General features: G+C 40.1%; 2 protein-coding genes across 4 annotated transcripts in view; both read right to left on the minus strand.

The window, feature by feature from the left end:
* The window catches only part of LOC111188569 (NLR family CARD domain-containing protein 3-like), a 223,288-nt gene extending 201,283 nt beyond the window's left edge, over positions 1-22,005 (minus strand). The window contains exons 1-4 of one of the 3 annotated variants that reach the window (XM_049468134.1): positions 21,810-22,005; positions 20,373-20,438; positions 17,749-17,856; positions 15,537-15,650 (exon numbers count right to left, since the gene is read on the minus strand). In XM_049468134.1, coding sequence (XP_049324091.1) covers positions 15,537-15,650; positions 17,749-17,856; positions 20,373-20,419 — 269 coding nt within the window. In that variant the 5' untranslated portion in view covers positions 20,420-20,438; positions 21,810-22,005. Of the gene's footprint in view, positions 1-4,231; positions 4,437-15,536; positions 15,651-17,748; positions 17,857-20,372; positions 20,439-21,809 lie in introns of those variants that run through there. The other 2 variants (XM_049468142.1, XR_007427270.1) reach the window with 2 other exon arrangements.
* A 10,524-nt stretch (positions 22,006-32,529) lies between these two features.
* LOC125784480 (stonustoxin subunit beta-like) lies at positions 32,530-40,849 on the minus strand. The gene is made up of 3 exons (XM_049468221.1): positions 40,684-40,849; positions 34,186-34,232; positions 32,530-33,884 (listed from the first exon to the last, which is right to left on the minus strand). Exons 1-3 carry the CDS (start codon positions 40,842-40,844, stop codon positions 33,337-33,339), a joined length of 756 nt encoding a protein of 251 aa, XP_049324178.1. The 5' UTR covers positions 40,845-40,849; the 3' UTR covers positions 32,530-33,336.
* Between the last annotated feature and the right edge of the window lie 30,854 nt (positions 40,850-71,703).

The following is a 71,703-nucleotide window of genomic DNA, read 5'->3' on the forward strand; positions in this document are numbered from 1 at the left end:
GAAGTAGTACATGCCTCCTCCGATACATGTGAAGTCAGCCACCGCTTCTTTTCGAGCTGCTGCTGATGCAGCATTGCTGAGTAGCCAGCGTGCTTGAAGGAAAGCGCAGCGACTCGGTTCTGGTACATCAGCTCACAGACGCCCTGTGCTGCGGACCATGTAAATATGAAGTGTATTATTCTGGTTGGATATTTAAGGAAAGCACAAAGACATACTCTCTGAGTTTGTCTGTAACCAAGAGACCTCCCATGCTCTGCATGTAACAACTATTTCAAATATACTATGTAACATTGTATTTCAAATGTACTATGCAATATTCTTAACTGTTATCTTGTTTGACTTGGTCTTTAGATTACTTTAGGAATGTTGTTATATTGTTACATATGGCAATTTAGGTCACAATAAACCATTAACTGTTAATCTGTAGTAATTACTTTGTTGAGTCTTTTTCTTAGTAGGCCTAAGAGCCATGAGGTCTGTAGTCTTAGATTCTTTGAGTTTCTAGATTTCATAGTTATATAGTGAGTTTCACTGGGTGCTATACCAAGCTCTTAACCGCTGAGGGGAACAAGAAGTTTGAGTGTTATGTTCTGTAACTGTTAATGTAGATTAAGTTGAACCGCTGAACATCTCAACCTAGGTACCGGGCTGTTTTCACATGTTATGTAGTTTTGTTGGCTATGCCATATTTTAAACCTCTGAGGGAAACCGATAAGATTGAGTGTTATGTTCTGTAACCGCTAATGTCGACTAAGTTCTGGACCGCTGAACATCTCAACCCAGGTACCAGGCTGTTCTCACATGTTATGTACTATTGTTGTCTAGCTTTTATGCCTGTATCTCCTATCACTGAACTATTTAACCAGACCTGGTTTTATTAGACAGATTCTACTTCTCAAGTAAGTTTGTTACTGATAATAGTTAACTGGTAATTTACCTAGCTGATAATTATAAATGGAGTCAGATTAGTTTAAATTAGTGTCTCACCTAAGTCTCATCTAAAGTACCAGATAGACAGAATAAGCATTAGAAGGACAAGGTATAGGCCTGTGACTCCTCCCCCACATTATTATCGAGACAGGCCTACTCACATCACCCAACATGTCCCAACCCCACCCCATTCAGGATTTTGGCACCAGCACCGTTACCAGGTCAGTGAAACAGTACTAACATATACAGCTACTGTCAATATATGTAGAATAGGGGTGTGTGATGCATATCGTCTTTGAAAATATCTTAATTGCTGTGTTCATTATGCGCAAGCTGACATTATCGAGTATGCTAATCAGTGGGGAAAAACAACAAATGAAAATGCTTTTATTCCACGTCTTCACCGGTACACTGAGAATGGCCATGCAGTGAGCTAGCATAGACTAACCATGCGACCACATTGGCAGGTAACAAGTCCATTATGTTGTTCTAAGTTTGTTATGTGAGTGTGCTCATGGTCACTCGCACTGTTTAACAGTTTGACCAAGTAGCAGAGACGCTAATCCAGCAAGCTACCTATCAAGCCATCCATTTTCATTCATGTTTCATTTTCCATCAAACTTTTGCTTTACCATCATTGTGCTGAAGTCTCTCTCTCTCATAATCACACACACAAACAACTGATGGCACATTTCTTTTTTTTGAGGTTGTTGAAGGTAGAATATGGAGCTACAATATTATTTTTTCCTTCACTAAAGCTCTCGGTTAAAATCAGTTACTCAGCACATTAAAATATTTAAATGTATACTGACATTAGCATTGAAGCAAAAATGACCTAGTCTGCCAGACACAACACACTGTACACTGTTCCCAAGGGAAAAACCAGCACCAACATTTTTATTTGCTTGATACCACTGATATGTACATAATTTAGTATAGCCAATCTAACACTCATTCTTTAATTTACATTAAAGTGCCTATTATGTGCAGACATTATTGAAATATCGTTTTTTTCAGTATTGGACACCACTAATATAGATATACAGTCATATGAAAAAGTTTGGGCACCCCTATTAATCTTAAAAAAAAAATTGTTCTAAATATTTGGGTGTTTGCAACAGCCATTTCAGTTTGATATATCTAATAACTGATGGACACAGTAATATTTCAGAATTGAAATGAGGTTTATTGTGCTAACAGAAAATGTGCAATATGCATTAAACCAAAATTTGACCGGTGCAAAAGTATGGGCACCCTTATCATTTTATTGATTTGAATACTCCTAACTACTTTTTACTGACTTACTGAAGCACAAAATAGGTTTGGTTACCTCATTGAGCTTTGAACTTCATAGCCAGGTGTATCAAATCATGAGAAAAGGTATTTAAGGTGGCCAATTGCAAGTTGTTCTCCTATTTGAATCTCCTCTGAAGAGTGGCATCATGGGCTCATCAAAACAACTCTCAAATGATCTAAAAACAAAGATTGTTCAACATAGTTGTTCAGGGGAAGGATACAAAAAGTTGTCTCAGAGATTTAACCTGTCAGTTTCCACTGTGAGGAACATAGTAAGGAAATGGAAGAGCACAGGTACAGTTCTTGTTAAGCCCAGAAGTGGCAGGCCAAGAAAAATATCAGAAAGGCAGTGAAGAAGAATGGTGAGAACAGTCAAGGACAATCCACAGACCACCTCCAAAGAGCTGCAGCATCATTTTGCTGCAGATGGTGTCACTGTGCATCGGTCAACAATACAGCGCACTTTACACAAGGAGAAGCTGTATGGGAGAGTGATGCAAAAGAAGCCATTTCTGCAAACACGCTATAAACAGAGTCGCTTGAGGTATGCTTTTGCATACCTGGCTTCTTTTCTGCCATTTGCAGAAATGGCATCTTTCGCATCACTCTCCCATACAGCTTCTCCTTGTGCAAAGTGCGCTGTATTGTTAACCGATGCACAGTGACACCATCTGCAGCAAAATGATGCTGCTGCTCTTTGGAGGTGGTCTGTGGATTGTCCTTGACGTTTCTCACCATTCTTCTTCTCTGCCTTTCTGATATTTTTCTTGGCCTGCCACTTCTGGGCTGAACAAGAACTGTCCCTGTGGTCTTCCATTTCCTTACTATGTTCCTCACAGTGGAAACTGACAGGTTAAATCTCTGAGACAACTTTTTGTATCCTTCCCCTGAACAACTATGTTGAACAATCTTTGTTTTTAGATCATTAGAGAGTTGTTTTGATGAGCCCATGATGCCACTCTTCAGAGGAGATTCAAATAGGAGAACAACTTGCAATTGGCCACCGTAAATACCTTTTCTCATGATTGGATACACCTGGCTATGAAGTTCAAAGCTCAATGAGGTTACCAAACCAATTTTGTGCTTCAGTAAGTCAGTAAAAAATTTTTATGAGTATTCAAATCAATAAAATGATAAGGGTGCCCATACTTTTGCACCGGTCAAATTTTGGTTTAATGCATATTGTACATTTTCTGTTAGTACAATAAACCTCATTTCAATCCTGAAATATTACTGTGTCCATCAGTTATTAGATATATCAAACTGACATTGCTGTTGCAAACACCCAAATATTTACAACTAAAAATAATTAAGATTAATAGGGGTGCCCAAACTTTTTCATATGACTGTATGTGTAATTCTCCAATAGGGCTGCAACAATTAGTCGATATAATTGACATGTCGATTATAAACATTTGGAGACTCCAAATGTTCATAGTCAACTAATCATTAATTTGTAGCACTACACAGATTACTGTGGACAGAAACACAATGGGAGAAGGGTAATGGGCTCAATCACACAGTTTAACAGATTACACATTTCCTCACTAAATAGCAGCACTTTCAGGACATTTCTACTGTATTTAAATCTTATGTTTAGCTCTTTCTATCATTTTGAACTGATCTAAAAATCTAAGAAATCTGAGAAATCTAAAAACAGGAGCCAAACTCACAGCAAGCAAATATGGAGGGTATGGAAGAAATAATCGTTGACCAATCGACTAATCTGAAAAATAATCTGCAGATTAGTCGATCAAAGTAATCATTAGTTGCAACCCTATTCTCTAACCTGGAGCTGATATTGTAAATTGCTCTCATTGTTCAGGTCAGTTACTCTAATCTAAATCCCGTCTCCCCATCACACCCAGCTGTGTACAGAGAAACGCACAATCTTACAGAGGACCTCCTCTTTGTGTGTGTGTGTGTGTGTGAGTTGTGTGTGTTATAGGTATTAAAAAGTAAATTACAGTAATAATCAGTAAAAAAGCTTTGGTGTTTCACTCACTGTGGGTCAGAGGTCATATCTTCACTGCTGAAATCAGGAGGGAAACCCATGGACTGATCACTCTTCATAGACACACAGCTGGGTTCTGGAGAAGCTCCTTTCTGGGTTTCAGTTCTGTTAACATTAAACACAGTGAAACTCCAGCATTTACACAGTGAAACTCCAACACACAGCACATCTTTAATAAAGATCAGGAACTGAAGAGCTTCACTCTTAGAACAGAACAGTAGTTTAGTGCAGTGATGTACCGAGACCCAGTTTAATGTGTACAATGTTTTATGGCCAAATTCTTCATAAGCATAAAAAGATCGCTAGTAGTTTGTCTCTGTAGCTAGCTAGCAAGCTAGCTTTTAGCTCCCCTTTACAGAGAAAATAAAGAATGGACAGTAATAATTAATTTCTGTACGATCTGCCCCCCTTTCTGAAGACGTACGATGGCATAGAGTTAACTAGTTAACCAGCAGCTAGGTTACTGAACTTTAGCGCTCATGATGACGTATATCGGGTGCTTGAAGGGTTGTTCCAATTTTAACGGGGAGGATTTCACCCCTTCCTCTTGTAACTCTGTTCCAAGGCGAAGGGTTACACTTGAAAACACAGGGTAGGGGTAACTTTGTGGTTTTGGCACAATCGATTAAAAAACTTAATCCGATTAATCACAACAAAATTAACTGCGATTAATCGCATTTGTTTTTCTTCAGACATAAATTATTATAGTGGATATTTAAATGTAAATAAAATAATGAATGTAAGTAATGTAAAATGCAATTATATGTATATTAGTGGTGTCAATTAAAATAAATGGTATATACTTGTATGTTTGAGGGGAAATATAATCAAAATAGGGTGCCGGAATAAAGAATGCACGATAAATTGGACTGTAAAATTGGTTGTGAGGATTTATAATTTCAAACTTAAATTGAATATTTAAAAAGGAGCAGTGCAGTGCAGGAGTGCGGATGTGTGTGTGTGTGTGTGTGTGTGTGTGTGTGTGTGTCTGCACGTGTGTGTGTGTGTGTGGGTGTGTGTGTGTAGGGCCATTGCGCCCCTTTTTCAGCCCAAGAGTTTCATGCCCAAATCTGGCCCACTTTTTCCATGGAGGAGGAATTTGAATAAATGAAACAGCAGCTAGCTCTTACAATGCCTTTTTATTGCATATAAGTTCAAGTATATGTTGGTAAGTTAAAAGAACACCCTTCACTTAAACATGTTTCATTCAAATTTAAATCAGATAAATACTTAAAAGGTAAAATATGTAATTTTATGAATGAATATTATTTAGAAGCCTTTACAAAATTAATTGAAAACACTTAAAATAATTTAATTGAACATGTAATGGTCAAAATACGGAAAAAAACAGGAAATGTTTTAGGCGCTTTTCAGATTTTCTATTTTAATTTTTTAGATCCATAAAATTTAATATTTATATGGATGAAGTGTTTTGCAGCTCTATATTTTGCTTTAAAGTGTTTAGAATCACCATGTTAAATTTTAAACTGCTCCCTTTCACTGGTTAGATATTATAGAGATTTAAACTTGTAATTGTACTTTCTTTCTCTAAAGGACTGGAAACTTTATAAGAATAAAAACAACTTATTATATAACTTATTTTGCAGTAAAGAAGGTGTTTTTGTATATTCTACTCCTAAAGAAGAGATATTGTGCACTGTATCTTTAAAAGGCCCCTCCTTAAATCCAAGAATCAGCTCCTCTCTCTCTGAGGCCCCGTCCACACGAGCATCGTTTTCAGAAATATCTCCGTCCACACGGAAACGCCATACCACTCAAGTCCCTGAAATGAACAGGAATTCTCTAGACATTTGGACGTTTTCTCGTCACAGTATAGCATTAGTGTTACTCCAAAACCGCAGAGCTACCCCAGCTAACTGACGAACCACTTAACGTAAAAATGCTTGTTGTGGGTTTTTTTTTCCACTGAAGTCTGTTATAAGGACGAATCTTAACGTGGCTTAATGTAACGTTAATTACTAAAACAACGAGCCACAAACACCAAACATCTTATTTTTTCACTGCATAATAAACTTAATCAGAATCTATAAACAAATCACTATATCCCACATTACTGACCCTGCTGTAACAGCCAGAGAGGCTGGGGAGTAAACAGGCTGGATGACAAGCTCCAGTAACAGTAAATGATGTATTTTGAGTTTGCTGGTGTAGCTGGTCTGTCAGTATATGCAGGATGGTGTTGGATCAGTATAATTAAAGCTCATACTGATAGAGTAGCGTGTGGAACAACCAACACGCCACTATCACTCGTCTCAGCTACACTGGTAAAATGTGTTACAGCACTTAAAGCTGGTTCTGGGTAATTCTGCGCTGTTGGGTGAGAGAGGGCAGTTAGATCATTAGTTGGATCAGCAGGGTGTAAATATGCTGTACGCGGCCGGAATTCGCTGTTGTTGCGCCGAACACATTTCTCTCCCGATCGCTAAGCTAATGCTAAACAAAAAGCAGACATGCGCAGACTCGCTGTGTGACATCAGCGGTTTCTGAAACCTCCGTTTCCCCCCGTCCACACGGCTCCGCTGGAGCGGAGTTTTCAAAAATCTCCAACTTGGAAAGAGTTTTCGAAAACCTCCGTTTCCAGTGACCGAAAACGCTGTTTTCGTGTGGACGGAAGGCCAAAACGGAGACAAAAACCTGTTTTTAAAATAACCCGGGTTCGTGTGAACGGGGCCTAAGTGTCGGGTAGCAAGCCCCTACCTCACCTCTCTGCCTGCAGAACTCGCCACCTGATTGGCCAACAGAGTCGGTCGACACAAATTTGATCAGACGAGACTTTATGCTTTCCATCCACATAAGTTATATACGGGTAGCTTAAAGGGAATTTGTGTTACAGCAGATTAAAATAATTTTTTTTATTACTCAAATGTCTTCAAGCACTGTTTGGATATAAATGAGGATTACTGCAGATTGGTTTGTTGGATCTGCTGATTTGTGGAGCGGTGTTTAAGACAGGAGTCAGAGGTGAGCGTGGGGTGGGGGCTGAGCGTGTGAGCCTGGCTGATCAAAGAGCCTGTTTTTAAAGCTGCGGTAAAAAGTATAAACACTCTTTCGACTCTAATTCAGGAACCGTACACCCTACGTTAAAAAGGTTCCGTAACCCAGAGGTTTAGGCAGTTTAAATGATGTATAACATGTCCGCATTGGATCAAATATAATTAGTACAAAAACGCAATATGGAAATTATGAATCATAATTCTAATAAACAAGGCATATTTCGCCCTAAATATTAATTTTCTAAAAGGATAAACAGCTAAATAGGCTAGATAACTGAAAAGCAGAGATTCTAAGCTTTAAAATGGCATATTTGGTGTCTACAATTTCTTTAATCAGCCATTATGACACTGCAAGTTTTTGGAGTAGGTCAGAGGAAACATGCTCCCCAGCCATTCTTCTTTGTGTTTGTTTGTGGTGTGTGTAAATGAAGAATGGTGAGTGTTACCTGCCTAATTTCAGTTGTAGTAATGTTTTAGGTGTTTGTAGATATGTTTCCTACCGAATTTAGGTCATTTATGTGTCTAACTTTGAACTGCTAATGTTAGCTATTCTAATTGTTTGAACAATGCTTTATGTTGGACATTTCTTACTGGCAATGCATTACTTAGCATTAATGCATTAAATAGAGTTATATTTTCTTGGTAAACTGTATATTTGGTGCATTATGTCAAAGTAATACGAAGTTGCAGTTACAACACTGTATTGGTGTATATGACAAAGCATTATTTAGCTAGCTAGCAGCCGTTTGTAGCTCAACTGGTGACCTTGAAGGGTTAAAGTGTGTAAGGCATGATTGGTAGTTCAGTTGACAACTTCTATCATCATTACCAGTGCCTTAGTTATTTCTGAGGGAGTGTATTGCCATGTATGTAGTTTATTTAGTAATCAGTATATTGCATTTCATTGTATGTGGTCTGTATTTCTTGTCCTTTCATTGTTACAGAACCATACCATGAACGAACCATACCTCAAATGATAACTTGTCAAGTCTCAGTTTGACCCCCTGTGCATCCCTAGCGCGTACCGGGCGGAGCCCCGCCCCCACCTCGCGTTCTCGGACCACATGTGTGTTTGGCTGACTCCAACATACACACCACTCATCAGACGCTCCAGACCAGTTCAGAAGCAGGTGAAAACCTGGCCGGCAGGCTCCATCTCTGCCCTTCAGGACTGTTTTGAGTGCACTGCATGTGACATGTTTAGGGAGGCTGCTACTGAAGGCGATTTTGTTGATTTGGAGGAGTATGCAGCATCAGTCACTGGCTACATCAGCAAGTGTATTGATGATGTCACTGTCTCCAAGACCATCACCACACGCCCAAACCAGAAGCCTTGGATGACTGCTGAGGTACGTGCGCTGCTGAGGACCCGCGACTCCGCCTTCAGAGTGGGTGACAAGGTGGCCCTGAGGAAAGCGAGAGCCGACCTGTCAAGAGCCATCAGAGAGGCAAAGCGCGCACACGCCCAGAGAATCCACAGCCACTTCAAGGACACGGGTGACGCGCTGCGCATGTGGCAGGGCATCCAGGCAATCACCAACTACAGGACAATGCCATCGTCCTGTGAACGTGATGCCTCCCTCCCTGATGCCCTGAACAACTTTTATGCACGGTTTGAGGCACAAAACAACACGATGGCGAGAAAGACCATGCCCAAGCCGGACGAGCAGGTGATGTGCCTGACTGCAGTGGATGTGAGGAACACTCTGCGCAGAGTCAACCCACGAAAAGCTGCAGGACCAGACAACATCCCCGGCAGAGTGCTCAGGGAGTGCACAGACCAGCTGACAGATGTTCTCACGGACATCTTCAACATCTCCCTGTGCAGCGCCACTGTCCCAATGTGCCATCGTCCCTGTGCCGAAGAAGTCCACAGAGTCCTGCCTCAATGACTACCGTCCCGTTGCACTTACACCCATCATCATGAAGTGCTTCGAGAGGCTAGTCATGAGGAACATCAAGACACAAATGCCCTCTTCACTGGACCCCCTGCAGTTTGCGTATCGTCCCAATCGCTCCACGGACGATGCCGTCACCACCACCCTTCATCTCTCCCTCACTTACATCAGAATGCTGTTTATAGACTTCAGTTCAGCATTCAACACCATCATCCCACAGAACCTCATCAGGAAGCTAAGCTCGCTCGGCCTCAACACCCCCCTCTGCAACTGGATCCTGGACTTTCTGACGGGGAGACCCCAGTCAGTCCGGTTCGGGGGCAGCACCTCCAGCACCATCACACTGAACACTGGGGCCCCCCAGGGCAGTGTCCTGAGTCCTCTACTGTTCACCCTGCTGACTCATGACTGTGCTGCAAAACACAGTTCTAACAGCTTTGTCAAGTTCGCCGATGATACAACCGTGCTGGGTCTCATCACCAAAGGCGACGAGTGAGCATACAGAGAGGAGGTGCAGCGGCTGACAGACTGGTGTACAGTCAACAACCTTCACCTGAATGTGGACAAGACAAAGGAAATGGTTGTTGACTTCAGGAGAGCACAACACACCCACTCTCCACTCAACATCGACGGGTCCTCTGTGGAGAGTGTTAAGAGCCAAGAAAGCCCAGCAGCGTCTCTACTTCCTCCGGAAGCTGAGAAAGGCCCGTCTCCCTCCACCCATCCTCACACTCTTCTATAGAGGGACCATTGAGAGCATCCTGAGCAGCTGCATCACTGCCTGGTTTGGAACCTGCACCGTCTCTGACCGCAAGACCCTCCAGCGTATTGTGAGGACAGCTGAGAGGATCATCGGCGTCTTTCTCCCCTCCATCACGGACATTTACACCACCCGCAGCATCCGCAAAGCAACCAGCATTGTGAATGACCCCACCCATCCCTCACACGAACTGTTCTCCCTCCTGCCTTCGGGAAGAAGGTACTGCAGCATCCGGTCCAGCACGACCAGATTCTGCAACAGCTTCTACCCCCAAGCCATCAGACTCCTCAACTGCAGAGACTGAACTGATGGTTTTTCTGTACATGCACACACACTCTTACCCCACTTACCCCAGAAAATGGAAAGCACTAAAAACCCTACTACCTCACTGAACTCTATTGCACACTGTGTAATAGAGTAATTACTACCTCACCTGGTCTTTTTTGCACACTGCATAATTTGCACACTGTCTAGTTATTTATTATTCTTTGTCTGTATTGTGTTGTATTGTCTGTCTGCACTTTTGTACTGTTGCACTATTGTTCTGTCTACACTGTGTTTATGTGCACCATGGTCCCTGGAGGAACGTTGTTTCGTTTCACTGTGTACTCTGTATATAGCTGAAATGACAATAAAAAACACTTTGACTTTGACTTTGACTTTGATTGCTGTTTGTGTATGTTTTTGAAGAAAGTAAACTAAATAAACTGAAGTCTGCCTCCTGTGACATATGTTCTGACCGACATACCGTGGCGATTATCAATACGGTACCAGTTCCTAAGTACAGTCCTACCCTACCGACTCCCTTACAGGATTATTTCCGTATCTCTGTTTACTGGCTGCAGCTGGAGTCTGTCCTCTGGAAAGCAAGTTTGTAAATTTTGCACATTTGGCAGCTTCTTCTTCCATCTTCTTTAGTTTTTTTAATCTGGCCTTTTCTGCTTCACCTTGCCTCTTTTTACCCTCCATCACAGCCCACTGACGCTTCGTGCTATTGTGTTGCTATATTTAATTTTATCGCTCCAGAAAAGACCACTCGTGGGTGCAACCAACTCAAACATTTGGGAGGGGAGAATTCCCTCAGATGGTTAAACCCATCTAATCTGCTGCGAAGTAGAGGCTGTGCTGTCAGACGAATAGAGAATGCATACATAGTTGAATGGAAATGATCGCAAGAATAAGATTAGATAAGTGACAGCTAAGTGTCAAAATATTTTTTTCCGTCAAACAGGCCCAAACTTGAGATTGACATGAGCCAGCCCATCGGGAATCCTCCTGAATCTTGGGTGGGGGCAGGGCAGATTACGGCGGAAGTAGGGGTCAAACTTGGTGCCTTAATTAATTTGGGTAAAAAAAAAATAGTAACACGTTACTGATTACAAATTAACAGCGTCCGTTAACGTATTTAACGTTGACAGCCCTAGTACTAACATATCCAGCTACTGTCAATATATGTAGATGAGGAGTATGTGATACGCATCATCTATGATAATATCTTAGTTGCTGTGTTAACGATGTGCAAGCTGACGCTATCGAGTATGCTAATCACTGGGGGAAAAACAACAATGTAAACGCCTTTACTCCACACGTTTACTGCGTATATTGAGAATGACCATTCGATGAGCTAGCATAGGCTAACCATGAGCTCACACTGGCAGGTTTGTCTTGTGAGTGTGCTCGTGGTCACTCGCACTGTTTAACAGTGTGACCGAGTAGCAGAGATGCTAATCCAGCAAGCTACTTATCAAGCCATCCATTTTCATTCTCGTTTCATTTTCCTCCAAACTTTCGGCTCACCATCACTGTGCTGCAGTCTCACTCTCTCATAATCACACACACAAACATACAAAATGATGGCACATTTCTTCTTTCCAGATTGTTGAAGGTGGAATATGGAGCTATAATAGTATTTTTTCCTCCACCAAAGCTCTCAGTTAAAATCAGTTTCTTAATACATTCAAATATTCTCATTTATACTGACATTAGCATTGAAGGAAAATTGACCTAGTCTGCCAGACACAACACACTGCAAAATAGTTGTTGTCCCGTTCCATGGACACAACCAGCACAAGGGAACAACATTTTTATTTGCTTGATACCACTGATATGTACATAATTTAATATAGCAAATATAACACTCATTCTTTTATTTACATTAAAATACCCTTTATGTGCAGGTTCGATAATTAAATATAAAATACATTGTGCCTGAAAGACCCGAGTACTGCCCAAGAGATGGTAGAGGCCACAGAAGCTGCAGACTTTATACTCTCGCTTAGTAGAAACGAAAAAAAGGACAACCCTGCTCCCAGACGTGAGTACAGCCGTCCGCGAAGGGAAGAACATGCGGGAGGTGACTTCGTTTTCCGAGACAATCGAAAAATGCCCAACCAGAACAACCACCTTCTGCCCAGCCCCCGCGATGAACCCATGATCTGAGCTCACGCCCCCGGCGAAAGGAGCCCAGAGAACGGAGGAGACGAGCCCTGTTGGTCCCTGCTGTTAGCGAGAGTGAGGAGGCCAGCTCTGAAGGTGAGAATGCAGCCTACTCTAATCCCCTCTCTTCCCTGTATCACCAGGTCATAGCCGAGTTCCAGCGAGAACAGAGAGAGGATGACAGACTGAAGTATGCCTGGGATAATGTAAAAGTAGTCAACGGAACCGTCCATGGGCCACAACCCCTTCCTCCCACTTATTTCTTTGTCAGAAACAATCTCCTCTACCAAGCCACCCTCCTGAAAAATGAACCCATAGAGCAGTTGTTAGTTCCCCAGTCCCGGGTAGATACAGTCATGCACCTCGCTCACCGCCATCCTCTTAGCGGACATTTAGCATGTACACACACCCTGAGCCGCATCCTGCCCCGTTTCTATTGGCCCGGTATCCACGCTGAAGTAAAAAATTTTTGCCAGCGATGTCCACGCTGCCAACTCACTACTCCAAAGAAACCTCCTCCGGCCCCTTTAATTCCTCTACCTATCATTGGTGTCCCATTTGAAAGAATTGGGATGGACATAATAGGTCCACTACCCAAATCTGCCCGGGGCCACGAGGAAGGTGGTAGAGGAAGAGGTCCAACGGATGCTGGCACTGGGAGTCATTGAGCCCTCCTTTAGTGCCTGGTCAAGCCCTATTGTGTTAGTGCCCAAACCAGATGGCAGTTGGCGGTTTTGCAACGACTTCCGGAAACTGAACGAGGTGGCCCTCTTCGACTCGCACTTTCCAACGCCTGATGGACATCGTCTTACGACCCCACAATGCGTTCGCAGCTGCTTATCTAGACCAGTGTTTCTCAACCAGGGTGCCGCGGCACCCTGGGGTGCCGTCTGGCTTCATCGGGGGTGCCGTCAAAATATTGCGCCTCACGTGCATATTTCCTTTCCAGAGTCAGCTCGTGTCGGGGTGTGTCCCAATTCACAGGCAGCATACTCTGAAGGATGCGACCCACAGAGGCGGTGTATTACTGCGCAGCTGTGATGCAATCTGTCTTCGAATACAGCCTCTGAAGGATGCAGCCCCTAAATTGGGACACACTGTAAAGTTTTTGTCCCCCACGCGATGCACTGCGAGAGTTGTGTGAAGCACTCAGGCTAGCATGGAACGTTTTTTAAAAAGAAGATTGCAGATTCAGATAACTCTGAATTAGAGCCATTAACTTATTCATCCAGTGGTAGTTCAGCAGTGAGTGTAGCAGAGTATTTCACTCGTTTGAAAAGTCAGCAGGTTTCGCGCTAATCGCGCTAATTGTGACGCGCTATTTTATTTCATATTCCGCCAGCAACACCCCTCGTTCTCACCTGAAGTACTGCGCCAGCAACCCCCCCCCCCCCTAAACTGGGGTGCCTTGACATCTCGCATACATTTAAAGGGTGTCGTGATAGAAAAAAGGTTCAGAAACGCTGATCTAGACGATGTCATCTTGTACTCAGAAACCTGGGCTGACCACCTAGTCCACCTTAACAAAGTCCTCACTAGCCTCCGGGAGGCGGGACTCACTGCGAACCCTGCCAAGTGTCATCTGGGGCTGACCGAAGCACAGTACTTGGGGTACCGGATAGGAAGAGGGTTACTCCGGCCCCAAGAAACCAAGGTCCATGCCATCAGACACTGGCCCGACCCCGAACCAAGACCGAAGTCCGGGGCTTCCTCGGACTGGCTGGGTACTATCGCAGGTTCGTGCCCCACTTTTCCACGATTGCCTCTCCCCTGAGCGACCTCACAAAAAAACGTCAGCCGGATCGTGTTCAGTGGTCCCCCGAAGCCCCAGAGGCCTTTGAACGTCTCAAAAGTCACCTTACAACCGAACCGGTCCTCCGAAATCCTGACTTCACAAAACCCTTCATTCTGACACAACTGACGCCTCAAATACGGGACTAGGGGCCGTCTTGGCCCAAGAGACAGATCAGGAAGAACACCCGGTCCTCTATATCAGCAGGAAGCTCAGCCCGGCTGAAGGCAAGTATGCCGCGGTGGAACGAGAAGCTCTAGCCATCAAGTGGGCTGTGGAGGAGCTCCGCTATTATCTATCGGGTAGGCACTTCACTCTCATTACTGATCATGCCCCTTTAACCTGGATGGCGAAAGCTAAAGACACTAATCCCCGTGTAACACGCTGGTTTCTTTCTATAAAAGACTTCTCGTTCCAGGTGCGGCATCGAGCTGGCCGACTGAATGCCAATGCTGATGCCCTCTCTAGACGGCCTTGGTCGGACTCTGGCTTTTCGGGCTCCCCGGGTAGGTCTCTAAGGGGGGGGGACTGTGACGCGGAGCGCCTCATCGCCGTTACGTCGGGCAAGCCAGATAAGCCCTACCCGGTGATCGCCGCTGTCCGGGGTGCTGAACGCTCCTGTTGGTTCAGCACCTGTGTTTTGGACCGGCGACAAGACCGCGTGGCCAAGGGGCGGGGCGCTCTGATCACGCACGGCTGGCGAACACTGAAGCGCACAGCTGAACGGCGTCCACAGCCACGAGGACGCCAACATATAAGGAGGAAATCAACCGAACTCGGGGTGGTTGGTTCTACCCCACCAGTTGACTAAACCCTGTGTTTTTTTTTCCCTTTTTCCTCTCTCGCGCTCTCGCGCTCTCTCTCCCTCTCTCTCTCTGCCCTTTCTACCACAGATTAAATCGGGAGCCGAAGCTACGCCAGGTTGCTTAAGAAGCCACAAGCCTCTACTGAAGCCCAGCTCCGAGGCTACAAATCCTGCGCCTTGCTCCACCTTCTTCTCGTTTGTTTTCCTTTATTATTTTTTTTTATTTTATTATTATTATTTTATTTCGTTACCTATTCATTTATCTTCTCTCTCTCCTTTTGTTGTTCTTTGAGGCGTTAAACTCCGCCCACCTCTACTATTTAGTTATTTCCCCCTTATATCTCTAAACAGGAGGCAAGCTCTCTACTTGCCCCCCTGTTCAAGTCGTTATCTAAAGAGCGCTATTTAAATATCTAATTTCTTGTAATTTCTTGATAACGCCCTACTGCTCCAGCCTGTGGCTGTGTACTTTCTTTTGAAAATAACCTAAATAAAGTGCCCTGAAGTGGGCCTTTGCCTGATTTTATTGGTCTTGACTCCTACTTTTATTGGTCTAGCGCCCCCTACCTGCCACAATATATTTTCGCTTACTGTGGGTCAGAGGTCATTTCTTCACTGCTGAAATCAGGAGGGAAACCCATGGACTGATCACTCTTCAGAGACACACAGCTGGGCTCTGGAGAATCTCCTCTCTGGGTTGTAGTTCTGTTAATATTAAACACAGTGAAACTCCAGCATTTACACAGTGAAACTCCAACACACAGCACATCTGTAATAAAGATCAGGAACTGAAGAGCTTCACTCTCAGAACAGGGGTGGGTTTCCCAAAAACGATCAATCTTAGCGAATAACTAACAAACTAACGAATGACGTGAGTAAAGAACGAGCCAGTTCTGCGAGTGTTTCCCAAAGAGCTTCGCAAAGTGATATTAACAAACGAGGTTAAAGAACGTCTTTGTTGACTCCTCCCCCGACACAGCACGCTCAATCGATCCACAAACATCGATTCAACAATGCCAATATGCAGTATTTATTCACCAATACACCCTAAAACGTAGAAATGAGTTGTAATCATCAACATTATACATATTCTGAAATTTTAATTACAAAAGGATTTACTTTGGCATTGATCAAATACTCCTAAATACACGTATGACTAAACAAATAATCAAAAATCTAATCTATTTTAAAACATTAAACTTTTTTTACTTTTTAAACTTTTTTAAACTATTATTGTTAATATATATTACATTAATAGATATTATACTAATATTATTAATAGTAATATTAATTAGTAATATTATTATTATTAGTATTATTATTGTAATAAAATAATATAATAATACATATATGTGTATATATATATATATATATATATATATATATATATATATATATATACATTTTAAACCAACCAGATTATGTTTTATACTTTATACACTCTGTGAAGCTGCAGCTCATCCTAAATCACCATCTCAGTTGGGTTTAAGTCAGGGGATTGTGAAGGCCGTGCACCTTTTTGTCTACTGGATAATTCCATATGCGTCAATTAATAGTTTTCATGGTTTTAATATTAATTGACAATGTAGAAAATTCATTAAATAAAAATATTTAAAAAAAAACATTGAATGAGACGTGTGCAACTTTTGACTGGTATTTATATATTTGCGAGCTGATACACCCCAGAGTTTGCCCAGATGAACGGCCACAATGTTGGTTAGAAGCACCTGATTAAGGAATATTATTAAATATTACCTGCACATTCACCGATACCCTTTACAATTTGTGTAGGTGTGATTAAAGACACCGCAGGCGTCCCCTGCACCGGACCTACAGTACCAGGGATTTTCCCAATAGCATGGAAATATATAGTGTTGTGCTGTAATTCCCGGGCTGGTGGTAATTATATATAAGTGTGTGTATGGCACAATAACAGCCTGATTACAGAATCCACGGACTTGGAGACTTTGCAGCTTTGCTTAAACCGTGAGCATCATCTGCAGGAATTCGTTGATTGCATTTATTGCAGTAGTAATGTCAAAAACTCTACCATCGCTAATCTGGATTTGTATTATTTTTTCGTGGGTTTAATTGGTCAATTCCAATATGCCCAGTTAGACTACAAGCCACAGACAAAGTTGGCATTACAATATAATATAATATAATATAATAATATCACTCACTCACTCATCGTCAACCGCTTTATCCATTAAGGGTCGCGGGGGGTGGCTGGAGTCTATACCAGCTGGCATCGGGCGGAAGGCAGTATACACCTTGGACAGACTGCCAATCCATCGCAGGGCAGACAGACACACACATCCACTCACACACTCACACCTAAGGGGCAATTTTATCCGACATCCAGTTAGCCTGAACGTGCAGTCTTTGGACTGTGTGAGGAAACCGGAGCACCCGGAGGAAACCCACGCAGACACGGGGAATAATATAATATAATATAATATAATAATTATATAATAATATAATTGATTATAATTAATAGTAATATAATATAATTGGTTCAACCACGGAATAATAATTTTTCTCCCTCAAAATTGGCGGTCCCTGGTGTTTAAAGGTGCTGAACTGCAAGTAGAGATCCCCTAAAGTAGCTCTTTAAGGTTAACGACTGGGTCAGGTTACTCGTTAATCTGCGAGCGAGTTTACGTAGTACTTTAGTTATGCACGGGTTTGGGAAACACTCTTTAATTAACGATCAATCTTAAGTACGAGTTAACGAAGTTCTTAGCGTTACGAAGCTTTCGGGAAACCCACCCCAGAACAGTAGTTTAGTGCAGTGATGTACCGAGACCCAGAGCTTCCTCCTGCACTGCTGAACTCTGGAGGATGATGCATGGACTGTTCACTCTTCATAGACACTCCACTGGGGGCTGGAGATGCTGCTCTCTTCTCCCTAAAAACAGATCTTCATGATGATCCATGATGAGAGTAAAGTATAGAGTAATGACTTCCTTTACTAAAACTTATTCACAGGTTCAAGATTAACTTCTTCATAACTATCCCAAAAGCCTCCCAAAGCTTTCTGTCATCTGCCCCAAGCTGTAAAATGCTCGCCCAATAAATATACATATTTTAATTTCCTTAACAATACTGATGGAAATATACTGAACTATAACATAGATATAGATATCCTTAGCTATAGATATTGATAAATGCTGCTTCAGCTCTGAGGCATACCTAGAGTATTTCAGCCCAGTTACAGAAAAAGACTTAATTAGTGTAATTAGTCATCAAAATCGTCATCATGTTTATTAGATCCAGTACCCACACAGTTACTTAAAAAAAGCACTGGTAAAGGTGGGTAAACCTTTACTTGAAATAGTCAATTCATCCCTTAGCATGGGCTATGTACCCAATTCTATTAAATTGGCGGTCATTAAGGCCATTATCAAAAAGCCAAATCTGGACCCCCGTGAGCTTGGTAATTATAGACCAATTTCTAATCTTCCCTTAGTAGCCAAAATTCTAGAAAAAAAGTGTTTAAGCAGCTGCGCTTGTATCTACAAAGCAGTATTATTCATGAGTTTTTTCAATCTGGATTTAGACAAAACCATAGCACTGAAACAGCTTTACTTAGAGTAACTAATGATTTACTTTCAGCTCTTGATAGGGGCAGTACTGCTTCCCTATATCTTGGTGCTTCCTTCGACACCATAGATCACATGATTCTGCTCAATAGGTTCGAAAATTTTAATCATAACCTCGAGGCTGGACTACTGCAACGCGTTGTTGTCTGGAAGTCCACATAAATTACTTCATAAACTCCAGCTAGTTCAGAATGCAGCCGCGAGAGTGCTTACTAGAACCAGAAAGTTTGATCACATTACACCGATTCTTTCATCCCTACACTGGCTACCTGTTAAATTTCGTATAGATTATAAAATACTTCTCCTGACATATAAATCCCTCAATGGTCTGGCCCCGCATTATCTACAGGAACTCCTTACTCCTTACAATCCGCCACGTTCACTCCGCTCCCAAGACGCTGGCCTGTTATTAGTCCCGCTTATTAGAAAAAACTATGCAGGAGGAAGAGCGTTCTTTTATAAAGCTCCCCAACTTTGGAATAACCTCCCTATTAATATACGGGACCCAGAAACACTCTCAATCTTTAAATCTAGACCCATTTCTATTTGCTCAAGCTTTTGAATAATGTCTCATCATAATTTCTGTACATTTTCTTTTACTGTTGTAACTATTCCTCTTACAGCTTATCCAGCAAATATAAACCCTGCCATAATCATCTCCTTTCTCTTTCTCTCCCCATGTCCTGAGCTGCTGCCAGTGCCCATCCCATTCCAGCAGAGTTTTATAAAAAAACATTCTAACTCTTTTTTCTTCCCTCCCCTCTCTGTTCTCTAGCTCTATCTCTCTCTCTCTCTTATACATGTGCTGACATGTCAGGTCTGCTTGCCTGGATGTGTCTATTTGTGGTTTCAGCTTTCCAGAATCAGCCCTGTTCTTCTACTCAGCAGAATTATTACACAACCTTTCTAATTCCCGCTTTTTTCTCTTTCTTTCCTTTCTGTTTTCACTGTCTATCTCTTCTACATGTATGAAGATGCCCTGTTCCTGTTGTTCCCAGCCTGGCTCTCCACTGCCCGCTGTGTTGCATCCCTGCTCTGCAACCCTGCACTGATTAACATTAACACACCCAGAATCTGTTTCTATATTAGCCATAGCTCTATATTTTGTGCATATCACATTTTTATATTCATAAATTAGTATCTGTTAAATTTGCTATAGCTCCACATTGTCTCTCTGTACTGTTGTTTTGTTCTGTTATTTGTTTGTTGTTTATTTGTTTGTACTACATCCGTTTTTTTCCTACTACTGTAAGGGAGTTTTTCCTTGCCACTGTGTCACCATAGTAATTGGTATATCTGTGGTGCCTCTCATAAGAGGTGCGGTCCTGTTTTTCTCTAAAAGCTGCTTTGTGACAACTTTTGTTAAATAAAACTGAATTGAACTGAATTGAATATAGATCAAAACAGAATGGAACAGGTGTTTCTTCCACAGCTTTAATAATAACATGCCCAATCACTTACATCTGATCTAAACAACTGCAGCACATCAGGATTACCTCATGCTGGGTGTTCATTTACATATCATATAAACCATATTCATAAGTACAATTATAATTATTCATATTAACGATTAGATATTAAAGGCAGACAGTTACTTTAAATACAGATTAGAAACACATTCTACTATAAGAATAACAAGCTGGATTGTTAAGCCTTTCTACATTTAAAAAGAACACATGGTTCTGACTCTGGTCCAGAAGAACCTCTGTTATCAATATTTTAAAACTGTAAAATATGCAGGACACAAGTCCAATGATTAGAGCTGCAACCATTAAAATACAAAACTACTTTATAAATTAAACCCTTCCCTTAATTTACTCACTTTAGGAGAGGAGCTCCATCTCCACTTCTGAAGTTCTGAAGATCCATCTTTCACTCTTCTTTACCCCTGAGAACAGATCAGCTGTTAGAATAAAACTTTTATTCTTAGAATAAATAACATTATTGTCTGGTCTGCGTTAAACAATACCTTTTAAACAAACAAATCAAATGAAAGAGAATGTTACATAACAGTGTGATTTAACCTAATTTATTGTGCCGATTACAGAGACATTTACTGTTTTTTATCATTATTATTTATTATAATTGAATTATTACTATCAACATTACTACAGTAAACAACATTATAAATATACACACTACTCTATAATTATTAATAATATTACTATTATGGTGCTGAACTAGAATACAAACATTATTTGATTTCTGCTCTTGATAGGGGCCATCCTTGTACTGCTAGATCTTAGTGCGGCCTTCGACACCATAGATCACACGATTCTGCTCGATAGGTTAGAAAGTTGCTCTTCTAACTATTCCTCTTACAGCTCACCCAACAAATATAAACCCTGCCCTAATCATCTGTTTTCTCTTTCTCTCCACATGTCCTGAGCTGCTGCCTCCAAGTGCCCATGCCACTACAGTAGAGTTTTATAAAAAACATTCTAACCCCTTTTCCCTCCCTCCACTCTCTGTTCTCTCTCTCTCTATCTCTCATTCCACTCCAGCAGAGTTTTATAAAACCATTCCAACTGCATTTTCTTCCCTCCCTTCTCTGTTTTCCCTCTCTCTATATCTCTCTCACATGTGCTGACATGTCCTGCCTGCCTGTCTGGATGTGTCTATTTGTGGTTCCAGCTTTCCAGAATCAGCCCTGTTCTTCTACTCAGCAGAATATTAACACAACCTTTCTAAATGCCGCTTTTTTCTCTTTCTTTCCTTTCTGTTTTTCTCTATCTATCTCTTTTACATGTATGGAGGCTGTTCCTGATGTTCCCAGCCTGGCTCTGCCCGCTGTGTTGTACTCCGGCTCTGCATCCTGGCACATATCAGCATTGACACACTCAGAATCTGTTTCTGTATTAGCCATAGCTCCATATTTTGTGCACATCACATTTTTATATTCATAAATTAGTATCTGTTAAATTTGCTATAGCTCCACATTGTCTCTCTGTACTGTTGTTTTGTTCTGTTATTTGTTTGTACTGAGCGGGTCAACCCGAGTAGGATGGGTTCCTCTGACTGAGTCTTGGTTCATAACAATGTGATTTCACCTCATTTATTCTACAGATTACAAAGACATTCACTGTTTTTATAATTATTATGATTGAATTATTTCTAGTAATATTACTACATTAAACAACATTTAAATATACACACTGTTCTATCATTGTTAATAATAGCACTATGTTGCTGAATTAGAATAAAAACCTCCATGTTGCTACACGGTTCTGTTCTATATTCTCTTCAGTTCTGAACTTACCGAGTGAATCCAGACTTCTGTCCTGTTCTAATGGAGGAAACTGGACTTACTTTTACTTTTTCCTTCACCTGCGTCTCACCTGTCTGTATCTAGGTCCCGCCCCTTTCTTTCAGAGCGAATAGGCGCTGGGTGGGCGGAGCTACCATTCGTTATTAGCCATTGTCAGCCAATTATATCACACGGCTGAATGGAATGTTTGAATATTCATGAGCAAGACGGTGTTCTGCCGAGTGCTAATTATCAAAAAGTGCTTTTCCCCCGCACTGCACATGCTCTGACCCACATTATCACGTTTTCATGAGTTTTTCATGATGATTCTGTTTTCCATGGCTACATTAAACAACCTGAGCTCACTATCATTATTTGATTAAGGGTTACATAAAAGTAAATTGTAATAAAATAATAAATAATAATAAAACAATAAAAAATGATCGCCTTTATTACCTTAATTTCACATCGGTTTTGGCTGTTCAGTTATCCTATCTACACTCCTGCCAGGAGAATGTTCTAATATGGTGCTTTTTTGTATTATTACCTTTAAATATATGCTTGGGTAGCACAGTTTGGCAAAGATAGCACATTTCGTCAGAACACCTGCTGATCACTGCACTGAAGTCACTGCTTCAACAGAAGAAGAAGAAGAAGTTTAACTGATCTCCTCTAGAGCTTATTTGAACAGGATATGAACCTTTAACTAACTGCATTTATGGAGGCCTGTCATCATTTACTGTTCATTAGACAGTCTCAGTGAACAACAGCTGTAATTTACATATAAATTCACATTATGTATGTAGAATTTTCAGTTATAATTATAACAATTATACATGCAGATATTTTAGCTAACACTTTCACTATTCAATTAAAAAGAATAACAAAATAGTTTATTTGGAACGTCAGTGCGTGCCTGAGGGCCTGTATAAACCATATTCTGAATAATGATTGTTTACTATTTACTCCCAATACTTCTGTCCAAACCCAGGAGCCACTAAATAATTTCATTTACAACATAAATACAAATTCAGACGCATTAAACAGCTAAACAATATCTTCTCTATTACATCTAAACTGTTGTGTTAATCCACCAGCCTGATGCTTCATACACACTACCTAGTACGAGTCTTGTGAAGCAGTTGTGTGTTAAATCATCCTTGTTCACTATGTTAACACAAGCACCAAGTTCACCTGACCCTCTATTTCTGAAAAACATATTACTGTGAAAAATATGATCCAACATATCATGATATTGATAATGCACTCTGTGTATTAAATATTGGAGTAAAATAAATAATATTGTGCAGACATAATTAGAAGAGCACAAACATGCCAGAGTATTTATATAAAATGCAGTACATCTCAATGACAGTAGATGGAGGCAGTGCTCCTTTCTCACCACAAGAATAACAAACAGCTTCTTTTAGACGATAATGTTAAAAGAGAAAAATAATAATGGCTAGCTGCACAACATATTGTTTCTGAACTTTCACACACTGTTTTTTTCACTGCTTTTCAGACTACATCAAATAAGTGATGATATATATAATATGCAATATTATCTCTCCTATATATGCTTAACCTTCTCTGTTATTTAAAAAGTTAAAATATAATTCGAAAATCATGCAATACATAGTATAATTTACAATATCACTATAATGCTAAATTAAGTCCTTTCTGTGGCTGAAACATTAGCCTGTTAAAAAATTACAGTTAAAAATGCAACTGAGATATTATATAATACACAATATTACATCATTAACAGTTTGTTTAGAAACACGTTTCATGGCTGAATTAGGAAATTAATTAATTTTAAGATAAATCATGGTCGCACCACATGACTTTTGTAAGACCAAAGTCAATTTGTCTGCATGATCACACAAAAATGTTATATAAATGTAAATGTACACAACATTCTTCATGTTTGAACAATTACAAGAGATACATTTATTGTTACAATTTTTAAATTGTCTTGTTAAGAAAAGTTTGTCATTGCCCTATATATTTGTATCTATTAGAAGCATATTATGTGCCGTAGTTAGAACCAATACATTCACCAACATTAGCTGATGGAAACATTTGGATTTGATTTTTTAATTGCGAACTCCAATTTAAAAACATTTAAAAATATCAAATATCAAAGTATTAGATTACTTGCTATAGATGAGGAGTTCCTTCTAGATATTAATTGCAGGTATCTGTGAGAATAAAACTAATATTGGTCTATTCAACTTTAAATTAATTACATCCATTATAGAGAACAAGATGGTATTCAGAATTACAGATATCTTTATCCATTTGAACCATATAATATAAAAGGTAGCATGTAATGGCTTGAGAGACAGTATAGCTAAGTATTATAAAAATATCTGTCTTTTATGTCTGACTGAGAAATGAATAGAACGAAAAGAATACATGAATTAAAAGAAAAAGTAAAAATGTGAGAAATGTTTGGAAAAAAGTAAAATTAAGTTAAAACTTAAATTAAACTTAAATAAACTACAATACATTTAAATATCCAATACTGTGTTTCCACAATTAAACCACACTAACATTTAAAAATATCAAATATCAAAATATTAGATGATCTACTATGCATGGGCAGTTTCTTCTTGATATAAATGCAGGTCTCTGGGAAAATAAAACTAATATTGGTCTATTCAACAAATCATAAAGACTTTAAAATAATTACATCAATTATAGAGCACAATATGGTATTCAGAATGACAGATATCCTTATCACCTTGAACCATATCATATAAAAGGTAGCATGTAATGGCTTGAGAGACAAAACAGTATAGCTAAGTATTATAAAAATATCTATCTTTTATTTCTGACTAAGAGAAACGGAAGAGAAAAGAATACATGAATTGAAAGAAAAAGTAAAAATGTGAGAAATGTTTGGAAAAAAGTAAAATTAAGTTAAAACTGTGTGAATAAACCTAAATTCTGTTAGCTAGATAATATTAATAAACAATAAAACTAAGATCTTAAGCTGAGGTAAAATTTGAGGATAATGTAATCTTACAGAGGTAACTTAGCTTAAAAACAGATCGTAGTTAGAAGAATTGTCAGAATAGTGGCAGATAATTTCGTCCAAACCGTTAAAACCCGTTTTAGTCACAGAAAACAGTAAATAAATGCTCTTTCTCCTCAGAAACTTTGGGTACATTCAGTAGTTAGCTTAGCTAATGCTAGGAAGCTAGCTAATTTATCTGGTTACTAACTTTACACCTAAAAATCAGCATTTAATTAGACTGGTTTAGTGTAAAGTTGTTTAATCTCATCAACTTACCCATTAATTATTAGTGTTTTCCTCAGTTTATTAAACATTTTAAGAGAAACGGAGATAATTCACTGCTAACTCTGTTAGCTGCTAACAGGCTAATGTGACAGGAATCTGACAGGAGAGCGTCTCGCGCTGAATCGCAGCGCGTATAAAGAGCGCGTGAGGGCAGCGCTAATATAAACTACTGCTTTATAATAATAAACATAATACGACCTCCAGAGGTTTTATAGATCTGTTCTGGTAGCACATAATGTTTTATATAATTATTAAAAGAGCAAAAACACCCCAGAGATTATTTATATAAAATGCAGAACATCTCAGTAACAGTAGTAAGAACACAGCACAGCTCCTTTCACAAGAAAAAGCCCTGAAGACCACCGCCCAGAAGATGAAGACCACCTGACCGAGAAGACCGGTAAGACCGCGGGGCCGCCCTGCTCCCCAGCTCCCGAGGACGGGGACGAGGGGGCGCCGGCGGTCCAGCTCCCGGACTGGATGGCCCCCGGGGAGCAGCAGCAAAATTATCCCAACAGCCCTTATTACTACAGTATTAAAGACCCTAAATTCTCATGCAGTTATTTTAATTAAATTAGCGTATGTGAAATTCTGATGTTTTACAAATTTTACGTAAAATTCGTTTAAACTCTACTGCCCCCTGGTGGTTAAAACTTAAATGTCCTTTAATTTAGAAGTGAGTGATGTATATTGTGGCGAGCTGGCCTAATGGACGACACTCTGGAGACTCTTGCATCTTTTTCTCTATAGATTTATTCTTCTCCATCCACACCAAAAGGTAAATTCATACAGCACAACCTCGAACGACCAGAGGAAAAAGAACACTCCCCAGATTTCTCCCGCTCTCTCCCTCTCCCCCAGTTCCGAACCCCGCCCCTCCCCATTCACTCTCGATCATGGTTGGCTGGCACCTGTTCTCTACATGGCGCCCCCCTTAACCCTGAAGATCCCAGTGGCGACGCCACACAGCCCCCCCCCCAAGAGTCGAACGCCCCCGTCGACTACCAATAATAACACAGTACAAAACCTCCACACATTAGTACCGAACAAACGCAAAACATCATAAACAGGGATTAACACACAAAATCCCTCAAACGCCCAGGTGGCCTCCTGGTTCGTTGGGGTCGGCCATTCTCAGTCCCAGCCGTGGCACAGTCCTCGGTAGCAGGTGTTTGTGTTGTCAGTGACGGCGGCGGCGACGGCCGCGGTGAAGGTGACCGGCTCCCGTTCAGTCCACTGTTACTCAGCTTAGGGCGGTACGGCGCTAGGCGGTCGCGGTGCACAATCATCCTCCGCCTACCCCGGCGGATCCTGTACACTACGTCTCCCAACCGGCCCAAAACCCTGCACGGTCCCACCCACGCTGATTGTAGCTTTGGGCATAGTCCCTTCCTTCTCTGTGGGTTGTAAAACCACACGTCGGCGCCCACTACCAGCGGCCCACCCACGCAACGCGTGTCATACGCCCGTTTTTGCTTCGCCCCTGCTGCCCCCTGGTTCGCCCTGGCCAAGTTGTGCACTCTGTGCAGTTTAATGCGCAAGTCGGCCACGAATTCGGGCCCTGGTTCGCAGGCGCCTTCCCCCTCAGGTGGCGCCCCAAACGCCAGATCAACCGGCGTGCGCAGCTCCCGCCCAAACATCAACATCGCGGGGGTAAACCCTGTTGTTTCCTGTACGGCAGAACGGCAGGCTAACAGGACTGTGGGCAGATGCGCATCCCAATCACGCTGATGTTTACTAGTGACCATAGCTAGTTGGGTGGCCAGAGTCTTATTAAAGCGCTCCACCAACCCATCGCCCTGCGGGTGTAGTGGAGTGGTACGCGTTTTCTCTATCCCCAGTAGCCTACATGTCTCTTTCATCACCTCTGATTCAAAATTTCGCCCCTGGTCGCTGTGCAATGTCTCCGGAACCCCAAAACGACAAAAAAATTCATCCACCAGTTTGGTTGCCATTGCATCGGCACTAACGGAGCTCTCGGTGCTCGCGCGGGCCCCTTTTTCGCAGCGCAAACATCGCAGCAGTGCACGAAGAGTTCTACATCATTACGGCACCCTGGCCAGTAAAAGCGTTGGCATAAGCGTTTAAGTGTCTTCGTCACCCCAAAGTGCCCCACGCCGGTCGCACCGTGAACCGTGCGCAGTACTTCATCTCTCAGGTCCCTTGGGACCACGTACTGGGTGACGTCACCCCTGTCAGTGGGATCCTCCCACTCCCGGCATAGCACGCCGCGAACAAGCCGCAAACTACCCCAATTAGAACGTAGCGCTTTAGCCACGGGACCTTTAATCGCTACATCAGCCCAATCCGGCGTCGAGGACGCCTCCAGAGCTCGGACCGCCCACTCCATCTCCGGATCCCCTCTCTGCGCTGCCACGAACCGCTCTAATGGCACGTAGGTCTCCTCGCCTTGTTCCCCGGTTTGGAACACCGCCGCACAATGCCCCTGCTCCACACAAATAGCCTCCACGCGCGAGCAATGTTTACACCCCACGCTCTCGCATGGCCTACGTGATAGCGCGTCCGCGTTGCCATGGCTCCGCCCCGGCCGGTGCGCAATTTGAAAGTCAAACTCCTGTAACCTCTCAATCCATCTCGCCAACTGTCCCTCTGGCTCGCGAAAGCTCATGAGCCACTGTAACGAGGCGTGGTCTGAACGCAGCAGGAATGGGACGCCATACACATACGGTCGGAAGTGTTCTAGACCGGCCACAACCGCTAACAACTCTCTGCGTGTTACGCAGTAGTTCCGCTCCGCTTTATCCAAACACCTGCTAAAATACGAGATAACGCGTTCAGCCCCGTCGTGAATTTGTGACAGGACTGCCCCAATGCCGTGATCGCTCGCATCCGCATCGACCACAAACTGCTCGTTCAGTTTAGGGTACGCCAGAATTGGCGTATCACACAAGCGCTTCTTTAGCAGCCCAAAAGCATGATCAGCTTCGCTCGACCACTTGAATTTAGTGCCGCCCTTCGTCAGCTGATGCAGCGGCACAGCAATCTCGGCGAATCCCCTCACAAATCTTCTATAATATGACGCTAGCCCCAAAAAGCTACGTAACTGTTTCAAATTACACGGCGTTGGCCAATCTCTTACGGCTTTAGTTTTCTCCGGGTCTGTCGCAATCCCCGCCTCGCTCACTACGTGCCCTAAGTAGTTCACTTTGTTTTGCAGTAAATTACACTTAGCCGGGTTCAGCTTCAAATTAGCCGCAGTAATCAGACTCAATACTAGCTCCAAATTTGCCAGAGCCGAGTCAAAGGTCGGTGCGTGGACCAACAAATCATCCAGGTACACTACGCAGGTGGACTTGGGGATACCCTCTAACACGCGCTCCATCAAGCGTTCGAATGTCGCCGCAGCGTTGCACAGCCCGAACGGCAGAACTCGAAACTGCCACAGTTCAGTCCCGATCGTGAAAGCAGTTTTTTCTTTGTCCGACTCGGCTAAGGGAATTTGACAATATCCGCTACGCAAATCGAGTGTACTAAACCATGCTGACCCAGACATTTGTTCCAAAGAGTCGTCAATACGCGGCAGTGGGTATGAATCTAGTTTAGTGACCGCGTTTAGTTTCCTGTAATCCACGCAAAAACGCCATGACCCATCTTTCTTCTTCGTTAGCACGACCGGGGAAGCCCACGGACTTTTGGACGGCTCGATTACACCCGCTTCAGCCATTTCGCGAATTTTCTCCCGCGCCTCAGTGCGTTTAGCGAATGCGAACCGGTACGGACGCTGGCGTACGGGTGTGGCTTCACCCGTCACTATTTTGTGCTCTGCTAGGTTTGTAACCGTGCAGTCGCGCTCAGACGCCGCGAACGCTCCCCTGAATTTGTCCAACAGAGCCCATAATTGCGCGCCCTGCTCCCCCGACAGATGCTTAACGCTCCTGTCCCACAGCTCGCGCAGCGGGTCGTATTCAGAAATCGCCCGCTGATTAACCCCCGGATTGCTATCGGCCAGGACCTCCCTTACGTTCACCACTTCCCCATTAAATGACACTGTGCCCCGGCTACAGTCGATTAGCGCACCGTTCTGCTTCAAGAAGTCCAAACCCAATATGCACTCGTCCCCGATCTCAGCTATAAGAAACTCGTGTGTGAAGGAACTATGCCCGAGTCTAAACTCAGTAAATACCCGCCCCTTCAGCCGTATAGCCTCACCCGTAACTGTGACCACGGACGTGTCCCCATTCCCCTCGATAGCGCACTCGCATCCCCCGCTAGGAGCCACATCTGGTCTAAGTAGCGACACCGATGACCCCGTATCAAGTAAAGCGCTTACCGTGATCTCGCCAAATGAACAGTCAATGAATTGTCCTGCATGGTTCTTGACACGAGCAGAAGACAACGAGGAAAAAACATTTCTGTCCTGGGCCGCGCCGCTCCTCACCGGCCGGCCCCGCATCCGTTTCCCGGGGCTTGACAAACAGCAGCCCTGTGTCCCCTCAGACCACAGTTCCAGCAGACTCTTGAGCTCTCTCTCGCGATCGCGGCTCCCGTCGCTCCACCCCCAGATTGCCCCTCAGCTCTCCATGGTCCAGGGCGCCCCGACAGGATCTGCTCCGCACGTTCCGCCTCCGCTACAGCTGCCTCTATGGATACCGGATCCGCCAGCCGTACGTGCGTTTGTAGCTCCGCCGGTCTCAGCGCGTTCAAGAATTGGTCCCGAGCCAGCCTTGCCTGGACTCCCCCCGGGAAGTCTGGGTAGGCCTGCCTCACCAGCAACGAGATCTCTGATGCGAGTACTGGAAGTCGTTCACCGCTCTGCCGTCGCCGTTCCGGCAGCAGGTGTTTTGCGATGGCCTCTGGGGGTTGGCGGCTGAAGCGCGCCCTCAGTGCTGCTTTCAGGGCGCTCAGATTCAGCCTGTCCGACGGCGGCAGCTCCACCAGTACACCCAGCGCAGCGTCCTGCAAAGCTAGGCAGAGGTTGGCGGCGGTTTCGTGCTCGGACCATCCGGATAGCTCCGACACGATGTCTAATTGGGCTTCGAAGCCTGCCCAGTCGGCACCTCCGTTAAAGCTCGGTAGCCGCCAGCCTTGTGTCTTGTGTGCATTCGTGGCCAGCGCCGCTGTTGTTTGTATAGCATCGCCTCCCACATCTGTCCCGCTCCCTAGCGCATGGGTCGACCGCACCCCTATTTGGTCGGGTGGTGCAGCTGCGCAGCTTGGCGCCGTCGTCTGCTCAGCTCTCGATCTCGCGCCGGGTGGGAGCCTTGTGCCACATGGCGCCGGATCCTTCCCCGGCGCACGTGGCCCTCTTGCCTCACGCTTTGTTCTCTGCGTGCTTGTGTCCCGCGTTTCTCCTTCGTCGATCCCGTCAGCGACTGCATAACTTTGGCCCTCCGCCCTCACGCGGTGCTTCCTCCTGTATCCCAGTTCGTCCTCCAGCCGCCGAATTTCGGCTTTCACGAGTTCGGTTAGCTCCACTTCTGACACCACTGTGGCGAGCTGGCCTAATGGACGACACTCTGGAGACTCTTGCATCTTTTTCTCTATAGATTTATTCTTCTCCATCCACACCAAAAGGTAAATTCATACAGCACAACCTCGAACGACCAGAGGAAAAAGAACACTCCCCAGATTTCTCCCGCTCTCTCCCTCTCCCCCAGTTCCGAACCCCGCCCCTCCCCATTCACTCTCGATCATGGTTGGCTGGCACCTGTTCTCTACATGGCGCCCCCCTTAACCCTGAAGATCCCAGTGGCGACGCCACAATATTTATATGATAATATAAACAATTTAACACAAAATAAACAGAAAGCTCTAAAATCTTTTTTCAATCGAGATAATGTATATACATTTATTAAATAATATACATTTTCTCTTAACAAAACATTTATTTATTAGTTCACTTTCAATCCCTTAGTATAGTTTGTTACTTAAATGTCATATAAAATATTTATATTGGCTAATACCACTGTATAATGTTAATACTGAAGACTGCATTTCTGTCTCTTTTTTGTGTGACTAATGAATAATATTTAGCTAGTGTTTGTGATACTTATGCAAATAAATCAATATATTTTCAAAAAGGTGGAAATAATAGATGAACCGGGGGATGGGCCACATCAGGGACTGCGAGAGACACACACTTCTGTTCTGCTTCTGTTGCCTGATGAACTGTGGATATGATGGAGGTGTATTTTAATGCTGTAATTATGTGTGGAGGAAAAGAGACCCAAGCCCTTACTTTATAAAGAAACCAAGCTGCTCTCCTTCACCAGGAGCTGTATATAAAATGTATTTGAACATATATAATGTACAGAACTGTATTTATATTGTATCTCTACAAAATGTACAAAAAATGGGTACAAGGATGTCCTAGAATACAGAACGTTTACAACGTACAAGACTTGCAGTTATTGTGTCAGTGAGTGAATGTGTTTGTGTGAAGTTCTAACTGCACAAAGAAGAGCAGATATTAATAACTTTAGTGCCCAGTGAGTGAAAGCTCAAGGTAATATAGGTAAGTGTTTCTAATAATGTGGCCAGTGAGTGGGAGCACAACGTAATGTATGTGTTCCAATATCAAACACTGTTTCCACAATTAAACCACACTAACATTTAAAAATGTCAAAATATTAGATGATGTGCTGTAGATGGGGAGTTCCTTCTTAATATTTAATGTAGGTATCTGGGAGAATAAAACTAATATTGGTCTGTTTAATAACTCATACAGTCTTTAAATCAATTAAATCTATTATAGAGCACAAGATAGTATTCAGAATTATTACATTATCCACTTACCATATGATATAAAAGATAGCATGTAGTAGCTTAAAAGTCAGAATGGTATAGCTATTATAAAATATCTGCCTTTTATTTCTGACTGAGAAAAACTGAAGAGAAAAGAATATATGAATTAAAAGGAAAAGTGAACGTGTGAGTAATGTTTGAAGAACAGTAAAACTAAGCTGGAACTGTGTGAATAAACCTAAAACCTGCTAGCTAGATAACACTAATATGTAATAAATCTAGGATCTAATGCTGAGGTTAAATTTGCTTAATAACAGATAGCAGCTAGAACAATTGTCTGTTTAAAAAACGTTTTGTCACAGAAAATAAATGCGTATCTCCATAGAAACTTTGGGTACATTCAGTAGCTAGCTTAGCTAATGCTAAGAGGCTAGCTAATTTAGTCGGTTCCTGACTTTTGACTTAAAGATCAGCATTTAATTAGACTTTATAAATTGTTTAATCTCATCAATTTAGCCTTACATTATAAGTGTTTTTCTCAGTTTATTGAACAGTTTAAGAGAAACGGAGATAATTCACTGCTAACTCTGTTAGCTGCTAACAGGCTAATGTGACAGGAATCTGACAGGAGAGCATCTTGCGTCGAATCACAGTGTGTATAGAGAACACTGCAGTGGTGTGTGTTTGTTAGGGCTGCAAGTAAATCTCAACGAATTAAAATCTATTTCAAAAGTTACTTTATTTCAGTAATTCAGTTGAAAAAATGTGAAACTCATATTATATAGCTGTATTACACACAGAGTGATCTATTTAAAGCATTTATTTATTTTATTGTTGATGATTAAAAAAAACAGTGTCTCAGAAATGTTAAATATTATATAAGATCAATTGGTACTTTTGGCACTGTGGGCAGTGTGCCAAGTCCTGCTGGAAAATGAAATCTGCACCTCCATAAAAGTTGTCAGCAGAGGGAAGCATGGAGTGCTCTGACTTCAAGATAGTAGAGTCTGGAGGAAGAGTGGAGAGGCACATAGTCCAAGCTGCTTGAGGTCTAGTGTGAAGGTTCCATCAAGCTCCAATCAGTGATGGTTTGGAGAGGACTTGGACTGTTTTTAAGTTGATGTTCCAAATCACATGCTCACATTTTACACTGAAAAATGTGTAAGTGTGTGAGAGGACTTTGGCTTAGGCAGAGGCAGAGGAGGATTAATCTAGAATTGTGTTTAAGGTGCAGTTAAATTCCAAATGCTTAATAGTTTGCATAAAAATATTGGCCTCTGATTTTTTGGCTCCTTAAACTAGTTTTTGTCTGGAGCTTTAAATACAGAAACAATGGTTTTAATCTCAAATATACAAAAGAATATATACACACAATGTACAGTAATAATGTTAATACTCTGAAATATATTAAATGTTAAAATACACTAATTGTAGATGAATGATGCAGTTTGAACAGGTCCATCTTTAGACCAGATTAGAAAGTATTTATACAGCTTGTGTTTCTTACAGTCTGTGAATCAGACAGGTTTACTCAATCTCACACAGACGCACTGATGATCCATAACCATAAATCCCAATCCCTGCATAGAGGGGCTGAGTGAAGGTGGTGTAGAATGTGTGTAAGTGTGTGAGAGTGTGTGAGTGTGTATCAGTGGAGACTCTGTAGAAGGACAGAGTGCCGGCGGGACAGTCCACATACACTCCTACTCTCCTACAGCCGGAGGGACGAGTGGGGAGATCTGTGATATTATTATTGTTATGAACAGAGTATCTTTTATCAGAGCAGCTCAGTCTCCAGGACTTTATATTCCGTCCAAACCAACAGTCTGAACCTCCTTTCCTGCTGATTGTCTTATAACTCAGAGCTACATCAGCTCCTCTCCCGCTGCACTCAGCCTCCCAGTAACAGCGTCCAGTAACTCTCTCTCTACTCAGAACCTGCTGATACCCATCAAATCTCTCTGGATGATCAGGATACGACTGCAGCTCCTCTCCACACTCCACCCTCCTGTTCTCCTCACTCAGAGAGAGACGAGGGTTTACTGTGTTTGGATCCAGTGTGAAATCACAGCCGTCTGAACACAAGAACACACATTACACACACTGCACTGATACAGAGAGAGAGAGTGTAGTATTTGTATGTAGTGTGAGTGTGTCTGTGTGTGTAATGTTTTTAAGTAGCTTGTGTGAAAACGAGAGTGTGTTTTTGTGTGTAGTATTTTTTATGCAGTGTTTGTGTGTAGTGTGTTCTTACGTAGTGTCTGTGTGTGTGTAGTGTTTGTATGTAGTGTGTGTGTGTTTATGTACGTGAGTGAGTGCGTGCTTGGGTGAAAGGTGTGTGTGTGTGTGTGTGTGAGAGAGAGAAAGAGAACTTACATTTTTTAAATCCAGGTTTGATTCTGATCTTCCCTCCATGTTCCACTCTAAACACACACACACACACGCACACACACACACACACACAGCAGCACAGTAAGATTTTCATAAACTAAAATGTAAAGTTTGTCTCTATTAGTGTTTATATTCCTTTTTCTCTCTCTTGCTCCCTCTCTTTAATCTGACTGACTGATGTGTGGAAGTGTCCAAAAGTGAGTTAAAGAACCCATGCAGTGTGTTCTCTGTAACAGTAAATAAAAGTGAACTCTATATTCTACTAAAGAATTGTGTTAAAGAACCCATGCAGTGTGTTCTCAGTAACGAATTACATTTACTCACGTTACTGTAATTGAGTAGATTTTATGAGTAATTTGTAATTTTTAAAGTAGTTTTTAAAATAGGTAATTTTACTTTTACTCAAGTACATTTTGACACAAGTATTTACTTCATTAAATTTGAAAACTCCCTGTTACTGAGTAAAAAATAAAATGCTGGGAAAAAACTGTCTGAACTATAAAAAAAAAAAACGGCGAATGGATAAAATAGCCTTGTTTCTCATATTTCATTCCGGCAACATAAAACAAACAAACAGATAAATCGCGCCATCCGGTAAGCTTGTGGTTGGCTAACAAGTATAAACATATACTATTCAGACCCTCTATTGGTTTGTATTTGATGCATGACCTGCACCTCACGTCAAACTCCAGAAGTGCGCCAGTGAGAAAGTTGGCAGGAAGACCACAGTTATGCGTCTCCAGCAGCAGCGAGGGGCTTCAGAATGGTTGGATGCAAAAACAATTGTTTTCGGATGCGATGCAGCTCAGAAGCACGAGCTAATGGCGTTCAAATATTCACCATCTAATTTGAAAAAGCATATTAAGTAAACTAATTGTCTCCTACAGTTATATGTTAATTAGATACTGTAGTAACCTAGTAATGCACTAAGGGTGTATTTGTAATGTTTGCCATGGTTTGGTACACATCAAGACATGCCGAGGTTTGCTTGCTAGTTCTAGCTTATGGATTCAGGCCAGGTTGTAAGTTCGTTTGGAGAGCATGTTGTAGAGGTGGGTAATTTAGGTTCAAAAAGTAAAAAATCCATCCCAGGATTTCGATCCCCTTGCCTGGCTGGCTCTGGAGCTAACTTAGTTTAACCTAATCCCTGGGATGGATTTTTTTATTTCTGGACCTGGATTACCCACCCTTAGCTACGGGTGAGTTTGGCTCATCCTTAACGAACCATTCTAGGTTCCGAACTGACTAAGAGAGCGTTGAGAGTAGGTAATACTGGCATCAAAGCAAAAGCTTCTACTTTATCGTCTTAACGCACCCTGGCCCACCCGCGGGCCAGAAAAATATCATAATTAATATCTGGCTGTGTTAATGAATAATTATAGGCTCAATACATACTCACAATATATTGAAGCTTAGCATCTCTGGCTTTCAGTTGTCTAGCCTATTTAGCTGTATTTCCTTTTAAAAAATAAACATTTAAGGCAAAATATGCCTATTTATTAAAATATTACTTATAATTTGCATATTTGCTTTTTACGTACGTCCATATTTAATCCAATGCGGACATCATTCCAACAGTTTTACAGCAGAGGTCAAAAGTTACAAACACCCTGCCTCAACCAGCGCTTACCGCTCCCTGCGGCTTCAAAATCGCTCCAAATCAGTAAATCCATTCGCCTGTAATCCTCATTTTTGTCAAAGCAGTTCTGTAACCCGACACTGTCACTAAGCAGATATAAAGAATAGTAATGCAATCAGTAGTTTTTGTTCTAATAAAGTTTCCACTCCTTTGGAGAAAGAAAGGAATATTCCAGGAGCAGATCACTATAATATTTAACCAGTAAAAGAGAGCAGTTTCAAATTTTACGGTGAATGTAAACATTTAAAAAACTGTAAAAACACATATATAAACACACGTATGAATATTTCATTTTAAAATAAAAAATGAGAATCTGAAAAGCACCTGTATTTTTTTCTTGTTTTTACCATATTTTCAATATTATATGTTCAATTGTATATTTTTAAGTTTTTTCAGTTAATTTTGTAATATGAATTGATAAAATTAAAGTTCTCTGAATAATTTAATATTAGTGTAAAAGGCTTTAAAATTTGGGTATGTATTTTCAGGCGGAAATTAGGCTTAGAGCCAAAAAGTTATAAAAAAAGGTTTTGTTGACTATTTTTATGTTTTGTTTACTGCATAACTCTGTAAATTCATATGTCATTGATTTGATAGCTTTAATATTAATCTGCAACAAATGTAGAAAAAAAAGAGAGAATTGAATGTGTCCAAACTTTTGACTGGTACTTTATATTATTGCTATTTGCAATATTTGTAAGTTGATTGTGCACAGTTACAGTCTACAGCTGGTTGGTAAAACATTTAGTAAGGACAGGTATGATGCTGTCTGTGTGAGGAGTTCAATCAATCCAGGTGATGCAGGACCAGGGCCTACATGTAGAAAAATCCCGCAAATTAATAATTAAAAAATAAAAGGAAAACAACTACCCAATCAGTAAGATTAATAATAATAATAATAATAATCATAATAATAGTAATAATACATTTTCATACATATTCATTTATTTAATTAAATTAAATGTAAAAAGGAAGCAGTTTTAGGTTAATAGCCAATGCAAGCAACAACAAAAAAACCCTAAAGATATTACTGATAAATAGGGGTGTAACGAGACGAGACGAGACACAATACTGGGTTCACGAGAACGAGACGAGATGAGATTTAAAAATAAATTTTCAAAATGAAAAATGAATACTAGAGTTTTATTTGATAATCATATAACTTAACAGACTGGTTTCTCTCACACATTGACTGAAAATAAGAATAAGAATTAAAATAAAAAGAAAACTTCTCTAGGTCTTATATAGTGCAAACAATAAGTGCAAACCACAACCAGTCATATTAAGCCTATGGTTTGTTTGTTTTTTCTCCTAAATCTCTTGTAATTTAACTCTGCATAACCATAACCAGTCATATTAAGACTATGGTTTGTGTTTTTTTCTGCTAAATCTCTTGTAATTTAACTCTGCATAACCATAACCAGTCATATTAAGACTATGGTTTGTGTTTTTTTTTTCCTAAATCTCTTGTAATTTAACTATGCATAACCATAACCAGTCATATTAAGTCTATGCTTGAAGTGCAAACAGAGACAGAACATTTTTTTAAATACAGTACAGAGCTAAGGGATTAGTACAACTGCCTAACGGGTTCGATCCCGCGTGAGAAGCGCTGTGTTTATTTATTTATTTTTTCCTTACCTTTTTTCCTTTCCTTATTTATTTTTTCGCGTCTGCACAGATCTGATTGACTGAAGAGAGCGTTTGGTGATCTTACACCGCACGTGATTGGTCTGTGAATTTACTGCACCGCAAAGCGTGTATACAATTAAATCCTTCTCAGTAGGTTTGAGTCCGAACCGCCCATTAGTGACCTCTGCTCTATGCAAATGCCCGAATTTTCCTCTTATGCTCACTGCTCAACCACCACACTCACTGCTACTGTGTTGCCAGATCCCACTTAAAAAGTCCACACTAAACTGTTTTTTTTTCTCCCGCGAGACAGGTTTAAGCTTGACGAGAATATCGTCACGTTTTAATCTCGCGAGATCTCGTGCCACGAGATCTCGTTACACCCCTACTGATAAATATAAAATAGTGGTGTCAATCAATTAAAAAATGTAATCTGATTAATCACTACAAAATTCTGTGATTAACTGTGATTAATCGCATTTGTTTTGCTTCAGACATAAATTATTATAGTTAATATTTAAATGTAAATAAAATAATTAATGTAAGAAATGTAAAATGCAATTATATGTATATTAGTGGTGTCAATTAAAATACTACTATACACTTGTATGTTTGAGGGGAGATAAAATCAACATAGGGTTCTGGAATAAAGAATGCATGATAAATTCTCTAACCGGGTCTGAGCTGAAAGTCTGAACCGGAGTGTTACTGCTGGACACCATAAGAGCGCCGCCATTTAATAATTCAGCCAGAAAACTAATCAGTGCATTGGGCGGAGCAGATTACAGCAGAAGTAGGAGTCAAACTTGGTGCCTTAATTAACTTGCGTTAAAAAATTACAAATTAACAGGGCGCGTTAACGCTTAAACGTTGACAGCCCTGATATAAAAGCAAAGGATGGACCGACAGAGACAAACACACCCAATAACAATATCGGCACAAGCGCAGCACTAACGAATGGAATATTTTTATTCCATTTCTGATCATATGAGGGGAGAGCTTCACTGGGGCACAGGCATGTGTTTCTACTGTGGTAAGAAATGGGACTATATTGCTGTTATAATAAATACATAAGTACGTATCCCAAATGTGTACTGCACAACTAAATGCCTGCACTGGTGAGGAATGAGTGTGCCAGTTCAAGTGGATTCATTCCAGAAGATTTCAGACTCCCAATTAAAAATTTAACTAAAATACTTATTAACTTTTAATAGCACAATCAATTACCGTAGTAGGAAATCTCACTTTAAATAAGTTACATTTTCAGTCTTATAGGAGGACCAAGTCTAATGTCTAACAGAGCAAATAAAAAAATATTTCAATAACTTTGACAGAACCCAAGATTTCCATGGTTTGTCTAGTAAACTTTATTTCAGTTATTAATATATATCCATTCCTGCATTGCAGACTTGCAAGACCTTCTAAAACAAATTGAGACATTAAAGCATCTAAAACTTAGTAATGTTGCTCGCAAAATTTGTGTTTCATTTGTGGTGTTTTTTTATAGCATTCGTCCTGGAAACACATCTTAATGTGTGCAATAGGATGTTGTTATACCATTTTTATTTCAAAATTGTACACACATTCTCTACTGCATACAGGTCAGAAATGCAGACAGGCTGGTCCAGTACCCATACCCTTTTCTTTCACAGCCATGCCTTTGTAATATGTGCAGCATGTGGTATGCATTTTCTTGTTGAAAGAACAAATACTGGCACTAAATTGCTAGCTTGCATCCCAACTTTTTGGAATGTGCTGCAGGAATAAGATGTAGAAATGGATGTATATAAATAAAATTAAGAGTCAAGCGTAGCAGACTAAACATTAAATATTTTTAGTTCATGCTGTCTGCAGTGAAATAAAATCAGAGTAAATATAAGAACAATGTTGACATGTTGACATGTTAAGATCATATTATTTATAGTCTTCAGGCAAATTGCTTATTTTTTTAGTTTTTGTGTGATTTCATATACTTTGAGTTTTTCAGATTTTTAACAGAACAAAAATAAAATTAATAAATGTGTTTATAAATCAGCCTCCAGAGAAGTGAAAGTGCAGGCATATTTACATTGCACAATGCAAAATCAATCAGTGCTGTAGTGGCACTCTGTTTCTTGCAACTCCTTTTGTACTACCTTTTGCCGTCAGTCTAACAACCAGGCTCTTACAAATGCTTTCTGTAAGATACTAGGTTTTAATTTCTGTAAAAAAGATATGGATCACTCTTGTTCTTGTTGGATGTGATTTTCACATTCAATTACTGTTTGGGTCAAAATGTGCTTTGAATATTCTAAATAAATAAATGCAATAAAAGCACAGCTTTTAAATAAAGCTGACATGCCAACTTAATCACATTTATTTTATCTCCTCAGAAATTAAGGGCCCTACTTTATTATCAACTGCTCACCATGCAACTTGATTTAGGGTGTGTCAGTGTGTCTTTGCTATCACAACAAAGAGAAAAATATACATTGTGCAGCTCAAAACGCACCAAAAGCATACGGCACAGCTACCTGGAAGCATCCAATGGTTCCCATTGGTGTAGATGCATTCAAAAGCACCATTGCTGTTTTAGTGCTGCAGGTGGAAGGCATGAAAATAGACTGTTGCTATTAGTGTAAGATTAGGGCTCATAAAATCACAGATAATTTTGCAGTCACAGATTATTTTTATCATTTATTATTTTGCAGTCACAAATAATTGTCTTTTGGGCTGATTGTACACACTGAGAGTCAAGCACCGCAGCAAAGTTAGTGGGGATCAGTTTTAATCTTGTAATCTTTATCCTGATTCTCTATGACCAGAACTAGCTAAACTGTTCCACCTCTTCTGGTGTAACACCTAAACATTGGTCCTTTTTACCACCAGTAAGATGAGCCAAAACAAAGTACTTGGCATTTAGTGCAGATGGCATAATAAAAATGTGGCTGTGTGAATAAAAATAAGACAGAATGACAGAATGAAGGTTACATGCTTCTCTACTGGTGTGCCTGGTGACTACAACTAGATACAATACAAATCCCACAATGCCATGTGTTTCACAACATTAACACCTAACTTTCCCAACACTCTGCTTGCCCGTGAGGCACATCACACACACAGCAAAGTGTCCTCCGTTAGAGCACAACAGTCGATATTGACGGAGTAAAAATAAACATCATGTTCATTTATCTCACAATAAGTTAATGAAATAATGATCAATTCAGACCTACCTGAGTGTCTCCAGTTTGCATTGTGGATCCTCCAGTCTGGCAGAAAGCAGCTTCACTCCTGACTTTCCTGGGTAGTTGTAGGTCAGATCCAGCTCTTTCAGGTGGGATGGGTTTAAAATCAGAGCTGAAGCCAGAGAAGAACAGCCTTTCTTTGTGATCATACAACCAGATATTCTGCAGACAGAGCAAAAAATGTGAGTGAGTGAAAGAAAACAAGAATGTAGGAAAGAGCAACAACTAAGGAAGATAATGCACTTTGAGATTCAATAGATGCTTTCTTCATATTAACTTCAGCTAAAATAGTTTTTGCTTGTGCATCACAATTTTGTGTGATATGTCTCAAATGTTCATTCAAGTTGGACACTCTTAAGATGACTACAGACCCATACGAGTTTGTATTTGTTTGTTTGTTGTACTCTGTCCTTCGTGAGACACTTTTTCTTGTGTGATTTGTTATAATATAATCATGGTAAACACCTGGATTTCACAATTAGACCTGTATAACCTCAAAACAAAAATCACAGAAACACTGACCTGACAATCTGCAGTTTACAGTGTGAACTCTTCAGTCCAGAAGAGAGTAGCTCCACTCCTGAATCCTGCAGGTCATTGTTACTGAGGTCCACTTCTTTCAGGGAGGAGTTTTCCAGGTTTATAATTGATCCCAGAGTTTCACACGTCTTTACTCCAAGATTGCATGAAGCTAGTCTAAAAACAAGAATAAACAACAGATTTTACAATGAACTCAAAGAAGGATATTTGAATGAATAGACAAATAATAGAATACTGAATTAAACTAAAATGTATTGTCTGTCTAAAGTACTGGTGTTTCTTTATACTGAAATAAGTTAAAATGGACAAAGAAAAAAATTAAAAAGCAGAGGAAGAGCAAGGGGGCTTTTCAGGGTATGTGAATTTACTGACCCAATAATTTTTCTTTCTGCTCCTTAAAACTTAAGATGTAGGAATGGATGTATATTAATAAATATTTCTTTCTTTCTAAGACTGTTCACATGTTGAGATCACATTGTTTATATTCTTCAGGTAAATGTTTTTTTTTTCATTTGTGTGATTTCATAAACCTTTACTCACTTATTCAGATTTTTAAGAGAACAAAAATAAAATTATTAAATGTGTTTATTGGTGTATATCGGTAAATCAGCCTCCAGAAAAGTGAAATGCGAGCATGTTTACATTGCACACATTAAACTAGAACAGTGTGTAAAATCAATCAGTACTTTCTTTAAGATCAAATGCACACCATGCAGCTTGATTTTGGGCACGTCAGTGTGCCTTTGCTATAATAACGTAGGAAAAAGTACACATTGTACAATTACACTTAATTGTATAGTCTGGTATCAGGCAAAGAGGACAGATCCTTAATTATTCAACTCAAAAGATTAAGGTGGTTTTGATTCTTTTTAACTTAGAATCCTTAATGTGCTGAATAAATGTTGGCAGATGAATGCTTGTATTGCACAGCTCAAACCACTCCTTCATTTTCATCTTAAACAATATCTATTGGAATAAACAGGAGATTATTTCCGGTAGAAGAGAAAACCTATTGAACTAATGCCTCACAGTAACAGCAACAGTGTGTACTGTACTGAGATGTACAGTAAGATATTAAGTTTCTAAATATGCAGATTTTGATGTTACAAATAAATTCTGATAAATATTCATCATGTTGTATTGTTCAACATTTCTCTAAAGCATACTGATATGTGATTTTATTAGTCAAATATCCCAGCACTATTTTAGTGTGTATCTGCAGAGGATGTACATTCATTTGAACCAAAAACACATAACACATAAGTTGCCTAAACTATTAAACTATTTTCTTAAGGCTGTTAAGTGCTAAAAATCAGCAGTTCATAAAAAAAACTGAATGAAGACCTGAATTAAAAATACTTACAGAGCTCTTCTGGATATTTTGACTACTGGCAGCAGCTTCAGAAGACACTCCTCTGATGAATGATATTTACTGAGGTCAAACTCATCCAGCTCTTCTTCTGAGTTCACCAACACAAACACCAGAGCTGACCACTGAGCAGGAGAGAGGCTGGCCTGATGAAGACTACAGTCAGCACCTCCACCAAGGTATTTCTGAACTTCCTGCACTAGAGAGTGATCATTCAGTTCATTCAAACAGTGGAACAGATTAATAGATTTCTCTGAAGAGGAGCTCTCCTCAATCTTCTTCTTGATGTATTTGACTGTTTCCTTGTTGCTGTGAGAGATCCTCTCTGATGGGGTCAGTAAGTCTCGTAATAGAGTCTGATTAGACTCCAGTGAGAGACCCAGAAGGAAACGAAGGAACAGGTCCAGGTGTCCACTCTCACTTTGTAAGGCTTGGTCTACAGCACTGCTGAGGAAGTCAGTCATCGTTGACCTGCTGAAAAGCTTGAAAGCTTTACTGGTTTGTTGTTCAGTGGATTGTTCTTTTGGAATTTGTCTGTTGAGAAATGCATATAAAGCAGCGAGGAACTCCTGAACGCTCAGATGTACAAAGCTGAAGACCTTCCCCAGGTGCAGCTCATGTTGCTCCCTGAAGATCTGGGTACACACTCCTGAGTACACTGATACTTCTCTAATATCGATGCCACTCTCTCTTAGATCTTCCTCATAGAAGATCAGGTTTCCTTTCTCTAGCTGCTGGAACGCCAGTTTTCCCAGAGCTAGAATACTATCTCTAGTCTGCTGAGGATCAGGGTCACTTTTCCCACTATACTTCTGGTTCTTGTGTTTGATCTGAAAGATCAGGAAGTGTGTGAACATCTGTGTCAGGGTTTTGGGGATTTTTCCACTCTCAGCTTCACTCAGCATTCTCTCTAGAACAGTGGCTGTAATCCAGCAGAAGACTGGTATGTGGCACATGATATAGAGGCTTCTTGAAGACCTGATGTGTGTGAAGACTTTGTTGGCCAGTTCCTGATTCCTGATTCTCTTACTGAAATACTCCAGTTTCTGAGGGTCACTGAAACCCCGCACTTCTGTTACCTGATCAACACACTCAGGAGGAATCTGACTGACCGCCGCTGGTCGAGAGGTGATCCAGAGAAGAGCAGAGGGAAGCAGATTCCCCTTGATGAGATTCGTCAGCAGAACATCCACTGAGGTTTGCTCTTCTATATCTACCAAGTTCTCATTGTTCTTGAAATCCAGAGGCAATCGACACTCATCCAGACCATCAAAGATGAACATGATCTTGTATCCTTTATAATGTCTTGGTTTTAAATCCTGTGTTTCTGTGAAGAAGCTCTGAAGAAGATTCAACAGACTGAGCTTCTCCTTCATCAGATTCAGCTCTCTAAATGGAAGTGGAAATATAAAGAGAACATCCTGATTTACTTCTCCTTCAGCCCAGTCCAGAATGAACTTCTGCACTGAGACTGTTTTTCCAATTCCAGCAACTCCTTTAGTCAGTACAGTTCTGATGGGCTGGCTCTGTTCTGGTAAGGGTTTAAAGATGTCATTGCATTTGATTGGTCTTTCCTGAGTTTGCCTTTTCCTGGATGCAGCTTCAATCTGCTTCACCTCATGTTCCTGATTAACATCTCCACCCCCTCCTTCTGTGATGTAGAGCTCTGTGTAGATCTCATTCAGAAGTGCTGAGTTCCCATAGCCTGAAATTCCTTCATTAATTCTCTGATATTTATCCCTCAGTTTGGATTTGAGCTTTTGTTGACATGCTGGGGTTAATTCTGACAACAGAGGAAGACAATAAGTAAAATGTAATCAGCTGTGATCATGCATTAGATCCCAGTGTAGAACAACACCATGACATAATACTTTGACATAAAGACTGTAGTATGGTTTATTTGTAGCAGCTGTAGTTGATTTAGATATATTGAATATGTCCATACAAAATCAGTAAGTGTTAAATTTAAGGACTACAGTTGATGCTGTGATTCATTATCCTACAATTACAGAATCCAATTAATTATTGTTTTTCCCTTTGGGACTTCACTGAGAAAATAAATTAGCACTTTAGGTTGGTACCCATGGTCATGACCCAAAACTCTTACTGCTCTGTAATGTGTTTGCAATGTCTGTCTGCTTCATGTTCCTCAGGATGTGCAGTGTAATCGTCAACACCCCCTCCCTCTGATCATCCTCCAACTCTCTCTCAGAGCATGCAGGGTAATCTGGACTCAGGAGCTTCTTGAATGTGTTCAGCTCGTTCTTCACTAGAGAGAAAAACTTCTCCTGCAGTTCCTGATTACGAACAAATATCAGAGAATCACTAAAGCTGTTACAGTACAGCGAGAAAAATGATGAGACTGATCTGAGGATATCAATATTAACATTATTACAGTTATAATACTCCAGAAAAGGAAGGTGAATAAAGTATGATTTGCATCAAAATTTTAAAGTGAAATGAAAATAAAATGTAAAAGAAATCAGGGAGATCCCCGTCAAATATATGGTTTAGGACTTACCTTAAATATGTGGTCCAGCTTTTCACAGTATTTGTTTTTTTCTTCTTACTGAGGATAAACAGAAGATCCACACTGTAATGCACCATAATAAATGATCTGACCTAAAAAGTTTTTGTTTCAGTAAACTATGCTGCAATTACTAATAAAATAAAGAAAATCAGACTAAAAAATAAAAGAAAGACCTTTAATTAAAATATGAATTAAACCAATACTTTTCTAAATGTTTCTTAAAGGTGAGAAATGAGCTTAAGAAAGGAAACAACCAGAACGATTTTCAGTGTGACAAAATTTGTTTTAAAGTATTATTGTACTAAAACACATTTTGCCCAATCTTGGATGTATTTACTCACCCCAGCAACTGAGATGGTAAATACACACACAACAAACTATTTAAATCTACTCCCTGCCATTTAAGAAGCAATAAATGTCACGTTTTCAAAAGCACTATGTTTCTTTTCCACCAGACACAAAAAGGACTTTGTGATTTTGGGCCCCAGATGCCGCTAATGCGATCTGTGTAATGAAGCTTTGAGTGAAGAATCTTTTTTGTTGTTTTGGTTACGGTTAGGAGAAATTATTCAGTGCTTTTATAAGCTTTAGTTTACCATCAATAATATTTTAGAAACAGTAGCAGAGCAACTTCAGAACTCAGAGGTAGCATTTATTGGGTTTAATTCAGGATAAAAGAGGACAGAACAGAGCAAGTAGGTAAAATCAGCCCCTCCACTAAACTACACACAAATAAACACAACAGGAAACATCAAGGGTTGAAGAAATAAACAAGGTCATGTAAATTTATTGTACAATAAGTTGATAACTTAATTATCACAACAGGCCTACTCACCTCACCCAACACATCCCAAACACACAATCCATTCAGGATTTTGGCACCAGCACCATCAACAGGTCAGTGAAATAGTACTAACATATCCAGCTACTGTCTCTATATGTAGATTATGGTTGTGTGATACATATTGTCTACGATAATATATGAATTACTGTGTTAATGATGTGCAAGCTGATGTTATCGAGTATGCTAATCACTGGGGGAAAAACAACAATGAAAATGCCTTTAATCCACTTGTTCACTGCAAACATTGAGAATGACCATGCAACGAGCTAGCATAGGCTAACCATGCTATTACACTGGCAAGTGAAATGTCTATGATGTTGTCCCAAGTTTGTCTTGTGAGTGCACTGTTTATCAGTGTGGGGATTTAGCACAGATGCTAATACAGCAAGCTACCTATCAAGCCATCTACTTTCATTCACGCTTTATTTTCCTCCAAACTGATGACACATCGGCACTGTGCTTAAGTGTCTTTCTCTCATACTCACACACACATAAACACACAAACAACTGATGGCACATTTCTTCTTTCCAGGTTGTTAAAGGTGGAATATGGAGCTACACAGTGTTTTTTTCCCCAACTAAAGCTCTCAGTTAAAATCAATTCCTTAGCACATTAAAATATTCTCATTTATACTGACATATAAAATAAAGCAAAAAATGATCTAGTCTGCAAGACTCAACTCTAGGGTCATTTATGACCCACCATCGCGATGGATGGTAACCATCGCGGTGCCAAGCCCACTTTTTTGTTTTTCCAGAAACATGCACTGATCTTCTTTAGGTCTCCTTCACCTAAAACTTTAGCAGGGATTGTACGGAAAATGATCAAATCAGGTATATTACATATGAATTAGAGTCAGGGATGAAAATTAAAATACCCTACTGCTACAAATATGCCTAACTGGCATATTATATTATTTATTATTCTATTATTAGAATATTATTAGGATATTATTATTTATATTTAGGTTACAGCTTGTCTTCATTTTTTTCTACATTTTTCTGTATTTTAAACATTTCATGTTATTCACGCAAATAGACTAAGCCTGCTGGTTGTGTGTCGGGAACCTTGCTCATTGTCAACCAGTGTTGGGCACCTTACTTTGAAAAAAAGTAATTAGTTATAGTTATTTCTCCAAAAAAGTAACTTAGTTACTAACGGAGTTACTCCACTATAAAAGTAACTAGTTACCAGGAAAAGTAACTATTGCTTTACTTTTGTTACTCGCCCCATAAAAAAATAACAAAAGAAAATAAATTATGTCATTTCTATTATTATTAGAAAAATAACAAACGATAATAAACCCAAAATGTTGACAAAAATATAATCTAACGAATTTCAAAACATAGAAACGAAAAACGTTAAAATTGTATTAATATAACAGTTTAACAGCTGGATCAAACAGTTACATGGATTTATATTTATGTTCAGTACACAGACTTAACTAGCTTAATATAGCAGACAGGCATTCTGCTGTCGAGCATTTTAACAGATGCTTATTCTCACTCAATAGCTGGAGTTTTTGAAATGAAAAATTAAAAGAGAAAAGAACTTTGACTGAACATGAATTTATTTTATTTCACTTTGCTTAACTTCCACCGCATCTCCACGAGAACCTGTAAAGAAAGAGCGGAATGCAGTGCAGCACCGCGACCAAAGTGAGAGCTCCGTGACAGATAATTAGATCACACTAAAGATGGTCCGACAAATAAATAAACTCATTATTTAATACATTTAGCACGTTTAATCAGCTTCTCCTCATCCATTTCTCATATGCTTGTGAGACAGTGTACGAAGTTGAGTCAACCCCTTTCAGTGAAAAGTCTCTTTTTATCACATATCTCTCGTTTAAAATGAACTATTTTACATACTTATTTGAAGTAAGGCTGATTTCTAAAAAATCTAATTTTGGTGTACAGCAGCCGTAAGTAGATAAGTAGATTCACCTGCAGCACACCCTCAACTCAGAAACTTATCAAATTACGCTATCTTTGCTTAACACAAGTGCAATGTAAATTTCAGCTCAACATCGCTAACAACTAATTAGATATTTTAGAATGAGATATTTACGAAACATAAAAAACTACTACTCAAATCTTTTATTTCGAAAGATTTTCGGGGATACAGTGCAGCTCCTGCAAATTAGAAATACTGAACCAGTAGGATTAAATAAAGAAACGGGGCCTGAAATATTTATTTGATGAAAATAATGTATAAAATATGATTGATTAGAATCAAAGGGGGGAATTGTGATGGAAATGTATTTATTTAATGTGATTCATAATCAATAAGGAGGGTAAATTATTCCCAAATCATGTACTTGATTTTGACTGAAGATATTGAAAAGCTTAGAAGATTAGAATGTGCATACGTGGCTCACATGGGCGTGCAGGACAGGTGACCACACGATCACATCCCTCAGGCATCAACCATAAAACATACGTGGCACAAGTTACTGACCAGTGTACTGGAAGGTTCTGGAAGCTACGTGTCACTAAAGTGTAAGCTTCACCCTGGCCCCAGGCTGTAGGAATGCACGGTCAAGACTGGCCATATAAGGCAATGCTTTTTACCATATAAGGCAATGCTTTTTTACCATGTAAGGCAATGGCCTGAGGGGACCTAAAAAGGTTCAAATACCCTGAGATGTTGGCTGTACAGGGGGAGAGACTTGAACACATGCTTTGAAATGTATTCTGTCTTTTCTCCAATTAAATAATTGCTACTCACTTGATCCAGACTCAGATTGTTCGTGTTTGTTCAGTCACTAATCTTTATTTTCCACCACACCAGCGCTTTAAAATGCCGGAGTCACACAGAGCGAGCTTGAAAGAGCGCACGGCATTGCGATAAAAAAAAAAACGTTTTAATAAACAAGGTCCTATCAAGTGTAGTAAAATGTATGGTATTAAATGGTATTAAATTCACATATTTACTAATAGTCCACCAAGAGAAATCAGGCAAAATGCGCCGCGCTGCACTCTCTCTCTCTCTCCCTCTCTCTCTCTCTCTCTCTCTCTCTCTCTATCGCAGCGCAGAGCTGAATTCAGCCCAAGGCTAAAAATAATATAAAAATTCAGTTTAGTTAAATAAATTAAGATGAGTAAGGACCTGTAAAGTTAATCAAATATTGTCAAATATAAAGGATAGGTTGAGGTTTTGGGGAGCTGTTTCAATTATTTGAAACTGAAACTAACTGAAACTGATATTGTTCTGCGCACTATTAAAAAGCCTTTGATTGTGTTTTAAATGAGTTTTTATTTTATATTAATTATTTTTTATATTCATTTGAAATATATGTTTATTATTTTATTGATCAAATTATTTTTTTCTTCATAAGATATAAATTCTTTATTTTTTATGTATCAAATTTTATGATCTTTTTAAAGTGTCCTATTTTTCCTTTTTTAAGTATATACTTTATTCGTCTATAGTAAATGTTAGTTTTTATTTCTAATTTTTGAAAAATATTTTGAATCCCTTTTAAACTGTAAATGCTCAGTGGCACTGTAAGTGAGGGTCCCCCTCCAGTGTAAATAATTGATTGCTTGATTAATATTCAGTGTTGCAAACCCAGTTTTTACATAAACAATAAACAGAATAAAGAATAAAATAACATTGCTGGTGTATCTTCACAGGGTGAAGGCGCAGTTTCCTATGCACTCTTAAAATAGGAATGCACAGAAGTCAGCGCGCACCTGCCTCTTAAAGGGGATGGATACTGACACACTGATTAATTTATTTCACGTTACGCCCAAAACACACCCATGAATAATTATGGGAATTAAAACACAGCAACCCCCACCCCAACGATATGATCGTCCATCGCGATGTTTCACTGTAAACATCGTCATATGCCAATTAAGGAGACATCGCCCAACCCTACTCAACACACTGCACAATAATTGTTGTCCCTTTCCCAAGTCAACAAGCAGCACCAGGGAACAGCATTTTTATTTGCCTAATACCACTGATATAAACATAATTTAATGAAGCCAATCTAATACTCATCCTTTTATTTACAATAAAAAACATTATTAAAAACTAAAGAAATCTGGTATACCACTTGGTTTACACATATTAAATACATTGTTTCCTTTAAAATACTAAGTAAGTAAATGGGTACCAGCTTTATTATTACTAGTACAATATAATACTTTTATAAACACATTTTTAAGTAATGCAAAATATTGTTTGTTATCGTTACTGACAAAACAACAGAAATTACTAAGATATCATTTTTTTATGTATCACACATCCCTAATAAACATATATGTGTAATTCTCCAACCTGAAGCTGATACTGTAATTTACTCACATTGTTCAGGTCAGTCAGTCTAATGTAAATCCCGCCTCCCCATCAAACCCAGCTGTGTACAGAGAAACTCACAGATCTTACAGAGGACCTCCTATGTATGTGTGTGTGTGTTGTATGTATTGAAAATGTAAATTACAGTACAAATCTTTAAAAAGGCTTTGATATTTCACTCACTGTGGGTCAGAGGTCATATCGTCACTGCTTAAAGTAGGAGGAAACCCCATGGACTGATCACTCTTCATAGAAACACAGCTGGGCTCTGGAGAAGCTCCTCTCTGGGTTTCAGTTCTGTTAACATTAAACACAGAGAAACTCCAGCATTTACACAGTGAACTCCAACACACAGCACATCTTTAATAAAGATCAGGAACTGAAGAGCTTTCAGAACAGAACAGAACAGTAGTTTAGTGCAGTGATGTACCGAGACCCAGAGCTTCCTCCTCCACTGCTGAACTTTAGAGGAAGATGCATGGACCCGTCACTCTTCATAGACACTCCACTGGGGGCTGGAGATGCTGCTCTCTCCTCCCTGAAAACAGATCTTCATGATGATCCATGATCAGAGTAAATTATAGAGTAATGACTTCCTTTACAAAAACTTATTCACAAGTTCCAAACGAAATTCTTCATATCCGTCCCAGAAGCATCCTTAAGCGCTCTGTCAGCTGCCCCAAATTGATAAATGGTCACCCAATAAATATTCGTATTTGGGTTATCTTTACTGTATGTATTTTATATATATATATATATATATATATATATATATATATATGTGACTAGTTAATAACATGTATTGGTAAGAGCTACACAATTACACAATTATACTGTATTATAAACTACAAGGTATATTTTTCCTCCAATGGAATTATACGGAACTCTAACAGAGATATAGATCAAAACAGAATCTAACAGGTGTTTCTGTAAGAAGCTTCATTCCACAGTTTAAATAACATACCCAATCACTTTCATCTGATCTAAACAAAATGCAGCAAATCAGGATTTCCTCATTTCTGCTGGGAATATAATATAAACCATTTTCATAAATATAAGAAACACATTCTACTATAAGAATAACAAGCTGGTTTGTTAAGCATTTTTCTTCTAGTTAAATAGAGCACAGGGTTCTGACTCTGGTTCAGTAGAACCTATGTTTTCATCATTTTAAAACTGTAAAATATGCAGGAGACTAGTCCAGGATTAGAGCTGCAACATTACATTACAAAACTACTTTACAAATTAAACCCATCACTTAATTTACTCACTTTAGGACAGGAGGTCCTCCTCCACTGCTGGAGTTCTGAAGATCCATAATTTACTCTTCTTCATTCACACACAGCTCAACACTGCCGACACCGACCCCTGAGAACAGATCAGTCATTATAATAAAACCTTTCTTCTTAGAATATGAATATTATTGTCTGGTCTGCATTAAACAAGTAACTGATGAACAAACGAAACAGAAAATGTTACGTAACAGTGTGATTTTCCCTCATTACAAATTATTCTACAGAGTATAGAGACATTTTGTCAAAGGTCCTTGAAAGGCTGATAAATGATCAGTTGAAAGACTTTCTACATACAAATAATATTCTTTCCCCATATCAGTCTGGCTTCAGGAAACAACATAGTACTATTACAGCCTCCCTAAAAGTTATAAATGATTTAATAGACTCATTGGACAATAATAAATTCTGTACAGCTCTCTTTGTTGACCTTTCTAGGGCCTTTGATACTGTTGATCATTCCATTCTGAAAGAACGATTGTCGAATATTGGTCTGTCTAATCATGCCGTTGGATGGTTTGCTAATTATTTGTCAGACAGAATGCAGTGTACACATTTTGAAGGTATCTCCTCTAAAATGCTAAATGTATATTCTGGTGTGCCCCAGGGATCTGTTTTAGGACCAATTTTATTCAGTATTTATGTAGACGTACTTGGTAGAAACGTTCCTGATGCAAAATTCCATTTCTATGCAGACGATACAGTTATTTACTGTTGTGGTTCCACTCTTGCCAAAGCCATTGGCTATTTACAGACCGCCTTTAACCTTGTGGAACACCAGCTTACAGACCTAAAACTTGTTCTGAATGCTTCTAAAACCAAAGTGATGATTTTCTCAAATGGCAGGAAGATACCTGAGCCCTCTCCTAGTGTGTTCTCCCTACAAGGGACTGCAATTGAGTTGGTGCCTTGTTATAAGTATCTGGGTATCTTGATTGATCACAGACTTTCCTTTAGATCTCATATAGAAAATCTAGTCAAAAAATTAAAGCTGAAATTACACTTTTTTTATCGTCATAGGACATGCTTCTCATTTGCTGCCAAGAAAAAGTTAGTTTCTGCTACTTTTCTTCCAGTATTGGATTATGGGGATTTTATTTATATGCATGCCCCTGCAACATGTCTGCAATCGTTGGACTCTGTGTATCATAGTGCCTTGAGGTTCATCACAGGTTGTAAAGCTCTCACCCACCACTGCACATTATATGGCAGGGTTGAATGGCCCTCACTGGCTGCACGTCGTCTTTCACATTGGCACATTTTTATTTATAAAGCCCTCCTGGGGCAACTCCCTCAATATTTAAGTGGTTACATTTCGAAAGTCCAGAGTACTTATTCTTTACGCTCAAATGATTGCTATCTCCTCAATGTTCCCAAAGTTCGCACAGAATTCGGCAAACGCTCCTTTATGCATTCTGCACCTGCTGCCTGGAATTCATTGCAGAGTACTCTGAAACTGAAGGAACTTATTTCCCTTAGAACATTTAGAAATTTTGTAAGAAACCTGGATTCAGCCTCTTATTGTTTTTGTTCATGTTTTGTGTGAAGGTCCTGTTATTCAACCATATTGACCCATCCAGACTGTATATTGTACATTACTGTTTGATTCCTTATTGTTTGATTCTTTGTTTTATGGCTTAACTGTGAACTGTCTGTTTTAAATGTTGAAACTGATGTTTAGGCTGCTGTCTTGGCCAGGCTTCCCTTGAAAAAGAGATCATTGTGTCTCAATGGGACCGACCTGGTTAAATAAAGGCTAAATAAAAATAAAATAAAAATTTACTGTTTTTATAATTATTATAATTTAATTATAACTAGTAATATTACTACATTAAAAGAGATTATAAATATACACACTGTTCTATAATTGTTAATAATATTAATATTCTGTTGCTGAATTAGAATAGAAACATTATTTAAGTATTATATAAAACAGCAGGATTAAAAACACTAACACTCCACGTGATCTTGAGCTCCGTTGCTCCCCCTGCAGGATAAACAGCGCTACTACATACAAACACGTCTTTATAGCAGTTCTGTGTTTTTATCTACCCAACAGATCAAAGCCCACATTAAGCAGTAATGCGCTTTAAACAGCATAAACTACGTTGTAATTGTGATCAATAAATATCAATATATATCTGCCCATTTCTCTTCAGTTTACAGCATAATTGATCTGTTACAGCTGGTTGTTCTCTGGTCTGATCTAGACCAGGTCCAGGTTTGATTCAGGTCCGTTTCAGATCTCCATGCTGATCCTGGTTCTTCCAGTGTAATCGGACACTGAGCTGAGCTTAAAGAACCGGTTCTGGATCTGAGGAACCCTTAGAACCGGTTCTGACTTTAAGCTACACGGTTCTGTTCTACATTCTCTTCAGTTCTGAACTTACCGAGTGAATCCAGACTTCTGTCCTGTTGTAATGAAGGAAACTGGACTTACTTTTACTTTTTCCTTTACCTGCGTCTCACCTGTCTCTCTCTAAGCCCTACACCCCATTCTCTCAGAGCGAATAGGCGCTGGTGGGGCGGAGCTACTGTTCGTTACTCGTCATTGTCAGCCAATTATATCGCACGGCTGAATGGAATGTTTGAACATTCACGAGCAAGACGTTTCTTCCTACACACCTGTAAAACCTGTTCGAGTGGTCTGTCGAGTTGTGCAAACCATCAAATGTGCTTCTCTGACCCACATTCGTAAAAGTTTTTCCGTGATTATTCTGTTTTTCATGGCTGCATTAAACAGACTGAGCTCACTGTCCTTATTTGCTTAAGGGTTACATAAAAGTAAATGGCAATTAACAAAAATAATAATTATAAACAATGAAAAAACAACAATCACCTCTATTAACCTAAATTTTACATCGATACAGTGATTTAGACTGTCCAATTATTCTATCTACACTCCTGCCAGGAGAATCCAGGAGAGTATGATGCTTTTTTGTATCTCTTTAAATATATACTAGCACCGTTTGGCAAAGTAGCACAATTTGTCAGTGCACCTGCTGCTCTGTCTAGAACTATCTGAATAGGGTTCGAACATTTAACTTACTGTATTTACGGAAGCCCATCATAATTTACTGTTCATTACACAGTCTCAGTGAATCACAGCTGTCATTTACATATAAATACATATTATTTATGAATCAATTTTGTGTTATAATTTTTATAATTATAAATGCATTTATTTTAGCTAACACGTTCACTGTTCAATCAAAAAAGAATATATATATATATATTTTTGGAACGTCAGTGTGTGCCTGAGGACCTGTATAAACCTTGTTCTGAATAATGATAATTTACTATTTACCCAGGAGCCACTAAATAATTTCATTTACAACATAAATACAAATTCAGACACATTAAACAGCTAAACAATGTCTTCTTTATTACATCTGAACTGTTGCTGTTACACCAGCCTGGTGCTTCATATACACTACCTAGCACTGAGCCTTGTGAAGCAGTTTTGTGTTAAATCGACCCTGTTCACTATGTTAACACAAGCACCAAGTTCACCTGACCCTCTATTTTTGTAAAAATATATTACTGTGAAAAATCTGATTTAACTTACAATGATAATGCACTATGTGTACTGAATATTGGAGTAAGATAAATTATATTGGGCAGATATAATCTGCTTCTGATAGCTATAAATATATGGGCCAATGACAAACATTTTCAACAGGACAATTTTAAAATCAGATAAATAAAAGTATCTTTTGTAATTGTTCAAACATTAAGAATGTTGTGTACATGTACATTCATATTAAAAATTTGTGTGTGGTCTTACAAAAGTCATGTGGTGCGATTATGATTTATCTTAAAATGAATTAATTTCCTAAATATTTTTACAAAAGTTATCTGCAGTGTCACATGTTTATAAACAAACTGCATTATTTTTTTGTTTTTGTAAATAATGAAGTAATATTTTGTGATATATAATATCTCAGTCGCATTTTAACTGTAATTAACAGGATAATGTTTTAGCCACAGAAAATACTTTTTATTTTATTATATTTACTGCTATTATAGATTATTCACTATTACAGTTTTTATTGGTTGTTTTGACGCTGCCGTCGACTCAAATTCACATTTTTCGAAACAGTTAACACTGAGACCTAAACAGTGACACAGTGTTCAAAATTACACATTTTGTTTGCAAAAGGCCAAACCAGTGTCAAAACCTTTAAAATATGCAACAAAAGCAAATTTAGCCTTCAAACAACTCACATTTGACACAAGTGTATGAACACCTCCAATCAATCATTACACATTGGGCAACAAAATACAAAATACAGCACTCATGTGTGAATCAGTGACCATTGCTTGTCATTGTATGTGACTGTATGTAGTCAAATTTACCCTCTAGCAAAAAAAATGCATCCAGAATCAGATATGCTTTGATGCAAATTTTATTAATTAAATGCTTAATTTTTTTAGACTGTGGCTGACAAATGAAATATTCCAACTGAAAATACATGGAAATAAAAATAAAATCCATTACTGTGTAAGAAATTATGAAAAAACACAGAATTTTACAGTAAACAACGAAAAACTATAGTAGGTCTATACTATAAGAGTATAAGCGATAGCCACAAGTGATACTCTTCTGTCTCTTCTAGTCTCCTCTTTCTTGAAGCCTGGGCCACAAGGCCTCATCCACATCGCATTCAATATTCTCTCGTGCAATGCACCGAGGGAAAAATCGTCTAGCATGCCTGATCCATCCTTGACATGCCTCTGCATCTATATCTTGGGCAGCAGCAGTCATTGCATTGAGCAAGGGCATCTGTTCATAGGGTCGGTGATTATATACCTTCCATCTCCATGCACTAAAGAATTCCTCTATGGGATTTAAAAACGGAGAGTATGGAGGAAGAAATTGTACCATCATCCGACAGTGCACTGCAAACCACTCATTCACAATACGAGAGTGGTGGAACGCCACATTGTCCCAGATAATCACGAACCGTGGCATGCCAGGCCTCAACAGGCCTCGCTCCTGTAGGAATATGGCACAGGACGCCATCATTGGAGATGGCAGCACACATAGTTATATTGGCACCCCTCTGCCCTGGAACAGTAATAGTGGCCCTATTCCCAATGAAGTTCCTTCCTCGTCTCCTTACTTTACAAAGATTGAAGCCGGCTTCGTCGACATAAATGAAGATATGATATGCCCCCTCAGCTTCAAGCTCCATTATTCGCTAAATAATACAAAGGCAAAATTACAATTATGTCAAAGTGACTCCAGTTCACTCTACAGTAACTGCATGATATAACAAGGATTACGAGGATAGTACTGTTGTGTTTCCTTACCTCCACATATTGGCATCTGGCCTCCTTCACAGCTTCAGAGTTCCTCTGAAAAGGAACTCTATAGAGCTGTTTCATGGCCATATGATTCCTTCGGAGGACGCGGTCAATTGTGGCCTCACTCACAGTATGGATGTTCCTAAATACTCCCTGATCAGCAATCACTGCTGCCTTGATTTCACGCAGCCTAATGGCATTATTTGCCAGAACCATGTTGACAACGGCTGCCTCCTGTTCAGCATTAAAAATTCTCCCTCTACCACCACCGACTGGTAGTCTTTCGATTCTATAAAGAATACATGAAATGCGGACAAAATTACACGAAGTAATGTATATCACTGCAGATACTGTATTTCTGTATATACTGTATAGCAACATTACCTGTTCTCCTGTTGAAAAACTCTAACAATGGATGCAACAGTGTTTCTGTTGAGAACAGGTTGGACTCTCTGTCCAGCTTCTCTCAATGAAAGGCCATGGTTTACAACATGATCAATCACAGTTGCCCGAATTTCATCGGTAACTTGAGCCCTTCCAGCTATACCTCTACCTCGCACACGGACTCCTCTTCCTCTGACCCCTCTACCTCTTACTCTCACTCTTCCTCTCATCTGCATTAGACCTCCTCGATCCATGCTTGCAAAGAACAACACAGGCCTGCAGACTGATTGCAAATTTAAATATTCTGTGAAGAAGTGTCAACCAGGTGCTTTCAGTGATGTAATAATGATCAGGGAGTGTCTAAGAGTTTGGAGCTTATGGTTTCTGTTCTGTAACCAAAGTTAAACTCCTGAAGTTTGGACTTCTTGAATGACATCTGCGTTAACTGTTTTGCAAAAGGGTGTGAAAACTGTGTTAATCCAATGAGAATGGGTTAACACATTTACAAGAGGTGTCTTCTGCTCTGCTGAGATGGTGATGATGAAGACTGAGAGGTTCCCAGTTTCTTCAAACAGGTCAAAGCAATCAATAAAAACTGTATTTTCCTCTTTTACCATTATCCTCTGAAATGAGCTGTGTTCAGTTTTTCTTGTGCTGAGAAAGGAGCACTGACTCCATCTAGTGTCATTGAGATGTTCTGCATTTTATATAAATAATCTCTGGTATGTTTGTGCTCTTCTAATAATGAGCTAAACCATTATGTGCTACCAAAACAGGTCAGTCTATAAAACGTCTGCAGGACGTATTTGATGTAGTTAGAACCAAGATATTTACTAAGACTGGCTGATGGGCAACATTTGTTTTTTTTAGTTGTTAAATTAAACCTACATAAATTACAATAAATTCAAATATCAATCACTGTGTTTCCACAATTAAACCACACTAACATTTTAAAATATAAAATATCAAAACAATAGATGATTTGCTGTAGATGGAAATTTCCTTCTTGATATTAAATGCAGGTATTTGGGAGAATAAAACTAATATTGGTCTATTCAATAAATCATAAAGACTTTAAATTGATTACACATATTATAGAGCACAAGATGGTATTCAGAATTGTAGATATCTTTAGCTACTTGAACCGTATGATATAAGAGGCAGCTTGTAATAGCTTGAAAGACAAAACAGTAAACAATTATTTTAAAAATATCTGTGTTTTATTTGTGACTGAGAGACTGGAGAGAAAAGAATACATAAATTAAAAGAAAAAGTAAACGTGTGAGAAGTTTAACTAAAATTAAAATTAGAACTGTGTGATAAAACCTAAAACATGTTAGCTAGATAATGCTAATAATCAATGAAACTAGGATCTTAAGCTAAGGTAAAATTTGAGGATAATTTACTGTTACAGAGGAAACAAATCGGAGTTAGAATAATTTTCAGAATGGTGGCAAATGATTTTATCCAAATCGTTAAAAAAAACTTTTTAGTCACAGAAAACAGATAATAAATGCTCTTTCTCCTCAGAAAGAGCATTAGGAAGCTAGCTAATGTATCCGATTGTTAACTTTTGACCTAAAAATCAGCCTTTAACTATACTGGTTTAATCAAATGTAGTTTAATCTCATCAACTTACCCATTATTTATTAGCGTTTTCCTCAGTTTATTAAACAGTTTAAGAGAAACGGAGATAATTCACTGCTAACTCTGTTAGCTGCTAACAGGCTAATGTGACAGGAATCTTACAGGAGAGCGTCTCGCGCTGAATCACAGCGCGTATAAAGAGCGCGTGAGGGCAGCGCTTTTATTCCCAGCTTTAAGTGATGCTAACACTTTATAATGCCATAAAAATACTTTTAAATGTCTTAAATAAAATCACTGTATATCAACACACCAACACATTCACCTTTATCGGCTCTTTTTATTAAGAAAAATATTGTGGGAGCTACTGAGGTCAGGAAATATTATTGAGGTAATTTCCATAATATATTGTATGATAATTTGATAACAAAATTATCCCAACAACCCTTATTACTACAGTTTTAAAGATCCTAAATTCTCATGCAGTTATTTTAATTAAATTAGCGTATGTGAAATTCTGATGTTTTACAGATTTGACATAAAATTCATTTAAACTCTACTGCCCCCTGGTGGTTAAAACTTGAATGCCCTTTAATTTAGAAGTGATTGATGTATATTTATGTAATAATATAAACATTTGAAGACAAAATAAACATAAACCTCTAAAATATTTTTTCAATCCAGATAATGTATATACATTTATTAAAGAATATTCATTTTCTCTTAACAAAACATTTATTTATTAGTTAGCTTTTAATCCCTTAGTATAGTTTGTTCTTTAAATGTCACATTCAAACTTTATATTGGCTACTACCACTGTATATACAATAAATAATCAGTTATTTAACAATAAAAACTGGCAATTTTTTTCTTTCAAAGTGGTTTCTCACTTTTTGACAATCTGGCAGAAAATTACGGTTTTATTACATATTATTTTCTTTTTTTGTGTTTTTGACAATTGTAACCTCTGTATAAAAGTAATAGATCAGCATAACAACATTCATGTTATGATAACATTCTCTCTACATAGAAGAGATGAATTATGTATTTTTAATAGCTTTTAGCAGGCCATTTTAAGACTAAAAATGTATTGTAAAATAAAAGCATTTCTCTGTAAAAACATTAGGTACATTTTCTGCAAGCTTGCAAAGAAACACTTTTGAAACACATTTCTAATAATCTATTCTTTTTAATTTAAGGAAAAAAGAGAAAATTACTGTATTTTTACTTTTACTGTAAAATTGTTTTGAATAACTAAATTATTATTAAGATATTATTGATTGGAATGTATTTTTCAATGATATGGTAGTGCTTAATATGTTTTCCATTTTATTGTTCATGTTTATCTTAATTGAGCTTATTTAATTGGTATTTTAGTATTGACAGTTTTAGATCATTTTAGATCATTACATTTCAGTTTTAGCTTTAGCTATTTTTAGTAATTAATTTCTAGTTTAGTTTTAGTCTTATTAATAGTCTTAATATCCATTAAATAATGCTAATGTTCTATTTGTTGGAGTCTATTATTATATTATTATAAAGTGTTGATCTTTCATCTTTTTGATGTGACTTTTGAAGCACCTTTAGAAAGAATAATGTCGTAAAAAATATAATTTAAAGAAACAGATTTGCATTGTTTGTTCATTCTCTGTTTCTCTGCTTGTACGTGGATCCATCATCACCACAGCCTGTGCTGATCTAGAGCTGCAATACACTCTCTAAATAACAGAGGAAAGAAGAGGCTAACCCCCCCGGGTTATGGACAGCAGAATTCAGCATCCCATCTAAAACCATGGAGAAGGAAATTGGATTCACTGTGTCCTTAATTCTCTCTCTGTATCTCCATCCTTTTTTCTCTCCATGGACAAATCTGTGTATTTTTAGCTATAGAACTGTTCAAGCATCCTCCTCCTCCTCCTCCTCCTCCTCCTCGAATGTCAAATGCACAGTTGCACAAGATTTTATATCATGTTTCCTATTGCCCTAATACTTATTTACCACTTCTAACACCACAGAATCTTATTAATTACCGTATTTAGCTGATGATAGCGTTCGTTTAGCGAGGCTCAATGGATCAGTCTATTGAAGTTGAGAATGTACTACTGCTATTGAAGATACTTTTTGATTTTTTTGCGTGATTATATTATCAGGTTTTACCAAAGACTTAGCATTTCAGATCTGCTGTTAAAACTGAACTGTTTTCTACTATTTAGTGTGAATGAATGAGTGTGTGTGTGAGAGATAGTGTGTGTATGGAGTGTATGGGACTGATCTTCTTCGCTAAGTGCCATATCTCTGATTTAATGGCCACAGACGCTTCGAGATGTTTGAGATTGTGGTAGATTTTGAGTCTCGAGGATCTGCTGCTCTATGTTGCGTTCTGATTGGCTGGGTGAATACTGTATCTCTGCAGATCCCGGCTCTCTGAGCTGTTCTCTAAACGCTTGCACTGGAGCGACTTGTACTGGATGCACAGTGAGGTTAGCTTATCGCTAACGCTAACAAGTTTCACGCCTTTTTTAAACACCAGGTTTAAATGAAGAGATCCAGACTGTGTGCTGAGGGAAATGAAGAAGCTTGGTTCCTCTGGAAGCTGAGGCAGTACGATGCCTGGATGGAGGGGGTCACATTATATGTTCTTTTATGAACTGAGGCGTCTTCTTGTTTTCACAAACACAACCTGTGCAGTTATAAATTGCCTGTATATACTGTATAGGGGATATTCCACAGTCTCTATATACTGTTAAGTGAATAGGGCTTAGTCTTTATATGCCGTATAGTGACAACACAATGGTTTCTGTATATTAAGTAGTGGTCTATTCACTATATACAGTATGCAAATGAATTGGCCTATTTGCTATACAGTATATACAAACAATTTTATAGTCACTATACAGCATATAGAAGCAATGCACTATTCCCTATGCAGTATATAGAGTCAGTCCTCTGTTCACTATAGAGTTGTCATGGTCACTATACAGTATATGGAGACAATACTCATATTCATTTTTCGGCATATAGAACATTTGGTCTATTCACTATACAGAATATAAAAGCAATGCTCTATTCACTATAAAGTGTAAAAAGCCCTATTCACTGTACAATATAAAGAGTCTTTGGCCTATTCATTATACAGTATATAGAACATTTTAGGCCTCTTTAAACTGTATAATGACCATGTCATGGTTTCTATGAACTATATAGTAAATAGAGCATTGCCTCTAAATGCTGGCTAGTGACTATGGAATCGTTTCTATATATTGTATAGTGAATAGGCCACATGCTCTACAGTTGCAAGAAAAAGTATGTGAAACCTTTGGGATTACTGATCTTCATCTAAGTCACAACAATAGACAAACAACAAACAGTCTGCTTAAACTAATCCCACCCAAAAAATGATATGTTTGCATGTTTTTATTGAATACAACATGTTAACATTCATAGTGAGGATGAAGATCAGAACACATTTAATGACGAATTTATGCAGAAGTCCAAGTATAATCCCAAAGGATTCACAGTTTTTCTTACAACTGTATTTACTGAGAAAAGGCCACAAAGTCTAAATAGTGAATAGAGCATTGTCTGTTTATTCTGTTCAGTGACTATGCATTGGTTTCTGTATATTGCCTCTATAGAGCATTGCCTTTATATACTGTATAGTGAGTAGAGCACTGCCCCTTTGTACTATATACTGTATAGTGACTATGTAATATAAAAATTCCTCCTTAATAATAAATGCAGTTATCTGGGAGAAATTATTCAGTAACTCAAAGACTTAAAATGAATTACATCCATTATAGAGCACAATATGTTATTCAGAATTATAGATATCTTTATCCACTTAAACCAAATAATATAAAAGGTAGCATGTAATAGCTCGAAAGACAGAACTGTATAGATAATTATTATAAAATATCTGCCTTTTATTTCTAAGGGAAACTGGAGAGAAAAGAACATATGAATAATAAAAAAAACCATGAACATCTGCATAATATTTGAAAAAAAAGTAATTAAGTTAGAACTGTATGAATAAAACTAAAATCTGTTGGCTAAATAATGCTAACAACCAATAAATCTGGGATCTTAAGCTAAGGTAATATTTAAAGATAATTTACTCTTATAGATGTAAATTAGCTTAAAAACATAAAGTAGTTAGAAGAATTGCCTGTTTAAAAATTTTTGTCACAGAAAACAGTTAATAAATGCTAATCTCCATAGAAACTTTGGGTACATTTAGTAGCTAGCTTAGCTAACGCTAAGAGGCTAGCTAATTTAGTCGGTTCCTAACTTTTGATCTACAAATCAGCATTTAATTAGACTGGTTTAATCTATAGTTGTTTAATCTCATCAATTTATCTATTATTATTATAAGTGTTTTTTTCTCAGTTTGTTAAACAGTTTAAGAGAAACGGAGATAATTCACTGCTAACTCTGTTAGCTGCAAACAGGCTAATGTGACAGGAATCTGACAGGAGAGCGTATACAGAGCGCTGCAGTGGTATGTGTGTGTTAGGGCCAGTGTTAATTTTGACAACAAATTTTGATTTAGTGTTAGTCATATTCTTGTGACGAAAATGGCATTTAGTTTTAGTCATAATTTAGTCATCTGAAATGTTTAGACGACTTATTATCATAAGAAAAGAGTCGACTGAAACTACAGTTATTTTAGTCGACTAAAATGTAAAGGGTGTAAATGCAAATGCTTTTGCATCCGTTCCCTTGAACTGTTCACTATACACTTATACGTAATGAAACATTTATTAAACAGTTGTGTAATATTATTAGTGTTTGAATGTGAAATATTTATATTTGTATATGATTTAACGTATATTATTATTGTAGGTATGTGGCTGTAAATACTTAAAATTTAAAATGTTGTACTAGAAAACAGGTCAAAATTAGATTAATTAAAGCATTTAAATGGTTAAATAGTTTGAACAGAGCTGTAGAGTGCGTAAAAACACTAGCAGTAGTGTTAGCCAATCAGATGCCAGCACCCAGTTCTTAGGTTTACGCGCATAGCGCAGGAGGCAGTGGAAAAAAGGACTCGTTGCAGGCTGCAGCACTGAACCATAGCTAGTTCGGGTGCTGGAGCTAGACGGCCTATTGCTTGTACCTGTTATGCCATACCTTCACTAAAGAGCCAAAAGATACATCTCTCTTGTCGTGTGCCTTCTTACCCACGCCATTCCCCACACACCACCAGAGGACGGCGGTACCCGAGCACCGGAACGCCGTGGGTAGCAAGGTGAGCTAGGGTTAGCAGGCGCTAGCTAACGTGGCTAGGTCAGTAGCCCGAGCAGTGGGAGAACAAATATTAAAAACACGACAACTGGTGTCAGAATTGGGATGCTTTATTCATAACATTCGGGCAAAATAACCCTTAGGAGAGTGAGGACAGCGTAGATCAATAAACCTCACTCCAATCGGAGCTGGCTAGTTAGCCTAGCCCCGCGGCTAACAGGGGCCTGTTCTTACATGGTTTTCCGCGCACAAAAGCCACAGATAATAGCGCTGCAAGAGTGCACAAAAGCCACAGATAATAGCGCCACAAGAGTGCACAAAAGCCACAGATAATAGCGCAAGAAAGCAAGAGAAGAAGCAGAGAGCCAAGCAGCAAGAGTGTGCAAGAGTAAAGCAAGAAAGCCCCAGAGAGCCAAGCAGCCAGAGTTAAGTAAAAAAAAAAAAAAAAAAAAAACAGAGAGTAAAGCAACAATAGTAACACCAGTAATAAAAAAAAGGAAAAAAATGGAGGGTGAAATGTTTGTTCAAGATGTAGCAGAGGCTAGGGTAGTCAGTCAAGGAGACCAGCCACCAGCATGGCTACAGAGTTTTCTGGAAAATCAAACAAAACAACTGCAGCAGATGACACCAGCATTGTCTCAAATACAAGAAACCGTCAAAGACTTTCAAGCGTCCAGTCCAAAGCAGCTCGGGAGCCCAGAACACTCTTATACCATATCCAGCTCCTCCCCGGTCACAGCTGAACACCAGCATGGTCTGAAAACCTCCATGTATGGTAACCCACCTATAACTTCATCCAGCATTCACGATTTCTCTCCAGAGCTGGAAGTGATTCGTCAACGCTCCCTTACCTCAGCACCAGGAAGAGCGTTAAACATGGAAGATCCACAGATAGAACCAGTTGTCCGTCGGTGTACAAGCAGGAGGGGTGGGGCTCCTCCCACTAATGCTACATCGCTACCCCATAGTGTTGCTTCTCCACACCTTTCATACAGAGACAGAGACATTCTAAGAGAAGACGACACATCACAAGGCGATGCAAATGGCCCACAAGGTCCCCCTCGCACCATTGCATGCTGTCATGGCCCAAAGCTACTGGCCACCTTCGAAGGAAAGGAGGATTGGTCTGTGTTCTTCATCCCTTTTGAGAGAGTGGCACAAAGGCAGTCTTGGACAAGTGCGGAGAGAGTAGACAGGCTACATGTGCGACTGAGAGGGTCCGCTGTCCGGTTTGTTTGCTCATTGCCGGAGCATATTAGAGAGGATTATGCCCTCTTAGTAGAACAGTTGACCCAGCGCTATGGCCAGACTGACCCACCTAACACTGCACGGCGACGTCTGAGTGAGCTACGCCAACAGAAAGAACCATCACCCGAGTTTGCGGAAGAAGTCTGCCGCCTGGTCACTCTAGCATACCCAGGGGTGGACCTCAAATTACAGGATCAGTTAGCAGCGGATGCTTTTCTGAGAGGGCTCCGAAACCAACGCATCGCATATGAAGTGATGAATAAAGACCCTCCTACACTTACCAAGGCTCAAAAAGCAGTGGAGGCCCACGAACATAATTTCAGGGCCACACTGGCCGCGAGGTAGAGGCACGTGGTAGGGTTCGACGCATCTCTTGGGCGGATGAAAAGAGTGAAGTGGACGCAATTGCTGCAACCAAAGAACCTGCACCCCAAACAGTTAACTATGCAACAGCAGACCAGTTAAAGATGTTGATGGACAAAGTGGAGCAGCTACAAGCTACTGTGGCATCCTTGACTCGCAGCACGTGTGCACAGGTGCCCTCTCCAAGTACTGAGCCAGGGGTTGGACCACAACGTGGAAGGTCCCCCACGCGCCAGCTGGGCAGTTTCAGGCATGCTGGTAATTCACGGTCTCCAAGCCCCTCTGCAAGCAGCAAGGTGGTGTGTTTCAACTGTGGGGAGGCTGGACATTTTAAGCGTCAGTGTTCCCGATCCCCAAGCCCCAAGGTGCAGGGAAACTAGGAGCGGCCAGGCCTGTGGGTCAGGGCCTGGCCGGTAGTCAAGATGGCCGTGCAAACATACAGACGGAAGATGGATGTAATTTGACGCACACATCAGTCATCTCAGTGGGCAGGGCTTTCAATGAAGGACCAAGTTTACAGATTCCAGTGCATATAAACCAGCTGCCTCTCATGTGTGTCATCGACACAGGGGCGGAAGCTACTGTTATGTCCAAGGAGGTGTTCCAGCAACTAAAATTGGAAGAGGAGCATGGGCACAAAAGGGCTTACTTGCGAAACGCAGAGTCTGGGAAAGCAATGGGCATCTGCACAGGATACAAGGTGAGACTAAGGGTGGGCAGCAAAGACGTGGATTGGATGGTGTATGTGGCCCCCATCCGCGACCCCCTACTTCTGGGACTAGATTTCATGCTGGAGGCTAATATAACAATACAGAAAGGACCTAAAGTCTTCGTTGGGGGCGAGCCTCTACCTAGCTACGTGAGTGGACGATCCATTGAAAGCTACACTGTGGCTAGAGTACTGGTGATGAGACCTTCCACCCTCCCGCCTCAGAGCGAATGTGATGTCTGGGGACTTGTAGAAGATCCAAGGCCTGGAGTGATGGCAGTCTTAGAGCCTATAGGTCTGGCGGATGGTGTTTCCTCTGGGAGTGTTCTGGTGGAAATGGTTGAAAAGGTGCCTGTTCGAGTGTGCAGCTTGTCCCCTGTCAGTACTACACTTCCTAAAGGCACATGCCTGGGGATACTTATCGAAACACATCCACCTGACCACAAAGTATGTCCAAGAGAACTGTGCAGAATTCAGTACTTTGAAGAAGAGCCTCCCATAAGCAGCCAGGATGCAGAATGGCAAGAAGAGTGTTCGGATCACCATGATTATGGGCAGACAAACAAAAATTCCCACAGTGAGCGTGCGCGTCACCTCAAGTCCGCCCATGCCATGGACCTCCCTCCCCACTTGCAGGAGCTATACAAGTGTACAAGTTCTGGACTCAGTAAGCAGCAGGAAGAAAAACTTCTCTTGTTACTACTGAAACACCAATCAATATTCGCCACTAGCAACAGAGATGTGGGACAATTCAAGTCAAGAGTCAAGTCAAGAGGCTTTTATTGTCATTACATCTGAGTACAGGTACACAGTGTGATGAAATTACGTTCCTCCGGAACAACGCAGTCACCCATCGCATAGACACTGGCAAGGCAAGACCTGTTAGACAGCCTACACGTCGAACCCCTCTAGGATTCCAGGCAGAGGAAGAGCAACATTTGAAGGAAATGCTGGAGGCTGGTGTAGTGGTCCATTCAACCTCAGAGTGGGCATCTCCAGTAGTCCTCGTTCGGAAAAAAGATGGGGGAGTCAGGTGGTGCATCGACTACAGGAAACTCAACAAACTGACGTTAAAGGACGCCTACCCCATCCCGAAGATTGACGAGTGCCTTGACACGCTGGAAGGAGCAGTGGTGTTCTCTACATTAGATCTGCAGAGCGGTTACTGGCAGATTGAAATGCATGACCAAGACAGGTGCAAGACCGCTTTTGTCACAAAGTACGGACTTTACGAATACACGAGGATGCCGTTCGGGCTATGTAACGCCCCCAGCACATTCCAGAGGGCGATGGAGGTGGTACTCCGGGGGCTGCAATGGCAAAATCTCCTAATTTACCTCGATGATGTGATCATCCTTGGGAAAGATATTGACGATGGTCTAAACAACCTGGAAGTAGTTTTTGAGCGTATGGGTCAGCATGGATTAAAGCTCAAGCCATCCAAGTGTCATCTGCTGAAGGATGAAGTCCTGTTCCTGGGGCACATTATCAACGGCCAAGGTATCAGCCCAAACCCTAAGCTCATCCATGATGTCAAGGACTGGAGCCCTCCACAAGGCCTACAAGAACTCCAAGCTTTCCTGGGGCTCTGCAACTATTATCGACGCTTTGTAAAGTCCTTTTCCGAGATCTGTGGACCGCTACACGAGCTTCAAAGGAAAGGTGTGAAGTTCCAGTGGGGTGAAGCCCAACACAAAGTGTTTGACACACTAAAAAGACAACTAACAACAGCTCCCATACTTGCCTATCCGACATCCAAAGGGGCTTTTATCCTGGATACTGATGCCTCCAACTGCAGTATAGGGGCGGTGCTGTCCCAGATCCAGAACGGGGAGAAGGTAATAGCGTATGCAAGTTCTCACCTCCAAAGTACTCAACAGCGCTATTGTGTAACCAGACGAGAGCTGCTTGCAGTAGTCAAGTTCACAAGGCAGTTCAGGCACTACCTGCTGGGCCGGAAATTTCATCTTCGTACAGACCACAACAGCTTGGCCTGGCTGTTTCGCTTTAGGAAGCCCGAAGGACAGCTTGCTAGGTGGCTGGAAGAACTGGGACAGTATGATTTTGAAATTGAACATCAAACTGGCACAAGACATGGAAATGCTGATGCACTGTCAAGGAAGGAGCTGGAGTCCCCATGTGATTGCTATCAGGCGGGAAGAAATCTGAACACTCTGCCCTGCGGTGGATGTTCCCACTGCCAGAAGCGACATCAAGAGTGGATACAGTTTGAGACTGATGTGGACGACATTGTGCCGTTGGCTGTCAGACATGTCAAGAACCAAGCCGTGACTAATAGGGATGCACCTGACGAAGCCGTACATTCCAGCCCCAACTCGGAAAGCCAAGGAGAGGAAGAGGGACACCATGCCAACTGGATGCAACTGTACAGTCATAAAGAGCTGGAAGAACTACAGAGGCAGGATCCCTGTCTAAAGCAGTTGCAGGAATGGATGGATGGGGATGAAATCCCAACACGAGAGCAAGTTTCCCTGGAGAGCCCAGCTGTCAGAAAATATTGGCTCTGTTGGCCACAGATAGAGCGTCATCGGGGGGTGCTGTACTACCGATGGGAGAAGGACGAAACAACTGCTCAGCTCTGTTTAATAGTCCCCAAGTCTCTTGTCAGGGAGGTTATGTATTTGTGCCACTGTTCGCCCATGTCTGGCCACTTGGGTGTCGGAAGAACACTCTCTCGAATCCAGAAACACTTCTTCTGGCATGGAATGGGAGCAGACACTCAGCTGTTTATACGGAAGTGTCCACAATGTCAAGCTCACAAGTCTGTTGGTTTGACTGGAAGAGCTCCGCTGCAGATGTATCAGGCTGGAGCACCCATGGATCGGGTACACTTGGATGTTGTTGGCCCCTTCTCCCTTTCAAGCTCTGGAAACAGGTACATATTGGTCATCATTGATCAATTTACCCGATGGGTAGAAGCATACCCCATCCCAGACCAGACAGCAGAGGTCACTGCTAGAAAGCTCGTGTTTGAATTCATTGGACGTTTTGGCTCTCCTCTTGAAATCCATACGGACCAGGGAAGGAATTTTGAGAGCGAACTGTTCAGTGAGGTGTGCCGTCTCCTCCAACCCCATATCACCCCTCTTCTAATTGGCATGTAGAGAGGTTCAATAGGACTCTCCTACAAATGATTAGATGTTATGTGGATGAGAACCAGCAAAACTGGGACGAGCATCTCCCTCTGCTTACAGTTGCCTACAGAAGCTCCCCACACTCCTGCACTGGTTACACCCCAAATCAAATGATGCTAGGACGGGAGGTCTACCAGCCACAAGACATCTTACTCCAGGTGGCTGACATCCATGCCCACCGAGCTGTTCCCCCTGAGTTTGTGGAGAACCTGAGGAAAAAACTGCAGCAGGCACACGATCTTGCAAGAAAACATCTGCGGAGCACGCAGTTAAGGCAAAAGAAGTTGTATGACCTCCGTGTGAAAGAGCGACCATAGAGGGCAGGGGATCTGGTTTATGTGAAAGACAGCACCAAGAAGAGAGGGTTGAGCCCAAAGTTGAGTGCACCCTGGAAGGGGCCCTGCCTGGTTGTTGAGAGCCTAGGCCCCGTCTTGTATAAAATCAGAGATCGAAGGAAAACTAAAATTCTACATCACGATCGCCTTCTTCCCTACACTTCTGATACTGTACCTGGGTGGATGAGGAAACTACGGCACTCCCTACTGGAGGAGGAAGCGGATGAAGACGAGAAAGATGAAAGCTTACCTGCATCTCCTGTTTGCTCCCTAGAGGACCAGCACAGTTTCAGCACTGATAGTTACCCCCATGAGTACGGGCATGAACTGAATACGGAGCCCGAGCACTCAGTACCAGCTTTGCATTGTCACTCCCAAAGGAGAGGACCTGAACTTCCACCTGGTTCTAGCTCAGAAGAGGAAAGCACTGTTCATGTGCAGACCACCTGGAGAGGACGGGTGGTGAGGAGGCCTCTACGCTACAGGGAAGATCCCTAGTTCAGATGTAGTGTAGTACTCCAGTTAAAGAGACTGAATTCAGTTCTAGCAGAATAATTAGTTCTGGTTGTTTATTGTTATGCAATTGAATGTTCATTTTTTTGGTACCAGTACAGGTGCCGAGAGGACTCAGCACTGTTCAAAGGGGGGGATAGTGTATTGGGAATGCGTAAAAACACTAGCAGTTGTGTTAGTCAATCAGATGCCAGCACCCAGTTCTTAGGTTTATGCGCATAGCGCAGGAGGCAGTGGAAAAAAGGACTCGTCGCAGGCTGCAGCACTGAACCATAGCTAGTTCGGGTGCTGGAGCTAGACGGCCTATTGCTTGTACCTGTTATGCTAAATACCTTCACTTAAGAGCCAAAAGATACATCTCTCTTGTCGTGTGCCTTCTTACCCACGCCATTCCCCACACACCACGAGAGGACGGCGGTACCCGAGCACCGGAACGCCGAGGGTATCGAGGTGAGCTAGGGTTAGCAGGCGCTAGCTAACGTGGCTAGGTCAGTAGCCCGAGCAGTGGGAGAACAAATATTAAAAACACGACAGTATATTATTATTGTAGGTATGTGGCTGTAAATACTTATATTTTAAAATGTTGTACTAGAAAACAGGTCAAAATTAGATTAATTAAAGCATTTAAATGGTTAAATAGTTTGAACAGAGCTGTAGATGCTAAAACCCAGCTTTTAAAGGATCTAGTTTTATCTCCAGCACTAAGTTAACCCAGCACACCTACTGTAGCTACAATCTATAAATGAGGTCAAACACACATTCACACACTGTCCTGTAGAGATGCTTTCAGGATGCACTTAGAGACTTCATTAGTTAAATTGAGAAATTTATGAGAAAGTGCTGTAAGGAACTTTACACAGACTTTTTGGTTCATAGATTCACTTATTTTATTCTTATATTTTTACTACATCTTTTTTTCTATTGAGTTTCTGACCTGTTTCTGCTGTCAACACTAGCTATGTTTCTCCACTGTGGGATTAAACAGATGATCTGATCTTAAGGAGTGAGTTAATCTGTATCAGTAACATTAACGTTACAGAACATCAGTGGAGTTAAACACACCATCAGATCATGAAATATCATTAACATTAAAGCACTGATCTCTGCATGGAGATCTGTGTGACTCTTGTCTGCAGAAGCTGAAAGATTAGTGGTGTTTTACCGGAGATAGAGTAGCTCCACATGGTTTTTACACGTTGTCTTGTTTTTCACGACGTTAAAAGAGAAATATATGGTCTCTCCTCTTTCTCTCTGCTGCTGACACTGTCGAGTTAAATTC

Source organism: Astyanax mexicanus, chromosome 1 (genome assembly GCF_023375975.1).
Source record: "Astyanax mexicanus isolate ESR-SI-001 chromosome 1, AstMex3_surface, whole genome shotgun sequence".
Classification (NCBI taxonomy): Eukaryota; Metazoa; Chordata; class Actinopteri; order Characiformes; family Acestrorhamphidae; genus Astyanax; species Astyanax mexicanus.

Excerpts from the sequence above, each read along its gene's own strand:
- LOC125784480 (XM_049468221.1), bottom strand. The coding sequence starts at position 40,844 with ATGATCACAAAGAAAGGCTGTTCTTCTCTGGCTTCAGCTCTGATTTTA. Across the intron at positions 34,233-40,683 it reads TGCAAACTGGAGACACTCAG|AGTGGAACATGGAGGGAAGA; the intron begins GTAGGTCTGAAT and ends GTGTGTGTTTAG. Across the intron at positions 33,885-34,185 it reads CAAACCTGGATTTAAAAAAT|ACGGCTGTGATTTCACACTG; the intron begins GTAAGTTCTCTT and ends TCTTGTGTTCAG.